Source organism: Neolamprologus brichardi, chromosome 12 (genome assembly GCF_056152115.1).
Source record: "Neolamprologus brichardi isolate AB-2024 chromosome 12, ASM5615211v1, whole genome shotgun sequence".
NCBI lineage: Eukaryota > Metazoa > Chordata > Actinopteri > Cichliformes > Cichlidae > Neolamprologus > Neolamprologus brichardi.
Window position 1 is genome coordinate 30,918,193 of NC_142115.1, and position 72,089 is coordinate 30,990,281.

Sequence of the window (72,089 nt, forward strand, 5' to 3'; positions counted from 1 at the left end):
GGCTTTGTGTTCATATCTAAATGCTTAAAGAAAGATCGTATGTATGTAGCCTGCAGGTTTATATTGTTAAGTGGTAATTATCTGGCAATGCATTTAAGGTCATTTTAAACAATAATGAAGAAGTAATGTCAAAAGTAATGTTTTAAGCAAAGTAATGAGTAATGTCTAATAAAACACTTTTCCTGAGTAACAATTCCAATTTACTTCCATTTATATATAACTGTCCATTTATATGTAAGTTTATATATTACTCTTTGGAAATGTACTCATTTTACATTTTCAATTAAATGATAATTGGTACCTTGTAAATGGTAGTGAAGTCATGTGACTTTTTGATGCATTTTCATACAAGTTTACAAATATGACCCATGTTTAGTATATTTTTTCCAACATGAATAATAGCAGGTGACTGCCGGAAGAGAAAGGTGAGAATGAGGGTGAGAGAGTGACATAAATAAACAGTAATAGAGGGGAAATTAGAGTGAGATTTGACAGAAAGTGAGTGTGATAGAGTCAGGGCAGTTAGTATGCAGAACGCAAACACTTTTAGACCCTCTGTCGAAGTCTGGAACTCCTCTGCAGTGAGCAGTCTAAACTTTCTCATATAAGCCTTCGCCTGGGGCCATGAGCTCAGATATTTCAGTCACATTCACTGAAGCTAAGGAAAAAAAATGTCTTATTACTTATGATCAAAGGTTGGTGTTTTCTGGAGGAGACATAGAGCGTCTGCTAGAATTTACATTAGAAGTTGAAGGCGGGTTATTTTCAGTGAATAAAGAGACATCCAGAAAAAGGCGGGGATTGGTTGTTTTCACTGCTTTTAAGCTCACTTCCTTTGAAGAAAGTTTACATGGATAAACATTGCTTCATGAAATCTAAATATGATCAATGGGAATGAAGAGATAAATCTCTATTTCCCTGTTAAGACACACAGTTAGTCGACCTTAACTCTTTAAAATCTTCACAGCAAATTCGTTGAGCAGAGCCAACCCACAGCAAAGGCATAGGCAGTTAGGGTGAAAGATGTCAGGAAGATTAATCATGGTTACAGTGACAACATTATCAACAAAAATAGACTACTTATAGTAACACACAAAGAATCAGAATTTCCAACAATACTCAGCAGTGTCTGCTAGCATGACTTTAGCCATATAACCAGGGTATGAAAGCACTGGCTAAACAAATCTCACGCCAAATAAGAGGAAGCCTCACAGTCCTTCGTTCATGAAAAATATTGGGTAATATGGGTCAAGCGAGCTTTCCTTGCACACAGGACTGAGGCATAGTGTGGGCAGACAAGAGGGGCCTGACGCTAATGAGCAGAGCAGTACACAGCCCAAAAGCTTAAGCCTGTGAGCCCGGGGTATGGCCTATACAACCTAGGAGTTACAGACAAATTTCCACACATACTAAAATATATTTTCAGATTTGCCACAAGAGAAGTGTTGCAAATGTCACATTTAACTCAAGACTTGGAGCTCTTACAGCAAAATGCTTAGACTGTGCAGATATTGCAGATCCGTGTTTTTGTGTACATTTACAAATTTGTCTAAATATTTACAAATTTCAGTGCATACAAATCTGAGTACACCCTAGACTGATGGAGGCTGAGTTACACACATTTGCAAAAATATGCTATTTAAATGCATCCAAAATGACTGTTTTCACAAAAAAAACCTGGGATGGTCGATGTTGTTTACATTTCTTCTTTTTCTTGGACTTTAAGATGGGAGAATATTAGTTTTCTCCTATCATACGTCTGTAACTATCACTGTTAAGTTCACTATGAATACATAAAAAAACTCTATGTATTAATTACCATAGCCATATTATTATGTTATCATAAAGTACTCATTTCTGAGAAACACATACTGCTGGGTTAATAACATTTTGGTCAGTGACATAGTTTTTGTACTTTCTGCACTGTATAGTGGATTTTCATTCGAATAATCAACATGTGATGGAAGTAGTCTTTCAGCTGTATGTCAAGACTTTTGATGAATGTAATTGTTGAGTAACTACAGACATTTTTATACATTTTCATTTTTTTTTAAATCCTGTTATTCCAACCATACCACAGATGGTGTAATAATTTTGATAGTTACTTCTGATTCATGCATACTCAACAGCCTCTTCCCACTTCAACTGATCACATGTCTCCAGCTTTTCCACAGCCATCAGAGGGCTCATTTTAATTAGGACAATTAATGAGAAATTCACACTACCCTCTATCTGCCCTTCCTTTGGAGATAATAAAGAAACAACATTTAAGATGAGGTTTAATAATTTATTGAATTATATAATTAATTATGGATTATCTTTTAAATATAATTCTCTATTAATATTATTTTATAATGTTTTATTTATGGATTTAATATTTGCAATGTTGGAGCTTTAGCAGCAAGGCACTCATTTTTTTCTAGACTTTCTTTCTTTCTTTCTTTCTATATTATAGTACAATGTATCCAGCTAGCAATGTCTTTTTCTGTTGAACTTAATGTTACTCAACTTAAGAAGTGGCAGATACTAATAAATAGTGTATTGGATAACAGTGAGTATTAATTTCTATTACCAAAAATACTCTACTAATTATTGATTTAAAAAGGAGAATATATTATTCTATTAATATTATTGATATTAGCATTAGAAATTTTTATATTATGCATTTTATATATAATGTAGCAAATATCTTTTTTCAAGCATTATTTACATGGATGTAAGCTGCAGATTGAAGAATTGAGACTAAATTCAACATTTTGCTTTGCTGATTATTTTTCCCTTAACATAATTTTTTGCATAGCCTGCAGTTATTTTGATTCCCAGCCAAGATGCTAATACATGTTGCATCCGGACCCTCGCTGCAGATGGAGTGCCCATAATTAGCTTCATTTCCCTTCATCAGTGTAAAAGGAGGGTGGAACTGTTACTCAGACCTAGAAATATAGTCAGTCTCAGGGGTGGATTTCAGCATCTGATGAAAAAGTTCTTGACATCCAGCAGAAGCCTGCAGGCCTGGGTCATCATGATTCTAGACACTGTTAAATGGAGTTACAGCCTCAACGTTGCACAGTTGCAGATTTCACAGCCTCTACTGGGAACTTTAGGGGCTTGTAAAGAGTCCAAAGCTGATGGGATTTTAGTCCCCTTGGCAAGCAGCTGAAATAAAACTGGAATGATCCCGTCTTGAGTGGCTATATACAGCTGCAGTCCAACAGTTCAAATTTTGAACTTTGTTGTAGCAATATTTTAAAAATAAACAAAATCACAAAGGGAAATCCAGAGAGAACAGAATGAAAAACAGAAAAATTCTAAAGGGAATGTAAATGTAAAGGGATAAGAGAGAACGTAAATGAAATGTGCTTTTAAGGGTGGATCATATCTTGTCAAGTGTTCCAAATTTTTGTGCTCCAAGAAACTCCAGCTTCCTCTCAGCATGAGTCTCTTTTTCAAATCTCCAATCCACCGGCGTGGTGCTTGCTAGAATGAAAATGCTTCTGATGATCAAGCTAATTTACAACTGTTCTCTTGATGTGAAGCATATTTTTACCCGAGTAATGCCTTTTAAGTAAAAGGGGACTCGTATCAAAGTAATAATTCCTTCTGGGGCACTAGATATGTTTTGTTTGAAAAAGCAGAAATTGTGATTTAAAGAAAATCCATCTAGTACTTATGTGGTATGTGCTAGCATGAGCAGTGCTTTGTAATCAAAGCAGAATCATAGCTAATGATACAACACATTAGTGAAAACACATTTTCAAAGTAGAATTTAGATTACATTCCTTTCCTTGAAAACAGAAAGCCAAAATCTCAGAAACTGGGACTGTAAAAACAGTGAGGTCAATAAGTATTTGATCACCCTGTGATTTTGCAAGTTCAAATATCCAGTTTTATTGTGGGATTGCAAATGTTTACAAAAGTATATCTAATTGCAAATTTGTATTTATTAAATATGCATGGAGAGCGTGGCAGATGAATCTCGGATGCATGTTTACTTTTTTAAATATCTGAAAACTAAGCTGCATAAAAGCAAATACTATTAAAAATGGCCTTGTAGCTGCCTTATGACCTCTTGTATTCTTCAAATGTACAAAATCCTTTTGAAATATTAAAAACATTTACTGTTAATCAGCAATAAAGATACAAAAATATATCTGCCACTGTAAAAGTTTAACAACAACTTTGCCTCTAGATGTTAGAGTTCTAGTTATAGAAGGGCCCTTTGAGCAATTTAAATGGCTGTCATCAGCTATCAGCCCCTACGTATCACTGGCATGTAACAGTCCACTTTCAACATTGGTCTGAGATTGGTAGGTGGAATTGGTCACAAAGAGATGTATGGTAATGTATGTCCAATCTAGCCTTTCTTTAACAACATAAGCAAACTGCTTTTATACTTAACCGACTTTTGTGTTTGATAACAATAGTATTTGTTTTGTTAAAAAATGAGTTTAAAAAAGAAGTTTTGTGTAAGCTATAATCCAGATTAGTGGCCTGTTAAATGGTTAAAGTCTAGGTTGGCTTTATAATTGAGAAATAAAGTAATATAGCTTGTCCTTCTAAACAATTAAGTTCAATTCCACAGTTGAAACATAAGAAACATTATGTTACATATAAACCCTGCCATATGTTAGATCTGGTCATTTTGCTTATTAGAAACTTTATATATTGGAAGTTTTTAACAAGCATGTAATGGTTATATTTAAATTAGGTGGTCTTTTTTAAACACATATCTCTTTAGGCCTAAACTGACATTGCCAATACCACACATTCAGACACAGTAGTAGATGGTGTTTGTAATACTATATGTGTTAGTCTAATTTGGTTGTAAGGGGTCTACATTGACCTTCTGTGTTGTAAGTTATGATTGCACAGCCATTAAGGATCAAATCAGCTTCTAAAAATTTTTCTGTTTTTTCTCCCTCTGCTTGCTTCTTACTGTCTTTGAGGCTCTTTGAGGACCAGCACTCCTGCTGTTGGACAGAAAGACATCAACTCAGTGGTAAGTATTTTGGTTTTCCAATATATTAGCAACTGTCAGTGACATTTATATTAATCAGGCTGAACTTTAATCATACTTTAGATCAGCCTGTTTTACTTATTGTTTTATTTGGTTTGGGGAAGTTGTTTCTTTACTGATCTTTTCCTGTCTTCTGTTATTAGACTTGAGATATAACTGCACTATGCTGTTGCTGGTGACTCCAGTTAATTCTACAAGACATGCTGTGTAAGTAAACAGACAACAACAGTTTGGTCTGCATTGCTTATGTTTAAACCACTGTATGTTCTTAACTTTTATCTGTTATTTTTATTATTATTGTGTATATTTTCAGTTTTGTGTTTTTATCTGTTGTACAGTGTCCTTGGGTGCTTTGAAAGGCGCTATTTTTAAATAAAATGTATTATTATTATTATTATTATTATTATTATTATTATTATTCCTTGAAAGATCACATCCCCCAAACTTACAGGGTCTACACTGTATATAGTGAAGTCTGCAAGTTTTCTGACAGCAAAATTTGTTTTGTGCCCAAATCATTTTGCACATCATTAGAATGGAAGTTATTGCCCATGTTTGCATAGCCCTTTTTAAAATGATGCTTTCATGACGTTATTGTCTGTCGGGTGGTGGTCAGGGCTATCCAGACTAACAAGTGGGACATTGAATGTCACCTCTCTGGTGGGGAGGGAGCCTGAGATTGTCTAAATTGAGGTCTGTTCTATAAATGCAGAAAAAAATGTTTTAAGAAAGCAATTCAGCAGTTCATGTTCCAAAAATATGATTGTTTGCTTGCAGGACACCAGGAGAGATGAGTCCTCCGTCACAGATGGTGTGGTCAGTGAAGATGGTCGCCTGCAGGTTCAAGCTCATTGCATCTTCAACCCACATCCACTGCCACTGTACTTAAGGGAAGTTAAAGACTTTCTTCTGCACCTACATTTGGGTCACCTCGATCCATGACAGTCATTCAGGCAGTAATGCCTGGACTGGAAACAAGCCATCCTTAAAATACTACAACATTCCAGCTCCTGTGTTGGAATGAAAAACAAATGTGTTGTTTAAATTAGAGACTGCACTTGTGACAGAACAACAAATATATTTTATTTTGATTATATAAGTAATGTAAGTACAAAACAAACTTGTGGTAGGCCTAAACTTATTTTCTGAATAATTAAATCTGAGACTTTGTTTCATTGTAAGATTATAACAGTGATGGCAATATAATTGTTTGTTGTTCATGAGAATAGTGTCCAGTATGTTGGCTGATATACTTTTTTCCGTTTGAAAATAAAAGTTGGGCTGATTTTAACATCATTACAGAAAGTGTTGTTAATTATTTTTAATCACATTCAAGTTACCACAAATTGATTTTTTTCAGTTAGTTGAACTTGAAATGTTTGTCAGTAGGTAAACAATTAGTATTGTACAATCAGAAATATCAAGTTATTCTTAATACTGCAGACTTGCAATGAATAAGTTGTCCTAAAAGTCATCTTAAGTAACCTTTACTTCGTTTTTTTTGAGGCAACGAGCTTGCATAGTTTTTTTGAGTTCTGTGAACTAATGAGATTTTACAGTGTAGCTCAATGCCAAATTTTCTTGTTTATTTGTTTTGTTTGTTTGTGATTATTGTCTGGCTAGATATACACATATGATTTGATCAAGTCACATACAATTACTGGGACCCTTTTAGCCTACAGCTGCTTGTGTATCAGCATAGGGAAGCCAGCTTGTTTTGGAAAGACTTTGTTGATTTCCCTGTTGATTCCTATTTAAGATCAATATCCTCTCACCTCCCACCTTCAGTCCTTTTAGATTTTAGGGTTAACCAATGACAGCCAAAAGCTGCAGGAGTCCCAGCCTTCTACTTTTTCTACTTTGCAAAAAAGAGATGTAGGGCTGATGATAAGATCTTGACTTAATTTAGTTATAAATATAACTCCACATTATCCTGGCCTTGTGCATAAGCTGCCATGGGCCTACCACAGGCAACTAGCCCCAGCAGAGCTGTATGACAAGGAGACATTTTAAAGCTTAAATTATTCCGTATGCAGATATTTCATACTGTATTTTCTATGTGAAGAAAGCAAAGCAGTTCTTAATAAGATGCCTTGAGGGTCTCTTCTGTTCTCAAAGTCAAGGTTGTGATGTGAGGAGTCACTTTTTAAATATTCTTGCAGCATTTTCATACATTGCTTAATAATTCAATCAAAATGATGAGGGATGTGGCAGTGTAATATACAAAACTAGGTCTAATCATATTCTGAATTTTGTAAGCTGCCGGGAGCGAATCATTCAACATCATCATACTACATGTGCCGCAATCATTAAAGACTTGTAGATATACTGCATGCATGTATGTTAGATTATCCACTGATTTGTGTGATTTTTCAGAAAATCGTAGGTACATGGACACACTGTGGAACAACAGCGTAAAAATTAATTTCCATTGTAACTAATTTTTGAAAAAAATATTTCTTCATCATTATGAGAGCAAAGTCAAAATAAACGGGCCCATTACCTAAAGTGAAAAAAGTCTGAAAACGATGTCACTCACAGGATAATTTTGCTGTTGCTCTAGCAGGCTCTCTTTGGACTGTGTGGAGCATCACAATGCTGAAACTTTGAAGAAGCTGAGCAAAAAACAACCACAACCTGGTTGAATAAAATTTTCAGTTGACTCTTTTTTTTTTTTGGATAAGGTTTGTACCCCCTCCCAACATCTATAATAAATAGAGAAAATCTTTTTTTTTTTTTCAAATGATAGCTTAAAACCTAAACTTCAGATCTAGAAAAATTGGATAGAAAGTAATTGTCATCTATGTTTAAAAACACCACACAATAATAACATCTAAGAAATAAGAACTTTTATTCATAATATATTCATACTTGTACACAAGTAAAATAAAATGCATATCTATGGTTCCATTGCAGTCTCCATGAACAAACTGATAGCATTGTTTTTTGTTTTTTTTTTTGGTAAATGCTATCCATTATCCTTCCTGTCATGAAAATATAACTAAAATCAGGGGAGGCAAAACATTTTTTTTTTATAAACATAAAAAACCAAAACATTACCCAACAAATGCATGACTTTGAATAAATAATGGGGAGAGATTGTTTATCTTCATGAAACAGACCAAACATTCTTTGTGTGCTTTCTGTCTCTGATTTCCTGTACGAGTGTTCTTCTTCTTATGTTTTTTTTGTCTTTTTTTTTCGTCTTCCAGTGGTCTGTCTAAGCAGTAAAAGCTTTTGAGAGGGAAAGGGAGGAGTCTCCAAAGTGTAGCTTAGACACAGTACAGTTGAGTACATAGAGAACAAACAATTTTGGGCACCAATTCATTATTTACATTAGATCTGTAGTGTTCTGTAAAGGCATCCATTTTGTTAAATGTACTCTAACGTCTTCATTATTGTTTTTCCTCAGCAATGTTGGGTCAAAGTGACTCCTCTCTTTTTAGTCACTGCCAGCTTTAGATGCCCCTGCATCTTCTGTATCATTGTCATGAGCATCAACATTCTTGAGTCCAGTGTTCTGAGGGAAAGCGGGAGTCCTAAGACATGGCTAGAGATATCCAGGTCATGGGAATGAAGAGAAAGTGCAGCACTTGCAAATTAGAACCCCGACCTTTGATGCAGTGGGTGTCTGATTTTGGCTTTTTGGAACACTTCTTTTTCTTTTTGTTTGATGCTGTGGATGATTCCAGGTTGTCTATAAGGTCAGGGTTTAAGTTTTCCAAAGACCTTTCCAGGGTGTTCGACAAGGTTCCTAGTGGTCCATCATTCTGCTTGTTTTGGGTCTCATTTTTTGTTCTTTCCGGATCCTTATATTTGGTTTTGGACATGTTCTCCTTTTCCTTAAGGGGGTTGTTAGTGATTTGGCGACTCTTTCCAGACAGGATAGAGGACTTGTCATTATCTCCAAGGCAACACCTGGGGATGGTGTCCCCCACAGGGCTTTCAGTGGAAAGGAATTTTCCAGACTGTGGCTTGGAGCTAAAGAGATTGGTCTGGATTTGAGGTGTTTCCACACATCCCTCCAAATCTTGGCTTTTCAGTCGTTTAAGGTCCTTTCCCGCCAGGAACTCGGGGACATTGCACTCCAACTCAGAGCTGGAACCTTTGAAACGTTTGAACCAGTCCCACAAGCTTCTGGCCCGACAATCACAAATCCACTGATTCCCATTTAAACGCAAATACTGGAGAGAAACCAGTGGGTCCATGGTCTCCCCTGTCAAGACGGTAAGATTGTTGAAGAACAAGAACAAGGATTTCAGCTTACCGAGGTCACTAAAAGCCCTGGGTTGGACATAAATAACCCGGTTTTGGTGTAGCAGCAGCCGGTCCAGATTGATTAACCCTCGAAACATGTTGTCTGTTACTATCTTGATCTTGTTATTGTGCAGGTGGAGATAGGTGAGGTTACCAAGATCCAGAAAAGTGTCATCATGCAGGGTTAGAATGTTATTGTCCTGCAGATAAAGGTACTGTAGGGAGAACATTCCTCGGAAAACCCCAACAGGGAGCTCTGACAGGCCACACCTGTGCAGGTGAAGGGTATGCAGCTTAGTTAAGCCCCGGAAGGCTGTTGGGCTGATGGTGCGGAGGTTGCTGTTGTCTCCAATGTCCAGTTCCTCCAGTTTTTCTAAGCCATAAAAGGCTCCAGCCTCAATGTAGCTGATGTTGTTGGAGTACAGCCAGAGAACAGTAAGATTATGGCAAGAACTGAAACTGGTGGACCGTACCACCGTCAGCTTGTTGCTCTGGAGAAATATTCGTTGGCTCCGTGCTGGGATCTCAGTAGGGATGGAAAACAGTCCTTGTTGTTGGCAAGCCACAGTAGGCCTGGGTTCTCTGTAGCACACACACTTGGCAGGGCAGCTGTCAGTCTGAGGCACAAGGTTCAGCCACATCACCAGAAAAAGGAGTCGCCCCCCTAAGGAGACAGAAAATCATCAGTGGATTAGTAATTAACGTAGGCAGAAAGATTTACTAAAATAGGTAAAAACAAATGTCTCCAGGTCAGGTTGTAACATACAAAAACCCTTGAATCAATAAGTACATTTCAATCACACAGCAAATGTAGAAACAAGCCTGATGCAGAGCAATGAAAATTGTGGCTGAAACAGTTGTGAAGTTTCTACTTGATAATTTTGTGTTTTGTGACAGGATGTTACTATATAAGCAACATAAGACTCCACCAGTTAATGTGACAGTGCACACCAGCAAATTACAAAACAGACAAATTCCAAAATATTTAATTGCATGAAGTATAATATTCAGCACATTACTACAGAATACCTAATCCTCTTCGTAACAGAGATTCAGCATGAAATTCAACAGTCATGTTATTTGGATCTGGGGACACATTGCTTCCCCGATGGCTCTGGTGACTTAAAGACCTAAGCAGCTGAAGAAGTCTCATTTAAAATCGAGTGGGTGTGTTTTGTATGGAATTAGCTTGCTCTAATAGGGGGGGGACACAACTAAAGATGTTTTGATCATCTAGAAACTGACATTTAACGTGAAGATTGCAAAGAAGCTTTCATGCCAGGGATTGATGCCAAGGGCCATTGTGGAAATGGGCTACAGACATATTATATGACACACCGCGAGGTTTGTAAAAATCCATGTTTAAAGTAATGCATATTCATGACGCCACTGTTAGCATGAACTTGTTAAACACGACAATGACTGACGTGGGCTCAATCATGTAAACAATGACTTTTGACATCATTCTGTTGTAGGAACAGCTGAGGTAAAAATAAAGTATCTATTGGGGCTGATATATCTTTCACGTAGCGATGAAGGTGTCAAAGTGTCACAAGCATGTCTAGTATCATCATGTAATGGCAGGTACTCCTTTAAATCTCTGAATCCTCTTCAGCTCCTGTTCTTACTGAGGATTTCCAATCTCTGCTCTCATGCACATGTGAGGAATCCCAGGTTTGCAGGCATGACAGGTAGTGAGCCTCTGGAAAATGCATGAGCCTTAGTCAGCCCTCCCTCCAGCCTCACTCTCCCTCTTCTCATTCCCTTGCAATGTGTTGTGGTGCAGCTCATCTCTGGACCTTGTTAAACGGAGCTCTGGTGTGGCCTGACAGCAGCCCTCTGCTGCACTTTCCTTGCAATCTCCCTGCTCAGCCGTCAGACTGCCACCGGAAAGCTGTCAAGGCTTTCCACTCTTTCTGCATCGCAGCACTTTTCCCTCAGCACTGCCTAACAATAGCAATATTTTATCGCACGGCACGCTTCGTGTATCTCCTATGCCGTCTTCATTTTTTTCCCCTCTCTCTGCTGTCTATTCATTAACAGGCTATTTCCACCTACGCATTGCATGTCAAAGCCTGGGCTCCTCAGCTCTCTGCATAATGTCTTGTCTTTGTTAGCATCTGTTAAAAGATAGCATATGCCACACAATGTCATGAACTCCAAAACGCATCTTCACTGGATCAGACCAATTACACTATAACCAGAAATCTGACAGTCATAGCATCCTGGCAGTTTTGTATTATGTTACACTTTCATAATCAAGTATTTGATGTCATAGTGTATCGGTGTATCAGTGTCAGACCTTTCACCTTTCACTCTACAGAAAGTCATACACAATAATCTGAAACGTTACATAAAAAAGTATGCTTTGGAGCTGTCCCGGAGTTCAAGCTGTGGAGTTGTTGACACAAAATACAACAAGGTTATGGTGAAAAATCCATTCCTTATCAGCTTCTGCCAGCTTTGGTTTCAACTCTTAATCTTCTACTATCTCTTTTGTCAAAACATGGCTCAGAGCACAGCTTTCCCGCTTTCATACCCTGCCAGTAGCCTCTTTTCTAAGAGCTATATTATTGCACAATAGCAACCTTCTAGTCTGTTTAAGCGCGGACAAACTTCTTTGTTTTCTCTTGAGAGACACCCGAGTCAAGTACATCATTTCACCTTCTCTCTCTCCAAGACGTGTACCTCTATTTACATTTTCATTATTGGGGTGATCCATGTATTCTACAAAAACTAGTCTTGCAGTGTCTGTTTCACTGGCTGCTATTCTGTAGGTGAACGTATCACTTTATTCACCTATCTTTTTGAATGGCAGTCTTTAAAACCAGGACTGAAACGTACTAAGAAATGCAAAAAATACTTCATACGTTTTATTGTTTGAATTTCATTGTGATAAAAGAAAAAATAAATCAATATTCTGAGAAAGAAAATCGTGAAAACAGTCTGTGTTGTAGATAAACAATATCAGCAGCCAACTCCCATCCAAAAATACTTGTATCAGTACCCTAGTAGTAGCTAGAGGATACAATACTGGAATGCAAAAACAGAGTTGTCAGCAAGAGAGGTATGAGTGGGTGCAGACTGCTTTGTTTACTTATTGTATGAGTGAGAAGTCACTTAGCTAGACTTCTCACTCATTTTCATGTGCCTCAGGCATGTTTGGAGTTGGTGCTCCTTTGTCTTAAAATACAACATACATTTAAATGCTCTGGTCCTTCCAAGGAACACAGAGGGCATACTGGGACAGCAAATTCAGAGTGCTTCAGATTCATCACGGTGGCTTTGCTTTGAAGGGCTGGGGATTGGGCAGGGACAGCTAACATGACAGTCTTATCCCCTTGGCCCAGAGTGAAAGTGATGTCTCTGTCAAAGATGAATCACAGTAGTTCTCCAGAGGGACCTCCTGGCCTCCTTCTGAAATTATACATTATTGTGTTTTGAAAGGTAAGAGGAGAAGAAGAAGAAGAAGGAGAAGAAGAAGAACTGCATATGAGAGCAATGGTCCCTGACTGAAAGGTCATGTATGCGCCATGAATCCCTCTTTGTATGCATATTTTTCTTATATCAACGTGAAGAGAAACTATGGATGATACTACTAGACCTCTTTCCTAAAAATTACAGTAGGGTTATGTTCACATAAAATAAACTGCTTCCATAATCAAATAACTGATGTCATTAGAGTGGGATTAGAGTCAGAGGTTTCACCATTTACTCTGCAAAATGTACGCTGCTGATTTAAGAGTTTATATTATTGAATGCAGATTTTTTTCACGGATACATTTTCCCAATTAAATTCTCACTTCCAAATACATTTACAATGTTTGACAAACACGTTCTTGCTTTCGTACTGTATCTCTGTCTTAAGCCACATGGTAAAAATGATGAAGGAGCTTTAAAGATGTGGTTAATGTTGTGAAAGGGTGTATATATTAACCTGAACCATGATATTTTCCTAAATCTAACCAAGTAGTTTTGATGTCTGTGCCTCGTGAAACCCCGATCTGGGAGAAAGTTCAGCATTTTTACTGATGCCGCCACCATCCCCTTTTCTTCTGAATTTGTCTGTCTTTAAAATGAGAACTGCTACCTTTCTGGCAGAAAGTCATACTGCTGCAGGGAGAAAATATGTTACCCTTAAAAGGTAACTGAAAATGCAGTTTTGTTGTATGGAAACATATTTTTTAGGATACCGGGTTGATATGACAGTTGCATGAAGTCCAATTTTAGCAAAGCCTATGCAACTAGAAATGACAATCTGAGCTATAGAGTAATATAGGGCAATAACTTGAGGCACTGCATACTCACAAATTGTAGCACTAAGAAAACATTCCAAATTCATTACTTCTTTTTTAAAGACAAAACTACTTTTATGCTGTTTATGCGTTTATTTGTTTTCCCTCTGTCATTTAAAGTGTATCTTGACTTTTGGAACTCTACTGTATCAACTTTTTATGAAAGTGTTATGACACTACGTCTTTCTGTGTTCATTTATCCTCAGGGGTTGACTATTTTTGCTCTGTGTTCCCTTCCTTCTGGTATTAATTACAAAACAATATGACAGCTCTGTCTACTAAATTTCTTTCTTAAATACATTTGTTTGAGATTTATTATAAATGTTTGTAATCAACATATATTTGCCCTTTGTTTTATTGCCTTCCTCTTGTTACTCTTTTTTTCCAGGCAGCAAATCATTCATTTGATTCGATAGACGCTATAACCATCTTAATCTTCTAACATGGCTAAAGCTGTGAAAGATTTTATTGTAACACAAATCATTATGATTTCCTAATAGCACACTGTTGTCATTGGCCCTTTCATATTCACATTCAATTTATTGCCATTTACCCCAGTGTATCATGGAATAAGTAGTTTCTGTTTTAATCTATTATTATTATTATCATCATCATTATTAACTATTTTACATAAATAACGTAACTTTACATGATTTGATAGTTAAAACCAATGTACAGCACACTGGTATGAATGTGAAGAATCTGAACAAATGTTTATATGAAGAAACTAATTACATTTCTCTCTGTAAAGCTTCTCTTTTTGTCTGTTTAAACTTTGGATACATTCTAAAACTTTCATTGCTGTAGAGATTTTTCCAAAATAATGTTTTAGGAAAAGCAAGAATTACAGGGTAGCCTATAGTCCCTCGGTCATGACAGAACCGGAGGATATTCCATTTAAGTTTGCTTTGAACCTCTTTTCCTTCATAAGCCTGTGAAAAGTTTTATTAAGGAGAAGAAATGGTCTTCACTTTCAAGAGCTTCACGGAATTGCAGAGGAATTGGTTGGAAGGGCATATTTATATGGAAAAAAGTTATGATCTGAAGTCCACATTGACCTTTTTAATGCTACTATATTCACTCTGTCACTGAAAGTATAGCTTTCAAAAGAGACACTTTTCATCTGTTACTCAATTTTCATTGGTGTTAGTCTTACTTGTAAGTCAAGTTCTTCACTTACATATTCCAAAAGTTTTTTTTTTTTCACATAACATTTACTTTTAAAGTTTTGTAAAAGGCAACTTAGTATTTATTATTGAAAAAGTTTTCTTTCTTTCTGCATCCGGATGTGAACTTGTGTCAATTTCAACCAACCTCCCAGAAGAATGTCCACAAAAACTCAAAACAAACACACAAAGACAGATTTGTGCTTGTCCTTACAATATTGATGAACCAGATGCTATAATCTTAAATAAAGATGCACACATCAGATCAAACAGGTTATTTAGGGCACGATGGACCAGAGACTTCAGCTGGAGTCTCTCAGCTAACCATAGAGTGTTGCTGGGGCACCAGTGGCAGCTTTAGCAACCAGATGAGCACACAATTAGAAGACGAACATGGGGACAGATGAGGTCCTGTTTGACACACATCTGACACAGCACTTGCCCAAGCAGATGGCTCATGAATAACTGAAGGAACCGGAGGTCGGCAGGCAGAGGAAAAAACTGAGCCAGCCAACGGTGTGTGTATGTAAAAAGGTGGGCCTGCATAGATTTGCATGCATATGCATTTACATACATTCTTTTATTGCCTGGTGAAATTTAAAATAAATGGCAATGCATCATGCACTGGATACTTCTGACTAAACCTAACTGTGGTAGACAAATAGGTTGTCATGTCAAACCACTGAGAAATGGCAGCAGTAACAAAAGGCAGTGGGCTGGCAAGATCCTGACAGTTAGAGACTGAGCTTGCAATCAGAGGGCCGTCGGATCGAATCCCTGCTTGACTGGCAAGCAAGTGGAAGGGAAAGTGGAGGTGAAGAGTTCTCCCTTTCAACAACTGCCATCAAATTACCATCGACCCTTCAATGATGCACTGACCTCAGAGCTGCTCAAATTGTCACTCAACAGGATATCATTCGAGACTGTGTTAGGCTCAACATTTGCAAACTGTTAGCGCTGTATACCACTGTGGAAGTAACTTGATAAATAAAAATACTCAACTAAAAATGTGCACACGTACTATAACAATAAATATTTTCAAGCATTTCTTTTTTGCCTCTATTTTTATTTAATGCTTTTTTGTATTTCAAATGCCAAGAACATTTTACATATAACAAAACTATAACATCAGCTTATGCAACAAAATATAATATTATAAGAGGACATGACTTAATGTTTCCTTGAGAGCCATAAAAACATTATTCAGTTCTTTTTAAGCAGTGCCGTGTTCAATTGCAGATAAATACTGAATAGTCAATGACATGTTCAACTGGCGGCATGTCCCCTAGTATATGATGGATAATTCTTGCATCAGCGATTGTGCAACTCTACAGTGCTTCTGCAACTATCAGTCAGTTTATCTACTAAATGGTACTGCCTTTTCTTCCAAGTTGCATTAATAATAGCTAAGATAGAGTTAGATATGCTTGAATGCCACTAAAATGAAATATTTGTGGGGTGGTGGCAAAGTGCCATTGGATTAGGGGCAGAAATGGCATATTCCTCACAACTCTATTGTATGTTGGCAGCAAACCAAGTGGCCTTCAGTGCTTCTACAACTCACTATGAAATGTTCCATCGAAGGCGTTAGGAGTCAAGTCTACCCGTGAGGTTTTGCAGAATGGCTCAAATTCAGCTTCATACCCACCCCCACATGTCACAGACATGGACAATTTTCTTGTGTAAAACCATGCAAAATGCATAATTCAAGTAATGTTAACTGAAAATAATGCTAGCAGTGTGCGTGTTTGTGTGTGTGTGGTGGGGTTGGCTTTGGGGGACTGAAGGAGTTCAGATGCACTCCTTGAGCCACAGAAGACCAAAAATTCAGAATGGCCTACTTTAGGGTTTGTGCCATGCAGACTGCCAGTAGTGCAGTTTTTTGCTTAACAGAGTGTATGAGGCTTTACCTTATCTGCACATAGCTGGAAAGAAAATAAATGAGGGTAGCAGCTACAGTACATGCCCCATGTGCCTAGATGTTGTTTTGCTCTGAGCTAGACTTTAGCGCAGGTGTTAACAACATTTACGATGCATTCTTTTTTGGGGGGTTTAAACAGAGCAGACATGAAGTACCTGAGAGGATTAATGTGAAAATCTTTTTCTGCAATGAAATTCAAAACAATGGTTAAACAACAGTTTAGAGCCAAACTAATAAAACAATGTCAGTGTTTGTTTAATTGCATTTGTCAGTAATTTTTAATATATATTTTTTTTATCATTAATGGGTGTTAGGTTAGGATACTCCTAAATGCATCTAATCATGGATGGATGGATGGATGTTTCCTAAGGTTTGCCACTATGATTTAGAAAGTACTTTGCATGGTCCAAACTGTGTTTGTTTTGATTTTTGTATTTAATTGTTTGCAATGTAACCAGTTCTATTTATTGAGTCATAGATGTTTCACATTAAATAAGTTATGTTGTTTCCAGAGTGTCTATTGTGGATGCACATCACTCATGTTGAATTCAATAAAATATTTACCACTCCAAAAAAATAAGTCATGGTCCTGCATGTGTAAGTTGATGGAGACTGCTACAATCACATTTAATGTATTGCCGTGGCATGGAAACGACGTATCACTAGCAATATTGTTCTCAATTATTTGAAAAGGATAACAGCCCATGCAAACGAAAGCTTCAGATAATGACACCATCACACATTAAGTGCTAAAAACAGAAAGTTTCTGCTCTGCTCTGAAAGTGTCAAAGCAGTGACAGCCCCCACAGGCGACCCTGTATATTGCTGAATCTAAAGATGATGAAACACCGTTTGGTCGAGCTGAGAACATGCGGTAATAAGTGGTTGCACAGCTTGATGTCATTGTAGCCTGTCTTTGCTGTGGGCAAATTTGAGCTTTCAAAGAATAGTATACTGTGTTTAGCAGGGCTGGAAGTAAAGTGGGTGCAAACATTAACCACTCAACATTTTTCTGATGGCTTCATTACTACAAAATTCCTATGTTTGGCAGACGCCCTCTTATACAAGCAATGATTGTGCTTGTTGAAGAGAAACAAGCTCTAGATAAATTGTTGCATTTGTGTGAGTTACAATTGGGGGGGAAATGCATCAAACAAGAGCTTAATCTTTGTCCAGTCTAGACAAAACAAACGTCATTCTGTGAGTAATCCATGTAGTTGTTTGGGAGAATTGCTTTGAAAAAAAAAACGAGTAGCTGTTGGGAAAACCAGCAAGGAATTCAGAATTCCTACCACCTTGTTGTTTTTGTTCTTGAGACAGGCGCTCAACTTAACCTTGCAAAACCCTTGCATCAATGATCGAAAAATTGCAAGCATATACATTAGTCACTCTGAGGTAATTCGTTGGTGGGTGTAGAGCAGAGACTGGTATTTTCAGTTGGCAGATTTCTCATTCATGTGAAAATGCAATGAATGACACAGGTATTTCAATGCCCAGGGGTGATAGGTAGAGAAAATGAGGCTGAAAATACTTCTGAAGACAAACCATTATTGACACCCATTTTTACTGCCATAATGTGTTATCTAACCTTCTTCAGTCTTCTCCACTTTTGCAATATTGCACTCTGCTATACTGGCCTGCTGACTATGCAGGCTGGTTGGAAATGTGTCCTCTTCAATCACCTCGCACTGAAACTAGGAAAGAAGAAAGGCCCGTGTAGGAGCCATTTTTGGGTTGATACCTTATGTATGCTGCTAGAGGTCACCTTTTGGGTTTTTTGGTATGGTGTGTTTAGTTGTAGGTATTTAAGGTAGACACACGTAATTAACGCCAGGTGTTTTTGTTTGGGAGGAAGCAAACAGTTTGTAACCGCTGCGCTGTTATGTTAACTGGTGTTGGAATAAAGATTCTAAAGGTCAAGATAAGTACAGCTGGAGTTATTGGGCTGTAGCAAATTTAATAAATACAATAAGTTAGTTCATACCAGTGATATCGCGTCACCCCCGCCAACGAACACCTCAGTGGCTTCAAGCGTAGGCTTATCCTCTACAGCCTGCTTGAACTACAGACCATCTCACGCTGGTCGCAACACCTGTCAAGATGTTGATATTTCACAATCCATTAGTCATCACTACATTGCAACATCATTACATGACTAATCAGTACGAATTCCTCAGACATCTAAATACCAGTCAAAGAACTTTGTGACAGTTCACCATCACACTAGTTGCCTCCAGGACTAGATCTCCCTATTAAGACATACACAAATGCGCAGAAGATTTGAGCAAACAATTGCTAGTAACCACATGTAAAATGTGTTTTTAGCAGATTAAAAAAGTTAATCACAACAGTAATATGTCAGGCACTCAAGCTGAAATGGTACACTGTCCTTCCCCCTTTACTTGTGTACTAGTATTTTGAGTTCTGTGTTCCGGTTTGTTATTTGGTAATTTCAGCTTGTTTTCATTATTGCTGATGTCCGAATAATGTTAGCTAAAGTTTTGATTTCCCATGATGCCAATTTCACGGATATTACAGTACTTTGAGTTTTTTCTTGTTACTATAAAAATCTGTTTACTGCCTCTGTGTTCTTTTGTATCGTGTTTAATGTGTGCTCTTTGAGCTCTATCTTTATTAGTTCATTTTCTATTTGGTTTCATTGTGGGTGGCAAATGGGGTGGCTGTAGCTCAGGTGGCAGAGCGGATCAGCGACTAACCAGAAGGTCGGTGGTTCGATCTGCTCCAGTGGCTGCTCCAGTCTGCATGCCAAATATCCTAAGCCCATGTTGCTCTCCGATGCATCCATCGGAGTGTAAATGTGTATGAATGTTAGATACTTAGCACTCAAGCTTAGAAGTGCTTGTGTGAATAGGTGTGATTGGGTGAATGAATTAGCTGTATAAAGCGCTTTGAGTGCTCGGACAGAGTAGAAAAGCGATATATATGAGAACCAATCCATTTACCATTGTGATTCTTTGTTCTTAGTTTTGTATTTGTTTATTTCTTCAGGTTTCGATTTCCTAAGTACATTGTCATATTGTTTATTGCTATTCTTTGTCTTTTTTGGTTACTGTTAATTTCATGTTTTGTTAAGTCTTTTTGGTACTTTTGTCAGCTACTAAAAAATGCTTTGCTTTTTGTTACATGTGCCCTACACTCCACTAGTGGTGATATAATTAAACTGAAAACTATCGATATCTAATGAAAACATTTGTCTATAAACAGCTCATTTACTTCACGTCATTCATTTTGAGGCAGGGGTATCTTCTAGTTTCATCTGTTAGAGATGCTTTACTGAAGCCTCAGAAATGGTACTGGAGGCAGAGTTCTAGATTTTGAAGTAATACAAATCATTTTTGTGTAACAATGTGAAGAATTTCTTGTTGTTATGCTCCCAGAGAATATGATTACTGAGTTTTGATTTTGTTTTCCCCCTTCGAGCCTTTTTTTTCCTCGGCAAATTCAAATAGTTTGTCTGCAAGTTATCTGTTTTTGTTAAGTTTCACTTCTCTCATCAGCAATGTTTTTAGTCACAGTAGGCGGCTCTGGGAACATGGTAGAGCATTTAGCAGCTTAAGAGACAGATTTTTCCCTTAGGCGCTGGTGAAGAGCAAAAGGCAGATAAAAGGAGAATAATAACTGGAGCAGTCAATAGATAGCCAGGCGAATAACTTGCGAATAAGTTGAAGTCACACAAATGACTGCTAATGTTGTTGTTGAATATGTACAAATGTATTTTTAACAGCATGTTTACAATATCATCATTAGGTTTTCAATACATTAGTCTTTTTCATAAATTGTTTCCACTATGTTATAAAAATGAATTAATTCTTTTGTGTTGTAATATTTATTTTTTTTATCAGTCATTATTCAAACACAGGGCAAACACAGAAGGACAAATACCTGCTCTCAGATCCACGCCTACAGCCAATTTAGAGTCACCAAATAAGCTGACAGCAGGTCCCTAGAACTGTGAGAGGAAAGCCACACGCAGGTACAGAACATGAAAAACCTACACAGGGCCCCAGCTGACCAGCATGTTTGAACCACAGCACAACAGTACGATTCAAAACAGTGTAAGTCGGGGGGTGTTGTTTTTCTCAGCAAAATCACAGACTGCTCAACAGACAAAATGATAGAGCTTGCTGTGATATCTGTCATACAGCACAGCAGTTATCAAGCTGTCATCTGGCAACAAATTGTTTAGCTATATGACACACGGGAAAGTATACCTTTGAAATAGATGAAAAGGCAATCGTGCGGGATGTAAGATCCATGCCTTCTTAAAAAAGGTATGGCGTTTTAATAACATTTTAATGACATTTAATTGCCCTCTAGGAAAAGGAAATCAATGAGATCCCAAGAGGAAGAAGATGAATATGGGAGTTCCAGAAAATAAGATGAGGGGGGCAGCTAATGTCCAGTTTGCTGCATGATATAAAACACTGAGTTTGTGTAATTGTATGTAGGCATGTAATATTTATACTATTGACTCATACCGTAATGTCAGCGGTTAACTGATTCCAATAATTTACAGCAGATCCAACTGCATGTGATCTTTTAGGGTAGGAATTATGGATCCATCATCTCACGCACTTATTCTTTAGTTTGTTTTATTCCCTCTGTATGACTCATCAGACACACAGTAAATGAACTACAGAGATGTCTGATGAGTCATAAGAAATCACAGGAAAATGAAAATGATGAAATACAAAAATTTTGTGGAAGACTGCAAGCATTAACTAATTCTGTCCAGCTTCCTTGTAGATCCATCTATTTTGGATGTGTAGGCAGCCCCGGAGGCATGTTGACCTGAAAAAGACAAACCTCTCTCTTCCTTTCATCTTCTGAGTCAGTTCCTGCAAGCAAATGTATTACGGCCAATATCACGAGGCCTACTTCTGCTGTTCTGCCCTGAAACAACAGCAGTGTTCTTAGCAATGTTTTGCACCTATCAAATTGGATTTTTACCGGCCATTCTTTCAAAAATAGTGTTGTCAGAGGAATGCACTGGAATCTAGTTGCGTAATGAAAACTATTGAAAACCCGGTAAATAATTGTGGAGGCAGCAATACTGTCTGTGAGCAGATGTAGGTGGATTTTGACATTTGTGAGGTATAGGATCTCATATCTTCCCCTGCCTCCGCATACATCTGATTCATTCTTCATCCTAGACCTTCCACTTAAACCCAAAGCATGTGAAATCTGGAGGTTTGAAGCGGAATTTGGCCAGCATCCGTCGATTCACCACTGACAGTATGTGCTGAGGCAAAGCAGACGGTAGAAAACTCACTGTGCTTAAAAGAAAAATGACAACCACTGGCAATTTACTTGAAAATGGAATACAAATGGAGTGGAGTTGCAGGCCTTTATGAAAATAAGTGGTGAATAATAAAACCACATTTGTTTGCATATGAACAGAATGACTGGAATGACTTGAAAGGGGCATTCTCTAATAAATTCTTAGTGTTTCATTTCAAAGTGAATATTTTGCTTGTGAGAATGCAAAATAGACAGAAAGGATAAGTAAGCCTTTCAAACTTTCTGATGTAAATGTCATAACACAAAACACAGAGTTAGCCATCTTATTGTTCTGAAACAGAGCAGGTATTTGTTGATTCTAGGATCTCAACTTCTGCAAAGGCCTTCATCTAGAATCTTCTTTAGTTTCAATGAGTAGGAAAGAATGGGATACTGGGCCTTTCCAACAGATATTTTTTAGGGACATGTTTTCCTAACCTCAACCCCTAAAAACAAAAAGAAATGGCTGAAGCCTGGTTCGTTTAATAAGCGCACTTCACAGAGCGTCTTAAAGCGAGCACTCGCTCCTTTGGAATAATGAAAGGGGAAAGAGATGTGCATTATTTACCACCCGCCTCAGTACCGCCGCACCCTGCGTAGACAAAGTGGCCTAGTGCAGGAAAATGGATTTTCCTGCAGGGGAGCTCAGATAAGAAGTATACGGGGAAGGAAGGACAGAAAACAAAAAGAGGGGTGAAAACAGAGAGACATTAGCCAAACCCAGAATCAGTTAAATTTCTTCACATCAGCCTGTCTACTATCTCCACCTCATCCTCCCTGTTGGCCTGATAAGGGCAGTTCTTTACATCAGAGGCCTCCACGGATCAGTAACCTTTTTTACTGAAAAGGTCGAGCATTGGCCCAAAGCTCAGTTCATGCTGGGAAATCATCATCCCTGCTCTTTATCTCCCAGGTGAGGGATGATCCAAGGCTGAGTGCCATGTCAGAATGCCCCCAATACGCCCTCTAACCTCTTCAATTCCTGGGCTGCTCCCAGAGATAGAGAGGGGAAGTGTAAACTTGGTTATATACGCACAAGTGTGCAACACATCACACTATCCAATAAGACCAGAGTGGCAGACCACTAGTAACTCACAGTGATGCTGCAGTGTCCGAGCAATGGGTTGGTCAGCCTACACCCCTCCCTTCTGAACAAAACAGTCACGAGTTGAGAAGAGGGGAATAAACACACCAGCATATGGCGGCCACCTGAAACCTTAGCTTGCCTCCCAGAATCCAAAAACCTAAAGCAATTTGCACACATCACTTAACCGGATTCCAACACAGGTGTGTATGTGTGTGTATCTGTTTATATGAAATTGCATACAAGTATTTGTGTGTATTGTTGTTGCTGTCACAGTTCCAAAATAACTGTAACACTGTAAATGATGCGCTGGCGCAATTTGCGTGTCACTGTAGTGTGGGATGACCCAACTGACAAGACTTCCTGCTTTGCTGCCTGGGTAATGAGTCATTCCAGCCCTGGAGAAAAACAATCTGGTATTTTTAAACTGCATCCTTCAGCTGTTCCTTTCTCCCTCGAGCTCCATCTTGTAAGCTCTCAGTGGCTTGTAATACGAATGCCATTTGTAGTTCTTGTGCTAATGGGCCTGATATGTCTGAATAATAGAAATGCATTGCAGACCTTTTAATGGTACTCTTGGTTCATCCATGCCCCAACAATTTTGATTTAATGCTCTACGCAATGCAGCAAAATGTGAGATTACCATTTAATCAGTAGTCCAGTGCTATTAGCGTTTTTTTCAGGTTATAACACTCCAGCGTTTTGAATGTTAAAAGCGAGGCAAACACTATGTGTTACATAAATTTTAGAAAGTATGTTAGTCTCAGTTTTAGAATCCCACAGCACCGAAATATAAGAATATGAGTTTGAGGGAGCTGTTGGATAAAATAAAAATGAGATGGCCAACACGTCCCAAAATTAAACAGTGCACAAATATTTAGATTAGAATTAACTGATCTACCACTGCAAAAATACTACAAATGTTGAGTGTCTTTGAACATAGCTGGTAAATTATTTCAGAAGTTGATTTTAGGGAAAAAAATGTTCATATTGTGTTATATTATGTGCCTGTTTTGTTGTGTTGAGATTTATCTGACTAATTGCATCACATTGTAAGTTCAGTAGGTTCAATTTGTATATATGCAAAACTCAAAAGCCACCTCAATCCCAGGTCTGTGTTTGTCTTATATAATCTCACAGCATATATCTTAACAGCTGCAAATTTACTTTAGTTTTTTGAGTCACTTCACCAAAGATGACAAACAATTATTAGTAAGTTGCTGCAAAACTCACTAAATACAACATGTTATCTTTACGGGAATTTGATGTGTGTGAAAATGAACTTCTTATGATCCGTGAGTTTTAAGGAGCTTGGAAATAAAAGCAACTGGACTAGTTTCTTCAAGATGTTTCACCTCCCCATCTGAGAAGCTTCTTCAGTTCTAAGTCTAAATGGTGGAGAGGCCCAGGTATTTAAGCCCTAGTGGGAGTTGTTGCTTAAGAGGGTCGTTGACCCACTATTGATCATGTGGCTTACCACATGAGCCAAGGTGTGAAAAAGAGTGTGGGTCATTATTAGCAGGGGTTTGGGGTGAAACCATTGTGAGACCTGGCCTCACCCTATCATGAGATCAAGATGTGATAATGATGTACAATAATGCACAGATACTTTAGCACAGTGTTTGTTATATCTTTTTTATGTGTGTTGAAAGGCAGGAATATGAACTGACTATAATTTACATACTGCATTCTTGCTTGTCACAGTCAAGGGTCAAGGAAAATGTTACAAAGTGCTGCCAGTGGTCCTTGGGCCACAATTTGAGAACTGTGGCTCTAAGTTGTTCTTGTGGCATTTCCACATCCCAGAATCTACTCCTAAAAAGCCATCAAGTCTCTTAAGTTAATCCTCATTTCTATTTAACATTCTTTGATTGTTTGTGTTTACATGCACGGCTTCTGTTCATGTTATGCAATTTTATTAGCTGGTAGTTTAGCATGCTGTTCACATATGCATGCTGCTGAACATGTGGCCCTGTTAGAAAAACAAGAAGGAAAAAGAGAAAGACAGACGGCGCTGGACAAAATACCGCTTGATCCCCTCTCATCTGAAAACCTCTAAAGTCGACTCTCCTACTGACTGCATTCTGCTTAGAGGAGCACGGTGCCACATTACCTGAGCAGCCATCGCCTGACAGCAGGGATTTCAATCATTGTGCTTGGCTCATATCTGTATTTCCTTCTTCACCACCTCCCCCACATTCCCAATGCAGCCACCTGCCACTGTCATGCTAATTTACTAGTGCACACTGATGTGAGCACTCATGTTTTAGGGCTTTCTCACAGACACCATCATTGGCTGGCAATTAAAGTTTTGTGCAATTTGAAAAAGGAAATATGAATAGAAACAAGAACAACTTTGCACTCTCCTGAGGAAAATTTGACATGACAATGGAAGATGGTTATGCACGTTTTCCGAAGAACAAAATAGCTTTGAAACAAGTATGACAGAGAGCAAGTACTGTAACGACATTCATCTTCACAGGTAGGCAGCGCATTTCTCCAGGGCATCTATAAATAGCAGCTGTGCAGCAACTGCAGTGGTTAACAATAGATTATGTTTGCGCTTTCACTTCTTGCTGCAACTAAGGTAAATGACCTGCAGTGAAGCAGAGTAAACAGGAAAATAGATGCTCTGTGTTTTTTCTAAGAAGGAAATTATGAGATTGCCATTAGTCTGGCTAGCAAAGCAAAATGCAAGAGCGCTGCAATGAATTGAACATATAAACACAAATCAACAAATCTTAATGTGTCAATGTTGGTTCTACGATTTTACACAAACTCAACTTAACCAAAATGCTAATCTTCATACACATTTACAACATTCACAAAGCTGTTGGGGCTTTTAAAAACAAAGCACCATGGACTTTCAGAGCTCACTGGGAGCTTATGCAGTTTCCACATATCCATGTGAACATGACATGCTACGTGTGATTAATGGTATTACTGTCTATGCCAAGATAAGAGCTCAATTAGCTGTGTGGGCAAGGACCTTGACTCTATCTCCAATGACTAATCCCATGGTTTTAGTTATGATTAGCGAAAGCAGAGTTTTAATCTTTGCTTCACAGTGCCTGGCACTAGGCCAGACACAACTGATTTTTTTTTTTTTTTTTTTGTCGTAAAAACGCACTCTGCGATGAGTGACATGGTTCAGCTGGCCTGACCATTTGTACGATAGGGCCTACAGGTTACATCACCCAATCCTGCCAATCACTGCTATTTGTGTGCTTTGGTAATATCAGTGGCAACAACCATTAGTAGGAAATGAATTAATCTACCTTGGTAGTATTAAGGAAGTGCTGCCTCCTGAGAGTTACCATCCATACTAAACCCACTCATCCTCCCAGAGGGGAGTCCTGCCTACGTGATTGGACTGGTGCTGGTTTCCTGTAAATGTATTTCTTGGTATAGCAGTATTGTCAAGGGAGATCATCTGAAGTATATAATCTCTAAAGAACTTTGGAATTGTCAAATAACTGTAGATCCAACATTACTTTGGCACAAAGAAATTCCCAAGCCTCTCTTTAGTTTTCATCGGATGTTCAGCTCTTTAAGATTTCACTCAAAGACTTAAAAAACGTTGCTGTTTGATGTTTATAGACATATAAATGATTCTTAATACAATAAATAGGATAAACAAGTTCAAAAGCCTACACTGTAAAGAAACCAAAAGAGAAAGTTGTATATAGCATATAATAAAGTGGTAATGTTTTAGTTTTTTTGTTTTTTTCTTTCAAATATGACACTGTGTAGAAGAATTTTTTGCAGCAAAACCCATTTTGCACAATGATGCACTTTGTAGAACTCACCCTCTGCAGGGGAAAACGTAGCACACCATCTGTTCCCCAATCCCTGGCAACAAACAAGAGACAGACCAGCACAGCAGACAGACCAGCAGACACAGGCGGCCACCACTCCTGCATTAGCAAAGAATTGTGGGAAACAGGGAGGCTACTGCACAAATGCAGGGCAGCTAAACAGGGGATGAAAGCAGTCATCAGCTGTTAGAATTTGATCAGGAGGCCTGAGCTGACACTGCACATCAAGGAATGATGCAAATTGAGGCAGACACCGCAAAGGAGCTGCCGTGCAATAAGAGAGACTCTTCATAGCAAATGAGCAGGAGAAAGGAAGCCAGTGGGATGTGGCAGGAGATGAGGGAGAGAACGAAAGATTGTAGCCACTATGCAACGGAAAAGACCAAAGACAGACTATCCAAGCAGAGGAGACTAAGGAGGGAAACTCTAGAACGTCTGAAGACGCAGCCAGCAACAACAGAGATTTGACATCGCGTGTGGTTACGCAGAAAGAAAGAGAGAAGGAAAGATTTGGGAATGCAATTCATTTTTAATCCAAGAAGCCAGACGTTCGAACAATGTCCCTCAATCAGAATACTAAGTGACGAACGTTAGTTTGGATTAAGATTAATGTGGCTGGCTCACCACACACAAACACACAAACAAACACACAAACAAACGTGAGTTCACGGGCTGTCACAAGCGTATTCTTCTGTGAAGCAAACACGTACGTGGTGCACACACACACAACATGAGGTGTTAAAGGATGGAAGAGAAAAGAAGAGACTCAAATGCCTAAATATGCTCTGGACATGTGAGAAAGGCTTAAGCTTGCCCCCTAGTGTTCATTCCACTCCCTTATGACATCAGAACAACACACTGGAAAGTATTAGAAAATTACAGCAAGATATTCAGTTTCTTAAACCCACTAAAATACAATCTAACTATTATTAATTTGTTTTATCAGATATTTTTTCAAGATGCTTAATTAACAAAGAAACATTTTTTGTTTCGATTACTGTTTTGTGCCTTTTTCTTTCTTGGTTCTAGATGTACAGTAGTGGCAGCCACTGGAATTGTCTGCATAGATGCATGCAGGCACACATGCTGTTACAATTCGACTCCAAGGTTCCGGAAATTTTCTGTAACTGGGTTTATGTATGTTAATAAATAATAAAGCAGTCTGTAATCAAAGCCATGAAGAAACTATGTGCGAAAGTGGGGGGGAAAAAAGGCTAAATATGGTGGGAAGTAGACAGTTTCATGACTAATGGTGTATACGCTTGTGGATCGACATCAAAGTCAGCACTACATTAATAGAAAGATTCATTATTTGAAAGATAAAAAAAGAATGCAATCCATTAATGAGACCTTCTTCCGCTCGTCTTTCGAAATTCTCCATTTTGTATTGCCAGCAGCAGATTTGATTTAATAAGGTGCGATGATTCAACACTGAAATGCCAGCACCAAGAAAGAAAACACACAAAACCATTCACACTAAACATGCTCCGACTACAGAAATGACATACTATTGTTTAATAAAAACAAAATTTGATTGAGACACTGTAAGATGAATGTGACTCAACTACCATTAAGCACTACATTAGAAATCACTGAAATATCATTGAACAAAATAGGCATCATATAACATATCAGCACAGCGCTGTGATAATCTCTAGCGCGGATACAATTCTGCATTGCTCTTTGCCTCACTTCCTTACCTTGTTGCTCCTGTCACTTGTTTCAGAATGTCATAATTCTTCTGATTATTAATACATATGCCTTTGGGCCTAAATGGTGCAATCTTATTGCCATGTTACTCTGTGGTGTTTTTTAATAGTTCTTCTTCCTCTTTCTCCCAAGGCTCTGCAGTCTGTGAATAAATACACTGGAAACCCTGACTGTTTATACTGGCTTCCAATCAAAACTCTTGTTTCACGAGGGCCAATTCTTGGTTTATGGCAGGAAACACCTACATGCAATAACAGCCTGTGTTAAAACAAGCTGCTTATTCCGGTTGTATAATTTCACAATTAAAATTCAGAGTTGTGTTAGGTTAAATGCCAAAATAAAAGAGATTATTTAAAATGACAAGAAAAGCAGTGCCACGAATGCAGGAAGGAATGTGAGAGATCTTTATAGTAACGGAAATACAAACTGAATGCTTTGGTAGCACATTGTAGCAAAATTCTTAATCAATCCTGATCAAAAGTTGCTGATTCCTGCCTTGCTCCTTCAGGTTTTAGTATTTTGTTATCGAAGTATTTTCTGCATCACTTACTGGAATAAACTGGTTGTCTCAACTATAACTGTTTCACACTGTGCGTGATACAAAAGGGAGAGAAAGCCACCAAAAGAAAAGAATGATACTAATATTAAAAAGCACTGCATTTAATGATTTTTCCACATTATTCCCTCCGTTTTTTTTCTTTTCTCTTTTTCCATTTGAGAGCTGGCGCCAACCTAGAGATGGTTGGTTGACACAGAGCTGAACATGCAGGTTATGACTTATTCTCTGTACAACAGACGAGGCTGACCAGGATCTTATACGGACAAGATAAGCACCTGCCCTTTATAAGCGAAGTGGGTTATTACATGGGTCTGTACAATTTCCTCTGTAGAGGCCACTCTCTGATACAGCCGACAGAGCTTAAGAGTGAAAATGCAAAGCCATCACCTTATTGCAAGGAAAGAGAGACTTTGTGGATTACAGTTTTAATTTTTTTTTTTCCTAAACTGAAGCACAAAGCAAGGATCAGCAAACAACAGCAGGAAATCCTCTTGTATATTTAAATGTAATATCAGGCCTGTTTGTGTTTGAAATAGCTTCTACTTTGGCTTTTTCATATGTGCATAGAAGAAGAAAGCAATTTCTATAAGAAGCTTGCTGTTCAGTGTAAGCTGACCAAGATATATTTTGCAGCAGAAAGGAGCCAAAAAGAAAATAAGATGCCACATCAAAAGCAAATATCAGTGCAATCTTGTCACCTTAGCTAATGCTATTATTCAAACGCTAGTATCTCTTTTTCTGTCAGTGGTCTTGTACAGAGCACAGGACTATTTCTTATGGTTTCTACCTTATCCTCGAGACTATGTTCTCTTACAAAGAGAACTTATCTGATGGGACATTACACTTAAATCAACGCTTTGAAGATCAGGGTTGAGGTCACCATTTGGATTCTGGTCGTTAAAAGAGTAAGACTAGACACACTCCCCAATATGAAGTCGATAAAGTATCTACTCATCAGGAGCGTGTGACAGTCTGAGAGATGAGACCACATCAATCATTTGAACTCGAATAGCCAGTGTCCCTCCGTGGCTCAGATGAAACAGGGAGCACAGACTGGCGGCTTCTTAAATAGGCACCAAAGGAGCTAAGTGGAGAACATAGCCATCTGTCTTATTTGAGGAGGTCAAGAGGTGTTAATGTTTGGGTTTTCCATTGCTACTGAAAACCAAAAATCTGCAGAATTCTGCCATTAACTCTTTAATTTCAGTTGCTTTTTTTTTCACTTACAAAAACCAATATCTGCTCATGCCTTTGGGAAAAAAATGTCACGTAGATGCCTGAATAATAAATGAAAGTAACAAAAGATCAGTTCACTTACCCCATCTCTGGGAACAGAACTATTGCTTTCCCTTTTTTAAATCATGGCTTCTACAGTTGGTTAAAAAAAAGAAAAGAAAGGGGAAAAAAAAGCATGTGTGATGAACCCAAACCAGCTCTGGCAGTGGGCTCCCCAGGGCAGCATCAATGCAGGCAAGCAGCAGCTGTTGCGTTCTTGCACCTGTTGACTAGGCATGTCAACCAAATCTGAATATGTGCCTGTGAGTGACGTAAAAGCCTGTCTTATGATGTTGGGAAACTCTGGAACTGTGTGTTGGTGGTGTGGACATATTTAGCCTGAGATATCGTGCCATCTTCTGACTTACTTTCTTTTTCAGGGCCATATTTTGACATTTTCTATCCAACATCAAACCAAATAGTTAAGTACTGCCATTTGGATTCTGCTTGTTTTCCCTAAACAAGTCAAGTTAAATCTTGTCACACTGTAATCATTTCAAAAATACCATCCTTCTTTCACAGGCTGGATTTCTTTCTACAAAGCATTTTAATATGAAAGCTACAAGTAAACATAGTACAGTACTGCTGTTTTACTCAGTGCTTTAATGGGATGAGATGATGAGATGAGATAGCCTTTATTTGTCAGTTGCAGGTCTTTTGCCCACAACCGAGATGACAGAACTTGCCGCCCGTACATACAATACACAAACATCACACTGGGGAGACAGGTCAGGCTAGGTAGCAAGGAAAACAAACATACACAGATATCAACACACCATAGCACAATAAACACAGACAGGCAACATGGGAAAGTGTTCCAGTGTGTACATCTGATCTGGGAGCGCTGCAATCTTTCGACTGCGCCTCCAGCTGACCCAATGTCCACGTCAGAGGGGAGGTAAGCGTTGGAGGTGGCATTGGATCCGGGGTAGGGAGGGTGATGCGTCAGTGAGTGCTTATCAGTATCAGTATATGTATGTGTGTGCATGTCCATAGTTCAGCTGAGACAGTGTCCTTCGCCCTGCCAGGCTAAGTAAACAGTCTTCCAGCCAACCCAGGTGGCCTTGCATGGAATGGGAAGGAACAGACTCAACACAGTCGTTATCAGAGAGTTTTTGTTCGGCTCCAGCCTTGAGCCCACAGCTGGCGCCGAAGGGGTAGCCGGATTATGATGGTAATTTTTCTTTTGCAACAACTCATGAGAATTTCAAAGCTGTTCTTTAACACTCCGACACTGGTCTCTCAATCTCCCGTTGGAGAAACGCGAGCTTCCCCATGATGGTATCAAACTTGCGTTCCGTGGTGTTTTCATTCTTTTGCTCAGATAGCCGATTCTGAGAACTCACGACTGCAGTGAGCTGTTCTACGATGTAATCCAACTTTCGCTCAAAGGTGTTGTTTTGAGCAGGCCTCTCCTTGATGTAACCTAATATACGTTCAGAGGTGTTATTCTGAGTATTCACGGCAGCTGTAAGCGTCTCCAAGGTCTTAACCATGCTGCTTTCAATGAGCCCGTTCTGAGAAGTCGCGCCTCGTCCCATCGTTTCAATCCCAGCGGGCAGCCTTGGGGGGGTTTGAACAGCCGGTTCCGCTTTCTTAATTCTCCGATAAGCCAGGGCCAAGCCAGCTCCGATCAGCAAGAACCCTGTTATCATTGTTCCGAATAGGTAGATATCTTCAGGGTCCTCGATCGACAGTCCCGCCAGGCACACGATCCTCCATTTCTGCCACCCGTCCATCGTGTATCCGGCAGGGAAAGTCCCTCCAGGGCAATCTCAGACTTCTCGTTGAGAAAAGGGTGTCAATAGCATTCAGAGACCAGTTGATCAAATCCATAATTCTCTTTAAGTTTTAGAAACAGACTGTGAGAGAGTGTTCCAGGGAGAAGTAATACAAAAAACACGAGACTAGACAAGGACATAAGCAGGGAAGATAAGGGAGAGGAGAGAAAGTGCATCCGCCTCCTCAGAGAGCCAAGAGAATACTTAATACTTAATGGGACTCCTCATCAGTGAGTCCTGAAAGGTGTGTCAAAAAGAAGTGAATCTTCTGAACATAAAGGTGCATTCCACTAATTTTGCTTTTACTAGAGCGTATTAGTCATTAGAACGCAATATAACAAATCATATACACTAAAGAATCGCTAAAGAAAGTGGAAGTAATTGATTGTTAACGAGGCAAATTATTAAATGTTACTGTTATATTGTCTATGGACTTTGTGTGTATGCTTAACAATTTGATGTTGATTATCCTCCAGATGGGCATTTGATACCAAATTGAGAAACGACTCAGCGTGTCCAAACAGTTGAACTGGCTTTGCTCCAAACTCTAAGGAAAACTGACAAATGTTGTCAACGGGATTATTTCTACTTGGCTTCCAAAATACATTTGTTACAGGCTGACTTTGAGTAATTAGAAACATATGATCCATTATGAGCAATGGCACACTAATTATAAACTATTTTTTTGAAGAGTCTGCATATTTCCTTAATAACAGAACTATATTTATATAGTTCAGCTTTTACCTGTTTATCGCCAAAAAGGACACCATGGCGTCTACAAAAGTGTATAAATTTTTTTATTCATTTTGTTTGTTTAAAAAAAAAAAGAAATAAAAAAATATGAATTACAAAATTATTAATATATGTATTAACATGTTACTATTAAAGATCGATGGCCAAAACTGCAGTTTATATAATAATATCATATAGAATGGCATCGACAGCTGAAAACAACTTTTTTATTTAAAACTTAAACAGCTATAAAAAGCGATAGGCTACAGCTATACTGCTAGGTTAGAAGTTCCTTACTGTATATTTTATGTTTGCCAGTTCTAGTGGGGTTTTTTTTAAGGTTTTTACTCTAAATATTGTGATGGGTGCTTTTGTATCAGTGTTATGGACCGAAATATTATAACATTGCTATTATCTATTATTCATCAACATTATGTGTATTGTCCATTTTGGATTGGGGAAGAGTTCCTGTCTCAAGTGGGAGAAGAGTAGTATGAAAGACTGACACACTAAACATAAAGCAGACCTGTCAGTTCATCATAGAAACATCATTTGACAGTAATCAGTTTACTGTTTTCTTTGCTTTGCTAACCTCACATTTGGTCACAGGCTGTTGTTAGTGACAGAAAGTATAAGATCATAGATACAAGCGTCAAAAATGAGCTTCCTCTGAAAGTGTCTGGGCTCAAACTTAGAGATAAGATAAGGAGTGCAGTCATCTAGAGACAGCGCTTTCAATGTTTCTCCACACTTAAAGCTGTATTTCAATTTTCTTTAACATCTCTTCCAAACAATTTGCTTAAGTCTTTTTTAATTTCCACACCACATTTGGAATGAAACATTGCCTCATCAGAAGATAATTATTCAACACACTGTGTAAAGAACAGCTGCAAGACTTTAGTCTTTGTCGCCAACATGGAAAACAGTCATTACAGCAGTTACTTGGAGTGTTTTTGTAGCACATTTTCCTCACAAATAAAATAGTATGGCCACCAGGGTATCCTATTAAAAAAAACTAGAACCTCTGGAATTTACTAATACAAAAGTATTTGCCCAATAATAGTTCATATGTCATCATAGAAACATCATTTGACAGTAATCAGTTTACTGTTTTCTTTGCTTTGCTAACCTCACATTTGGTCACAGGCTGCTGTTAGTGACAGAAAGTATGAGATCATAGATACAAGAGTCAAAAATGAGCTTCCTCTGAAAGTGTCTGGGCTCAAATTTAGAGATAATATAAGGAGTGCAGTCATCTAGAGACAGCTCTTTCAATGTTTCTCCACACTTAAAGCTGTTAGCTATGATCGTTCGAGTATTTGACCACAATGCCTATTGGATACATCCTAGGTGATGTATTATGTGTCCAACTAGAAGACTCAATGCATGCTCGACTTCCTTTTTCTAGGGTTGGAAGGCCTTAGTATTCCCCTGGAAGAACTGGAGGAGGAGGTACCTGGGGACAGGGAGGTCTGGGAATCTCAGTTTAGTCCCAGTGTGGCTAAAAATGGCTGGGTGGATAATATTGGCATTACTAAAAAAACTAGACTATCTAAAAATTCTAAAACTATATATGACCATAGGAGCATTTGAACTTTACGTCATTGTCCTTCAAGCTGACAGAGAACCCAGCATCCATCACTTTCATCTGCTTTCATCATCATTTCTCAGATAGATAAGCCACGCTAAGCACATTCTCAGACTGTCACTCTAGTACAGTATGCAACTAATGATAGAAATACCACAGACACACTGTCATTTATCTTGTGACTACCATCATTTCTTAGTTAATTACCCTAGCCAATATGCTGTGTCAGTTATTACCCACATTATACCTCAGGTAAATTACTTCTATGCAGTACCAACATCTCTGTCAGGTTGACACTATGGTATAGGTAGTTGTGTATGAATTAGGATGACATATTGATGACATAGAATGGAAAAAAGCCTCAGCTCTGTGATTCATGACTGCTTCAGTGGGGAAGTTATACAAAAGGGGGAATATAGTGTAGGAGGCATCATTAAATGAAAGCCATGAAATATAAAGTTGAAGTAAAGACCTCTATGCAAAGTAGTGAAAGAGAGACAAGAATGCTGAGGGCTATATTAGTATGCATGATTTTCCTCACTCTGTCTTTCTCAGTTCCCAGAGTTCTCCGCTGCAGTCTGATCTTCTGTTTCATCGCCAGCCCTACTACATCATCTTCCAAGATCCTCTATTCCCTGTTTTTATCTTAAACATGCAATGTCTGCGACAGCAATGTAGCATGGGGAAAGAGCAGCCGAAATCTTCTTTTGAGAGGCTTAGGAAGCTGCTGTAGCACTCGATCTCTAACATTATGCTGCTGGGTAGCTCCGCAGTGAAGGAAGGAGGACAATTGGTCCTGCTGAGATGACATGTTTAAAATTTACTGCAAGTTTTGAGATGCAAACAGAGCAGAATGTTCAAGGACATTTTCCAAGACACATAAGGCCAATTAAATGTATAAGGAGTGGGAGTGATAGTGAGATTGTTTGTCTCGCAGACATGTTTTCATGTGCAATGAAAGTTGATGCAGAATAAGGTATTTCCTTTTCTCCACTGATCTAAGCAGCCTGTAGGAAGCCTTCACTGATTTATTTCAATTTTCTTTAAATCTCTATTTGGTATTCCAAACAAGTTGCTTAAGTCTTTTTTAATTTCCACACCACATTTGGAATGAAACATTGCCTCATCAGAAGATAATTTTTCAACAAACTGTGTAGAGAACAGCTGCAAGACTGTAGTCTATGTCCCCGAGATGGAAAACAGTCATTACAGCGGTTACTTGGAGTGTTTTTGTAGCACATTTTCCTCACCAATAAAACAGTACTGTCACCAGGGTATCCTATTAAAAAAAACTAGAACCTCTGGAATTTACTAATACCATTGTATTTGCCCAATAATAGTTGATATGTCATCATAGAAACATCATTTGACATAACTAGGTCAACGAAATGAAGAATTTCAGGCAATATGACCTATGATTGCTCAGTGATGGAGTAAGACACTGTTTGGCAGGCAGATCACTGTCTTCAAAATGCATACCTTTCTCTTTGTTATTCCTAATCTTACTCTCCATCGTTTGTGCTTGTGATATTTTGAGCTTCAGTCATGTTAATTTGGGTTGGCATCATTGAAATTAAAGGATGATAAAAGGAAACTGGTGCTATGTTAATATCTCTTTGAAGATGGAGTCAATCTGGCAACAAAATGCCGAGCCCTTATTTTCCCTTCCCTTTCCTCTCTTCCTGTATTGAGCACAGTGGATATGAGATAACTGCAGACTCAGCTTTGTAACAGCTTACCTTAGGTGGAGGAACTCTTAAAGCCTCTCCTTTCATCTTGCTCCTTATGTTAGAAACCAGGCTTTGTTTTGTCTTTTTAATCAACATCTGGACGCTGAATATTTACCTATGTAATTTCTGCTTATTCCTACATCTCACCCTGTAAAGAGACACACACTCTACCTTTCCCACTGGATCTTAAAAAATGTTGACCTTCACCACAGTTTTTTTTATGATGGGAATATGTACTGTATATATAAAGTAGGTTATATGGAACACTTTTTGCCCATAGAAAAGTAGCATCTGTCTGTGAACAGTCACAGCTATTATGCAAGTCTTTCGTGCATTTAACCTGCATAAGCCTCCATTAGAATTGTAGATAATGAAAATGTTATAAAGTAGAAACATATAATGCATGGTAAAACTCGCCAAGCATTTTTATGTAAATGTTAATGATGTAACCTATAATTTGTCCCAAGAGCTATTCGTGCTCTAAAGTACTGCTACAAAAGCAGCAGCAGTATCTGAGTGTTCAAAAAGTATGGCTGCTAATGCTTGGAAACTAACTAACACTGACGTTACACAGCGAGCCACAAATCTTATACTGTGATTGGCAAAACATTTAATGCTGTTTCTTTACAGATATAGAATCTCTTTAATGGATTCTAACATAGGGCTTTTGAGCTAAAAGGTGCTAAGTAGAGAAGCAATCAGTTACAGTTTTGATGACACCCATATCAGCACTTTGTACCGAATTCACCATCTTCACTTGTCTCAAACGTGTCACGCGGCCACTTTAATATGCAGTTAATTGTTCTCATCTGGACCTGCCGGTAGAATGAACCCAGCTGCCACTGAGCAAAAAATGCATTATTTTGTGCCCCCTTTAATGACTTTAATTAGTTGTCAAGGGAGTTGATTCTCCTGTTAAGTGGATGAGGAGTCGATAATGTAATATAGTCCCAGTATGCACGGCTCCAACTTTATCTCACTGAAGAGGTGGTGCACAGGAGGATAGTTTGCATAGCAATGTCAGTGGGCTGGATAAACTCATTGTAAGGTTAAAAAAATCACATACTGACAACGCTCAGTCACTGAACTGATATGAAAACGACAATTAGTGTGTTCCTGTACTGGCAGAGAAATCATTGCAGAAGAGCTGTTTCAATGTCACTTACATAATGTGGAAGTTTTTACTGGAGCAGATGAAACATTGAAAGAGTCTATTATCAAGAGAAAAAAATAAGAGCTATCTTCATGTAATTATTAAGTAAACATATCCTTGGAATGACGTGAAAGACAAAAAACAGGTCGTTTAGCAGAAGTGTAAGAATTGAACAAAACCTAATAAAAGCCTATATTTTCAGTATTTCAAGAGGGAAAGATACCTAAAGTAACACTGCCAATTCAAACATGTCAACATAATTTCAGCTTTGCTTGACAATATTTGCCCAATGAAAGCTCTTCCCTGTAAAAACCCTACAGATTCAGTAAACGAGGCAGCCTTGAAGAAAAGAGCCCCATAAAGTTCATGTCAGTAAACTATTTCTCCTTTCATCCACTCATCTGCAATAAAGTTTCCAGTCTCCAGTTTCCATTTGCTGAGTAATGCCTTGCCTAGCCAGTGGTGAGGTGCAGTGCTTTCACACTGGAAAAAGCTAATGGCTGTTTATGGTTTCTAATGCGTGATGCTATAGCTTTTGAAATAAAATGTTCTCTATTATAATGTTGTGTGTGGATAGAATTTGTCATCAGGAAATGCTGTGATGCTACAATTGACCTCCAAAGAATTTATGAACGTATACTTGCTCTCTTACCTGTTTATGAGTCTTTAAGGGAATAGTGTCCCTACATTAAATTTGGCTGTTCATTTACATTTACTCATAACTTGTTTACCACCCCCCTTCCTCGCTGAAAAATATGAGCATGCAAAATTTTATACTTCAATGAGAAGTGACATCCTGCAGTCAAATCCCAGATGAAGACAGCCAATGGAGACTGGAACCCCGAGAGTAAAACAAACGGGGGTGGTGGAGCAGAGTAAGCAGATGGCTGATGGAGACTTGGACAGCGCACATTTGACAATTGATAAAGTGGAAATGAGGAGGAGCATTGAGTGGGAGTAGGGGCTGATTGGCTCAGAGCTCACAGATAGATTTGTTTTTTGGATACAAGTAGTGACATTAAAATTTAGAGCTCAATTCAAATTTGTGGGAAAAGAGAGGTATTGGAGAAAAAGCCATGAAGCATTGTAGATATGACCAAGAGATATGTGAGAGTACAGGTCTTCCTCAATTAAGATAGATAAAAACTTAATTTCAGCAAAGGGGGCTCATTTGGAAGAAAAGAGCAATATTAACAGCAAAAATGTGAAGATTCAAAATTGTAAGTATTACTGACAATTTGATAGATCATAGTGTACAATCCCAGAAGAAGGTAGGGGATTATAAAGGGACCTGAAAGAGAACAGCAGAGGCAGTCTTAACATAGCATGGAAATCTCATCTCCAGAGTAGAAAAGATATGAAACAGGCAAAGTCAAGAAAAATGACAGATAAAGAACAGTTACAATTATGATGAGAGAAGAAGTCAGAAATAGATTAAAGACAGCGAAGATGAAATCTTGCAAAGAAGGCTAGCTGACTAGGTCACAGGGAGAGGACTGGGAGTCGTTGATTGGCTAGAGGCTGCTAAAGAAAGAGAGAGAGAGAGAGTGGAAGAACGTAAGCTTCTGATTGGTTGGCAGTCATTGGAGGACAGAGAAAGAAAGAAATAAGAGCCTTTGATTGAAAAGAAGCCAGAGAGAGAATGAGGGCATTTGATTGGCTTGAGGATGTTGGAAACCAGAAAGAAAAAAAATAGAGCCTTTGATCATCCAGAGGCTGTTTAAGGTCAAAGAAAGCGAGAAATTAGAGCCTTTAATTGGCTGGTGGCCATTGGAGGCTAGAAAAGAGGCCATTGATTGGTTAGAGGATGTCAAGAGGCAGAGGGTAAAAAATGAAGCTTTCTGATTGACTGTCAGAGGCCTGAGAAAAAGAAATGACAGCCTTTGCCCAGAGGTTGTCAGCAGATAGAAGAAAGAGAGACTGTAACTGGTTTGTCATTAAAGGGCTCTAAGACAGCGAGAAACAGGTGAACCAAACAAAAATAAATATGATGAAAATAGACAAATGTGAACAATAAACATCAACTAAATATATGCTGATCTTACCCCAAGAATCTTAAGACCTGAAAGATCTTGTGATTAGAGGCTGATATCAGAATCAGGAGTCATAAAATGTTGGCAACAGATGACCAGCAGTGACCCAGATGTTTAGGAGATTAGGATAACATTTCATGTTTAGCTGCTAAAGTAGCAGCACCTATTCTGATGGAGCAGCCTGAATACTGATAAACTAAGATTTGGACAAACTGTGATTAAATGGCGATAAAAGGCCTGGGATAGAGTTTAAAAATGATAACATTGAAAGATAAGACAGAAAGCCCTTTATTATTGAAATGTTTTAGAAATCATAAATCATATATAAGAATCACCAGATGAGTGGGGCAGATGCCATTACAGTGTAGAGAGACGGTGCCATTCCAGCTTTTCTGGTGGAAGGGCAAGGGTAGCCCAGGACGTTGGGTGGTTCATACTTTGGCATTTGTGCTTTGGCTGGGGTGAATTTTTCGGTCTTCTTTGATGCTAAGAAACCTAGTTTGGGAACTCTGAGCTAGTTCAACACAACTGCTGGGCTCTTGCAGGACTGGAGAATTGACAGAATCTGAGAATGAACTGAGAACTGACAATGCAGACTACGAGCTAGATTAATAATACTAACTACTAGCTGCTGAAGACTGGAAAATCTGCCATCGATCTGAAGTAATACTCCAGTATTCAAGAGTTTAGTAGATAGATGCCCCAGTGTTTTCCTCAAATATCTCTGGTTTAAATATCTCCAAAAATATAGCTGCGTAACATGACTGGGAAGAAAAGAACATACTATAAAATGTATCTTCCCTGCCACAAGGTTGCATGGCAGATGGCTCGAAAGGGAGCACGGCAGATAACAATGAATTTAACAGAGACTAGGGCCTAGCTGATGGGCTGAGAGAACAAGGGCAGATAGAATGTTCAATACCTGGTATAATGTTGACATTTTCAATTAGGTTAATTCAACCTCATTTAAATGGAAAAATGGGAGTTAAAAAACAGCAGCAAAAATGGTCAGTATTACAAAAAGGAATGGAGATAGAATATGACAGAATAGATCTTTCTTATTGAACCTATATAAAAACCCTTAATCGCCACTATTGCATGTTATTAACTCTTCTGTAGTGCTTTCCTCTGTCTCCTTGTACTTTTCTGTAAGTGTTTCTGGCTCTGAAGATGCATGTTCCTAATCTGCAGTTATAGGCCTCTCCAATCTGGGGATGGTTACTATTTGATTTATTAATAATTTGCTTGTGCTCATCATTTCTCTCTTTGCTTTCCTCTTACCCCGCCAATCAAGATAGATGGCCACCCTACCTCAGTCTTGGTCTGATGGAGGTCTCTACTTATTAATCTGTTGTCAAGAGCTTGCTCAAAGGGAATAGTTGGGTTACTTTATAATTATGTAAAGTATTATAATGTTTCAAAATGCCCTGAGTTAACTTGAATTTGTGCTATATGAATAAAAAGTGTTCAGATTACTTCTAGTGGGCAGTACGGTGATTAGCGCAGCACAACAAGATGATTCTGAGTTAGAATGCATCATTTGGCCGGGGCCTTTCTGTGTGGAGTATGCTTGTTTGGTATTATTGTAGGGCCTTTACCTTACAATATAAAGAGCATTGAGGCAATTGTTGTTGTGATTTGGCGCTATAAAAGTAAAACTGAACTGAAGTGAAATTTAATTCCCCCTGTGTGTATGTGGGTTCTTTCCAGGAAATCTGGTTTCCTCCCAAAGTCAAAAAGACAGGCAGTTAGTGGGGTTATATCCATTGGTGATTCTAAATTGGCTGTACATGTGGGCTGTATTTGTGACTGTCTGTATTAAATATCCATGCATACTGGCAAAAAGTCCAGGGAATACCCTAACTCTCGCCCTATGGTAGCTGGGATAGGCTCAACATAAAACCTGGAAGACCAAAGCTAAATACCTAGTTTCCTGTGCGATAATAAAAAGCTGCTAGTATGAAGTATGAAGAGTAATTTACATGAACTGACAAATTATTTATTTATTTTTTTAAATGCAAGAGAGACTAAAAAATCTCACAAAGGAACTAATCACAAATGTAGCAGGACATATGTTATTATGAGGGCACATAGCTATGATTCCCCCCCACTAAAACACTTCAATAGAAAACTATTCTGTTGTTGCATTCATTGCTTTAATTCACACTGTTATTTTTATCTAATGTAGTGCATTACATTTAATGTAAAAAACATCTCATAGTTTTCCAGAAGAATATATTTACAGAAAGGATAACTGCATTTGACGCAAAGCCTAGATAATATTCCATTTTGGACATGGACATGTGAAAACTCGACAGCCAGACATTCATTCCTGTTATACTTCTTTGGTGTCTGGTGGAAGTCAGCTGCCTAGGGAGCATGTGTAACTGGGAAGTGTAATGCAATTCAAGTAAGTGAGATCACACAAAAAAAGGCAGGCACGTGGACATCTACACAAACCCTTGCACTGTCTGTTGGCTAAACGTATGTAACTAGGACCTGAGCAGAGCCCCGCAGACATGGAAAGTATAATTCCTGCTTAAGAGTACATCTCTTTTTTTCTTCATGTTAATGTGAGTGAAAACCCTGAAAAGCATCTTGACATCCTAAAAGTTTGGAATTTTTTATCCCCGCCTTCTGCTCCTTCTGGCAGTGTGAGTTCTAAACAAATGCTAATAAAGTGTTTTTATAATGAGGAAAGCCCACATTTGTCTTTGTTATCTTTTTCTTCTTTTTTAGACTGAGCATGAGAAATTTTAGTGATTTATTGGTGCTGACAGTCTCAATCAGCATTGTGTGTACTAATTGTGCAATGCTTTAAATGTAAAGAACATTCATTAATATGAATGTGTAAAATGAAAAAGTCCCACTCTTAAGCTTTAAAAAAACCCAACACTGCATGCACTTAGAAATAATGTATTTAGCTTGCTCAATAATGTATTTTGTGACACTGTGGGCTGTTGACATTAGATTTTAACTGTGATATTGACTTTCGGAAAGTACTACAGCACTTTAATTTCTGTGCATTTCCAGTAGCCAAGTATTATAAATCCTGAGTGATTGTGAACTGCTGATGGAGTCTATAGAGTTTCCAGCTCTAATTTCCGTGTCATGGTAGAGTAAACAACAATAAACAAAGGAAAAACCTGGCAGGGCTCAGGTGTCTTTAACTTGGAGAGGAAGGTGAAACTATTTCATGGCTTTTTCTCCAGAGTTAACTGTGGGAAATGTAAATGTAATATGTACCACTCACCCTTCCTGAAAATATGGTCAGTTTGCTAGTCAGCAAGTAACGGCGGCGGGAGGGGGGATTCAAGCAGCAAACATGTGTCCGTGCAAGTATGTGCTGTATGTGTGCAGGTGTTGAACTTGTATTGCTAAAGTGTGTATGAGCTGAGAGAAAAAGTGGAGGAAGAGCATGCTCTCTCTCTTGCCTCATATTTCTCTTTGGTATAATGTGCTGCCTGTTCATGCGATGCCTTTTAAAGGCATGGTGGGAATCACTTCATAGTCAGGCACGAAACTCAATATGCTAATGCCTTCCTAGGGAGCTTTGGAGGGGGAGAAAACATAACTTGTCAATTACCTATAGCAAAACCGCAGGAAGATTTATTGAAAACCAGAAAATTCCACATGACAAAAGAGCTTAAACGTGACAGATCAAAATACAAGGCACCACCTGTTTAACTAATTATAAAATGATGTGAGCCTTGTCAGACTCATTGCCATTGTGTCAAAATAAATTATGTTTAAGGACACATATGGCAATTTGTATCTCTATTAATTACTTCTTGAAAGTGCTAGGTGCAAATTTCAAGCTTTGATTTATGTTAACAAAGGAAAGGACTGATCTGTCAAAACTCATTATCCAAGCAAGTGGAGTGGGCGCTGTACTTCTGATAGTGATGCAAAATACATTGTGAAAAAAAAATTGCTACACAGATACACCATACCTCCGAAGGCAGTGCTATATCCAGCCAGTTTCCTTCTAGCGATGGCACACTCTTGCTTGTTGAAGACCCAAGATGGCACAGTGGGACCATCAAGATTGGTTTTAGACTATTTTGTTTCTCACACAGCCATCATCAAGACCCCTCGGCATAATTTGTTTACAGCTTGGAGATTGAGTGTTGGCAGTTCTCATCTCTCCCCCCGGAATAATTGCTGTGATGATAGGCTTTGCTGGGAACACGTACAGGCATGTGAAAACATGCACCATTTTAGATTAGAGGGTTTGGAAAGCCAGCCAAGCTGATGTGACCGCAAAAGTGACATATCTCTGTTTCGCTCATCAAATCAATTCTTGCTTTGTGCTGTCTGATGTTCAATGTCAAAGGACTCCATGCTTTTTTTAACACTTATCTAATCTCTATTCTACACTTAGAGTTGTGTCAAAATGCAACACTGCGGGATTTAAATACTGTTATTTCAATTTTGCACAGTGCCCAAATATGATCAACAGGAATATCTTCATATGGATAAATTTCCATTCGGAAACTCACCGACTGATAATATAGTAGAGAGAAATTTGCTTGTTTGGTTTTTTTTGTTTGTTTGTTTTTTCGTTTTATCAGCAGCTCTAACTGGAATAAATAATGGTATGTACATAAAAATGAATTTACTTACTTAAAGCAATTAATTTTTGGACTCCAGTTAGGCAATTTCGTGATGTTACCAATTTCCCAGTCACAAAGTGGAAATGCCCTAAGGCATAACCTGTTTTATCATCTACTTACTAACTAACCATCATGTTGAATTAACTAGAAATTAGAATTAAATTAGAAACTGAGATCATAGGTCATTAGGGAAGTTTACGTTTAGATATTTATACATTTTTGGTTATTTTTCAGCCCTAGGTGTTGCTCCCTATTGACTGTCAGAGAATGCAGATTTTATGCTGTATTTTATATAATCTAAGGAACCAATAAGTTATCAGGATTTGGACCACTTGGTTAAACAAAGAGCTCCATACACTCTTGATCGATATGACAGAAAATTCAAAAGTTAAAGGTTGAAACCACAATTTATTTATATATTAGATGGTACAAGTAGACGAAATAAAGGAGTATAATGAATTCAACATACTGTACACAACCTCAGCTTACGGTGTGTTTACAGGCTTGGATGCTATTCTGATCGTAGGATTTAAAACCCATGGATGACATATGGTCAATTTGAACCTCATCAGTGGTGGAAATCCATGTGCTCTATTTTCCTGCCAGCCATTGGAACCATACTGAATCCCCCTCCATCATCATCCCACTATCTTCCAACCCCTTGACACCGCTTCCCCTGAACCCAGCAGATTACAGATATCATTATAATGGATGTCCTGGCAGGCCAGCTGCGGTCACATTTAATTTGCCATGGCCTGATATCTACACGAGATAATCAGCATTTACACCTGAGAGTGAAGACAGAAATATACGCCACAGTGTGTATGCGGTAAAGACATCGAGGTAGAGACAGGAGAATGACCAAGACGCTGCGAGAAAACTGGGAGAAAGTAAAAGTAAAAGAAAGACGTAAGGTAAGGGAATAGGAAGGTATATGTATTCACCACACATGCTAAACAACAAAAGATGAAGTGAAGCACACTTGTAAGATTTGCATTTTAATAAGAATAATCTACTTTGGACTTAAAATAACTTGAGAGCAAAACCTAAATCTTTGTCAACATTCTTCAACACAGACCTTACATCTTAGCTTGGAGAGGGGTGCCTCTCCATCATACTTTGTTTTGCTTTGTGAGGTCAGCCCTGTTCAATTACATGCAGATAAAGAGTGGTGTTGTTCTTTCTAAGTGAAGGTTATAGGGTACTCTTCTTGGAGCAGATGAGTGGGATCTTCATTGATTCCACTGTTATGCTTGTGAGTATGTTTAGAAACTCTTTCCTTCTGCCGCAGTTGCAGGATTATGCATTTCCTGCTCTACAAATCCTTTTACTCCCACCAGACATTGAGGACACCGATTTGTGTATGAAAGAAAGTTATCAGACGCGAAAAAAAAAAAAAAACCCAAACTGTGAAATTCTTGTATAAAGCTGCCAGAACAGGTACACATTATATATGTTTAGCACATACAGAATGAGCTTTCACATCTATAACAGATCAATTTCCCCTGAGTCGGGGAGTAATGACCTATTTCTTTTGAAGGGCTCCCCATACATATTTCAGTGGTGAACTACCAAGCTCACAGGCAGACACATTACTGTTGTGAAGGTTTTGCAATATAAGGTAAAGAACAATATGTCACAGAATTTCTGAAAGCCTTTGTTCTACCACTATCTCAAACAGAAGTATCTATCTATCTATCTATCTATCTATCTATTAGGGGTGGGAGAAAAAATCGATACTGTGTAGTATCGTGATATTTTGTTTGCTAATAATGTATCGATACAGGGACAGCAGAAATCAATATTTTGTTACAAAAAAGGTTTTTGTGCTCTGACTTCAGAGCATGTTGATCCTTTTTCTGAGCAAGAATCCTGACATTCCTTCACTGTCCAAATGTGTTTAACTTTTTTTTGGCAGCAATAAACATGACAGTTTACTTATTTTAATTTAATACATGTTTTATTTTAATTAAGTTTAAAACTTTTTTATTTAATGTAAAATTATGTTTTGTTTTAATTTACTTTCAAATTCTTCAGTTGCTGAATGGGCTGCATAGTTTTCATAAATTGCATAGTTTAGAATAGCTATAATTGTACCACATGGTAAGTTGGACTAGACTGTAATACAAACCGTTCAGTTTGTCAACAATAAAACTGACTGAAATGAGAGAAAGACTGAGTGCGAGACTTTGATATTAGATAAAATGAATATTGATAAAGTTTACCTTTATGTACAGAATCTGAATATCGCAAAATATTTTTAAAAATTGCAATAATATCGTATTGTGCGTTAAGTATTGTGATAATATCGTATCGTGGGATGTCTGGTGATTCCCACCTCTACTATCTATCTATCTATCTATCTATCTCTGACTGTCAACTCAAGGTGCGTATTTACTGCTAGCAAACACCTTAGAAAACTAATATATGCAGTCTTCAACATAAAGTATTTGTCCTTCACATACAACACCCTGGAGTGATTGTTAAGAACTTTGCTTTGAATGAAGATAAATAAAGGAAGAACAAAATCCAACAATGCATAAAGGGAGAGAAAGGTGACCCCGCTAACTTAAGCATCTCAACAATGTGGTACCAGACATTCAGTAAGACTCTGCATCAAAACACCAGCTCCCATCTGTTAAGTTTGCAATCTAACGACAAACACAGGCTGACTCGATCAGGATGATGAGGGGTAATTTAAGGACCTCGCTTATGAAAGGAATATGGTGAAAAATAAGAATGTATCTATTCTTTCAGGATAAAAGAAATCGGAAGTTCCTCCTCTCTTTCTAAAACTTTTACATCATAAAACTGAGATTACACATTTACATTTTATAGTCCTGCTGTAGAATATGCACATCAACTAGCAATGAATGTGTGCAGATTGCATACCATATATGCAAGCACAATATTGCTAATTATATGTCGGTTTGTTTTTACTAAAGATACCTACTGATAGAACTCCTTTTCTGCAGCAATTAAGCTCTCAGCTGTTGATCTATAGGAGCTGGAATTTGTCCTTTAGCAATACCTGTGCATGCAGGAACACTCACCATAGGATTTATCATGTTTTTACTTATATCTCCAATCCTTGTAGTTATTTTTACAGCTCAAAACCATGATATTCAAAAATTGAACCTAAAAAAAACCCTGATTCTAGCTATATATGCACTATGGTGTTGATCTGTTATGCTAACCCTTCGCCATACACTGCTCACATCTTGGATCAACCAGCTGCTTTATCTGAATGTCACTGTAGCCTGCAAGAAAAGGAGCCGAGCAGGGTTGACTTATAAGGCTGACAACGGCTCCATTCATGCGTCTAATTTAAGAGCGGCTTCTGCTCTGTCTAATTAACAATTTACTAGGCCATCAGTCAGCCTCCCCATTGTGGTATAATCAGCGTCACTGACGTTCAAGCAGCTCATCGCACCCTTTCGCATCTGCAATAGGATTAGCGCATCCACGCAACTTTCATCAGTACACAAACAGAAAAGTGGGCACTGTGTGTTCCAAAGATGCAGCGAGAACAACTGTGACACCACAGAATGAAAGATGACACTGCAGCAGAGTGAGATGGGCACTGTGTTCAACAAATTAGGCAGCTCAGTTTGTGCATACTAGGACCTTCATCCATATAATCTTCAGGAAAGAAAGGGTTCCCATCAGTATGTATCACTGCTGGGTCAACACAACTGAATATCGTGTGCAAATTTCACTTGTCATTTTATAAAGTGTTGTGTAAAGTAAAAGTGGAAGGTGTGATCTGCTCTGTTATGCGTAGGCACCTTGAAAGGATTATAATACGGTGTCAAAGTGGATTTCTATTTTTTGTAAAAAGACGTAACTAAATCCCTTCATAAAGACTCCACCTGCGTCAACACCATATACACGCATAACATTAATTCCTTTGGCCCTCCTTCTTCCCCCACACCATCTTCAAGACAAGGGCCAACACTTACATTTATTGTGATTTCTTTAATTTATTTTTTGTTATGTGAAAAAAAGACTTGTAGGGAGTGGGGGGGTTAAAAACTGCAGCATTTCTCCTGCTGGTTCTCTCTCCAAATATTCTGACAGTACAATAATAACCCACAGAGAGGATTAAGAACTGGTAATCTGGGGGAATAGTGTATTTCATTTCAACTGCTTTTTTATATTTTTGCCCCTTAGCTTCCTCTGTATAAACAAATAGAATTTTGCTCATTTATCCACTTAGTTTCTCTGTCTTTCTGATTAGAAGTGAAAGGCTGTGAGACTGGGATAACCTAGAGCGGATGGTTCCAAGGATATCTTAGGCCAGCATGCCCGTGTGCGCATCAGTGGGAGTCTGAATGTGTGTGTGCATGTACTGTATAAACAAATGCAGATCTACTTGAAGGGCGCGGCCAATTAAAAGAAGCCCCTCAAGGAGCAAGCTCATCAGGATGCAGTGAACATCGCAGATCCACTTTCAGATAGCCTGCTTGAATCTGTCACTGTAACTAAGGCATTAATACAAACGAGCTCCGTAGCATAAAACTTTGACATCTTTATCCTTTGACGTTGAGAAACTGGATGATAAAACTGATCTATTGTAACGTTTCACAAACTCAGATCTTATAGAAATGTATAATTGCATGTGAAATCTTGTTATTATTTTAATTCAAAAACTCTGCCAAAGATGTCATTACATCACCCAGCAGTGCGTTACATGAAGAGAACAACTCAATTTTAGTCATTAAAAAGTCTTTTCAACATCATTTAAATACCTATTATTAAAAAGTTAACAGTATATTTTGCTAAGACATTTAAATATGCATCCGGCTGAACAGGTGAATGTTTAAATTTCATTTACTTTGAATGAAACATTCGTTTGTGATGAAACTAAAGGTTGCAACCAAAATACATAGAACCATGACTAAATGGGTGACACCAGTGTATTTAACCACAAACCCTGTGTGCAGTGGCAATCCAGAGGTCACTATGTGAAATAAGTGGCAAGAACACCTCCTGTTTATCTCCTTCAGTTGAGGTAAATCAGTGACTTCTTGCATGCATCATTATCATCATTATGGCAAAATCTCTGAGCTTTGTGAGATTATTTTGGAGGAGCTCAGATTTTGCCAGTTATGCTTAGTTTATGTAAAAATGTAGTTTGCTGTTGTTTTGGTTTACAAGCTTAAATTGTTTTATGTGTGTATTATATATGAGTGTAGACTTGTATATAGTTAAAAATGTATGGATCATATAATGTTGAATTCTGAATATTGATTTGTAAATAATGGAATTTGAAATAAGGGTGTAGGAACAGGAAAAGTGTAAACTTCATCCTACTGCTTTTCGAGCAGAAACATTTTGTAGACGTGGAGATATTCATGAAAACTTGATCTATCATCCTTGTTCTGACTCCTATTCTGACAGGTGAGGAATTCAAGGAAAAAACCCTTCAATGTTTCACGCCTACAGTGAGGCGGTAGTTGGCTCTTTTATGCTGTTTTGGGACATTCTGTTACAGTGGTTTGAATTAACTTATCATCGCTGTCTGTGGGTCATCCCAGTCACCACATCTCAACTGAAAGAACGAAAATGAGAGATTCTGGACCGATGTATCATCAAAACATCAAAATAAGAATATTTAATAAATATAAATCTGAATATTTTAGAAATTACTGATCTAATGGGATTTTCCCATATTAACATATCTAGGATTTACAGTGAATAGTCTGTAAAATAGAACAAATATCTAGTGAGCAACAGCTATCTTGACAAAAACACCATGTTGATGTGAGAGGTCAGAATGGCCAGACTGGTTCTAATCGATAGGAAAGTAACAGTAACTCAAGTAACCACTCGTTACAACCAAGGTATACAGAAGAGCATCGCTGAATGCACAAGACTCTGAACTACATTGGGCTATAGCAGCAGAAGATCACACCAGGTACCACTCCTGTTAGCTAAGAAGAGGAATCTGAGACTTTTGACTGTATCTCTAAATTTGGTCAATAAAAGACAGGAAAAACACTGCCTTGATTTCTCCTGTGACCTCTAGATCATTGAATCAGGATTTGGCATTAAGCAGGGGTCCATCCTGTCATAGTGGTGGTGTGATGTTTTCCCATTTGGGCATGAACATCATTTAAATGCCACAGCCTACCTGAGTATTGTTGCTTACCATGTCTGTCCTTTTATGACTACAGAGTACCCTTCTGGAGACCAGCAGGATAACACATCGTGTCACAAAGTTTAAATCATCTTAAATTGGTTTCTTAAACACGATAGTGAGTTAAATTAACTTAAATGGCCTTTAAAAACAACATCTCAATTCAATGAGCATCTTTGGAAAGTGGTGAAACAGGAAATCTGTATCATGGAGCAGCTGACAAATCTGCACCAAATGGATGACACTATCAATTCAATATCAACCAAAAACAGTGTTGTTTGGTTTCATTGCTTACCATGAATGACTAATATGACAAAAACCAAACAAACCTGTAACTCTATAACTCACACGGATGTAAACAGCATTCAAAATAACATCCCTAATCATTTTCCCCTCACTTGCCACGCCATCCATACAGTACATTATGAAAGAAACCCAAAAAACCCCAAAAACATTTATTTCATTTTCTTAACTTCCTCTCCTTTCTACAGACCTCCCCATAAACTAACTGAACACTACACCCACACACACATTATCTCTTCCAGCCCTCCCCCTGCGCTTGTATAAACATCCATACAAACACAAAGATGGATCAATTTCACATTCCCTTTCAGGGTGCGGAAGATGCCTTGCCTTGTTGTCAGTTTATATCATGATGTTGGATTCCCCTAATGCTGCAATGCAAATCAGCTTTGTTTTTTTTTTTTATTGTTTATTTGTTTTGTTTTATTAGCACCATTTTCTCATAGCTTAATGCATTCAGAACAATCATCTTGCCACCTCAGATGATGCATCTTGTGGCCTATTTTTGAAAATGGGGCAGAACTTTTGGCGAGGCATTGCCAAAAAATAACAGAGTTAACTAATTAGGGGGAAAAAAATGCCCTAAATGTGTAGTGGTTTCAAAGAGAAAGCGTTCAGTTCCACTATAATGGTTTTATCCATTCATTTGGGCTTCATTGGCTTTGCCTGGCAGTAGACAGGGAGCGACGGCACCCCCAAGCAACAGCTTTCCCACAGAGGCATTTGATCATATGCTGACTGGGTGAAAAAGAGTGTAAATTAAAGTCCCTCCTCACTGTGACACTTTAAACACAAGAAAAGGCAGGCCATATTTTCTCAGCCAAATCAGGTGCCTGAGAGATGGATACCAATTATAATTGCTGCAGAAACAAAAAAAAATAAATGAATACAAATCAGACATAGGTGCGTGTCAGACGCCTGGTGCTAAATCATGCCAGCAGTTGGGTAATGAAAAGTTGCCTGTAGGGTCTGAGGGACCCAGAGCCATTCTGTGCCAATGAAGGGGTGTGCACTTGAATTTGCATCACCCTGTGACATATCAAAGAGAATGCACAAGCAGATGTGCCTCTTTGATTTTGCTACTTGTGAAAAGCAAAGTTATTCTGTATCCCCACAATAATCTGCAGCTTTCTCACCCTATTCCTGCAGTTTTAGCCAAGTCGTGAACGTGAGGAAGATGGAGTGTGTACAGCATGTTGCATAAGCACTGTGGCAGTGGTGTATGCATGTGACAGTGCTGGGGCAGTCTATGCATGGGTGGGGCAAAGTGGAAATGAAGATTTTCCACAATATCTTATTTGAACCAAGTGGATGTTACAGCCTCGGTGCTGCTGACCAAACAGCACATGTCATATCTGTGTTATACACTCTGCACTGCAGTAAACCTGACTAGATCACTAAAACAAAACAAACAAAAAAAAAGCCACAAAAAACAAACAAACAAAAAAAAAACACAGGGTTACAGTCAGGTGCAGGAAGAGACACAATGACACGCCAGGTGCTGCATCCTCCTTCCTTTCCCACCCTCCCTCTAGCTCTCTGTGAGTGTCCTCACGCACACAAACACACACTCAAACAACTGACAAGAAATTAAATTCTTAACCATTTCTGGCAGAATTGAGAAAGCATTCTTGCCCTCATTAGAATAGCTCCAAGTCCAGTCATGAAAGCTACAAGGCCCAATTTCCTGTCACTTTGGCGGCACCCTGAGTGGGACGATGCCACCAAAACACCAATTATAAGCCAAGGAGCTGGGGAATGAAGCGGTATTACTGGGCCGCCAAGCGGACCATCTGCAGACTTCATCAAACGCTCAGCCCACAGCGTCCAGACGGGCAGAAGCGGATGCCCGGTTTAAGTTGCGATATCATGCAGAGCATATTGACCACTGCAAACAGTACACGGCCTCCCGCTCTCTCATGCGCACTCTCACTGACACACGCATATAAGGGAAAACAAGACACGCACAAGATAAGATCCAAATTATGACTCAATTAAGAGCCACTGATTCAAGGTCGTTTACAGCCGATACTTCTGTTTCTAGTTTTTTTTTTCTTCCGTTCCAACAATAAAATAATATTTGATTGTATATAAAGGCTTTATTTTTCGATTTCTTTCGATTCTTTTTTTTTATTGTCATGCTGATAGCCATACCTTATTTTAATCAAACCTCGGGGGTGTTGAACGGAGTCAACTCCAATTAGGACACCTGATTTATCTTTCTGTCTGTCCTCCACAGAGCGGTGACACTGCACCGTTGTGGATTTTATCAGTGCGCAGTAACCCAGCGGGATCCTACTGTCTGATATATGTGAAAACTTTACAAAGGTGTCCAGCTGTCTGATGTGTACTCACCATCAATAATAACGGTCTTCATGATTCAGATGAAAGTGAAATCCAGAGGCTTTATAATTCCGAGAATGAATCCCACGTATACGGAGATAGATAGGAAATCCGCTAATTATTGCAATTTATGGGTTATTGCAAATCCAGTGCAAGACGGGAAACAGGCAGACTTAAGCACCCCTGCACCCTTCAAACTTTAGCCGTAGGTCTTCCCGAGTGGGGAGCCACGTCTCCAGCTGCACCCTGGCTCAGTCATGTGGACGAGAGATTCAAAAACAGTCAGCAATAAACATCCAATTTGGGATCAGTAGACTCGACGCACCAGTCGACACCTCCCCAAATATAGGACGCGCAAACAGCTCGGGAGAAGAGCTCAAAGTGTTAACGCAGAAGTGGAGAATCAACGGCACAGGCGAAAACCGAGTATTGAATCCATCTTTTGAAATCGCAGCACATATCCAGTCTGATTACTTGCCCCTCTGTATTTCCCAAGTACACTGAAAAAAAAGTGTGTGGTATGAGCACGGATGTCGGCCGCACTGGTGCGCGCCAGTGTGCGTTTACCACGGAGAGGTGGAAAGGGAGGGCGGGGCGGCAAGGGGCGTTTGGCGGAAAGAGACAGAAAGAGGGAGAGAGAGAATTCGAAGATGAATGTTTTATGGGTCTGTATCACGCTGCAAGAAATATCCCTCCTAATTCTGAGCGCATGGGCTATTAATCATGGCAAATAAAAGAAAGACTGGATTTTATGTCCGAGGCTGTTTATAGAAAATACTGGACACAAACAAAACTGAACTGAAAATAACAATAATGATCATAATTTCAGGTAACTGGTGTCATTCCTAGAATCAAAGAGTGAATCTGATACTTAATGACTTATTTGGAGAGACATTTCTTACAGTGCTAGGCTGTGCTCTAATGAATGTTTTATGTGCAGGGGTGGTGGGCTGGTGGTGGGTAGGAAGGTGACGTGAGGCGAATCTATTTGGATCGGACATGGCCAGGCACGCACATGCATAGGAAAACACCCCCAAAAGACAGGCTGAGAGCCAGGCTTCCTGGAGGGATCCAAGCTTCCTCCTGGGGACTTCACAGTTTGGCTGTCCTGACGTAGGTGTAGTTGTTAAAGCTGAGAGAAACAAAGATCTCAGTTCTACTTGGTTAACTGAACCGTTACAATAACATTTGTAATCCTGAGGCTCACCTGAGACCCTTAACTACTTCTGGAAATGTTCTCTTTTGTATATAGAAAAAGAACAATGAAAACAAAACTGTGCTAGGTGAAAATGTCTATTGAAAACCCAATTAAAATGTTTTTTCATGTCTTTATACTTTCAACAGAATCCAATATTATGAATTCCTTTTCAGTGTATCGGATGTGATAACCTTTATTTTTTACGAAAGGATTAAACTACTTAACTACTGCACTGTTAACGCTGATTGGCTCGAAGACCAATTCACCTTGTCTTTTGGCCTGCACCTTTGATGGGTTTTGCTGAAACCCTGGAGGATTGAAGAAGCAGCAGCGGGCTATTATCTATAGGTATCACACGCCCCCTACCGACAGACACAAAAATAGATTTTCAGCATCACAGAAAGAGAAAGAAGCCTCATCTCAAGATGATGTCTCCCACCTCGCCTTAGATACAGCAAGCAATCACACTGGCAATGTATTTGTAAGCACAGGCAGAGAAGCTATTGAAATTAAAGTGGAAGGTACATTTCTTACATTTAGTTTTCAATAAGAAATTTTGGAATTAACGTTGATAAAATTACACATACCATTCTCAGATTTGTATTTGGAAAAGCAGTTTAACTGTTGATTCGCAGCACATACAGGCACAAGATTAAACATTGCATATTACAATATTGTACGTACATGGGGACATAAAAGATACAAGATTGCCATGGGGAGCAGGTGAATGGAAACGACAGCCAGGTGGGTGGTTTAGCTGAGTGTAATGGAGAATGCAGCAGGCTAATCCCAAGCTTACAACTACCACCAATATTGAATCACACTATCAGAATATGTCGGTGAGCCACTAGCCTGGTATTTGCTCACAGTGGAGACCGTCAGGGCCAGATGGCCAGTAGAGACAGTCCAAAGCCGCCTCAGCAACCCGCTGAGAACCAGGTCACCCTGCCAGAAAGGAAGTGCTGTCACCTTTCACAGTCGTCTCCGCCTCTCATGCTTTATCCTAATGCATCCGTGTGGACAAACACATGTTTGTGGATAATCCTGCCATGCACTTCTACGTTATGCATTTTTGTGTCCTTGAGTGAATGGTAACAAAATGCTTTTCGTGTGCTGTTTTTTTCATGTGCTGTTTTGGAAGCTTTTCAGAGAAAAATAATACTAATCACGATGAGCAGGCAAAAAGTTGCATTTCCCAGTATTAACAGCAACAGGAACTGCAAGAATGTCGAGTGTGTGTTAGGTCTTCGAACCAAAATATCACGAAACAGACATGAATTGCATATGAAATGAGATCTTAATTAAGTCACAGCATTTAGTGTCGACGTGGTCACAAGACATTTCCATAGTATAACCCCAGTCAATTTTATTTCCAGTAAAAATATTATTTTGGTTCAGTTGTCATGACGTCTTCTCGTGCTACGAACTTAGGGATGCTATGCAAGTGATTATTCTCACTTCCCCTGCTCATTATTACGCTTACTACTGAGTCCTCTGCCAACCCTATTACAGTATATCACAATGATATGCACCAGCAAGTGAAAAGGATGCAGGTAAATTGTCGTGGGAGCTTTGAGGCTGGAGGCCTTGCACAACGAGTGACTGTAAATTAACTAAGGGTGGATCATTGCCATGCGAATAGAAAAAAAAGGAGATTGAGGATCTTTAATTCATGACAGTAATGAAATGAGTCAAGCTGTTGAGTCTCAAAGGCAGTGGATCCCTAGGCTGAGACTCTACTATTCTTTTCATCCCAAGTCTGACAGATCAAAAGGAGAACAGGGGCATAAATGACTTCCTTTGGTAATAGGAAAGTTAGTTGTGTTCCACTGCCACAGGAACTACAGCAGGACCAGTGTTAATCACAGTATATGAATGACAGCTAAAGCGTATTCCCTTTACACACTTTGGATTACAGAATGAACAGTTTGAAGATACTTTTAAGTTATGTTTGAGTTTGAAAAAGGTCACGGAGGTTCCTTAGGGCACCCCATGGCTTATACATTCCCCTGCCTGATAACGCTTCCTTATGTTTTCCACACTTCCAACACTATGTAAATATTCTACAATAGTTATAAAGATGTAGGTGGTTACCTTCATGAAATATTATTTGCCTTATCTGTCCATTGCTAGTCTAAATGTGAGCTGGAATAGTACATTTGTCACTTTAGGCAATACGCTTTTTAAAAGTTTCCCAAACCAACAGCAGAGGTTAGGAAGGGTAAAAATGCTTGGATTTACTAAAAAAGAAATAAAATGTGTAAAGAAAAGGAATGAAAATGTAAATCCTCCTCAGGGTGAGAATCCCTGCTGGCTGAGTTTCACAGTATGAGTCTGTGAAATATGATAGGTAAAGAAAATCCAAGGCAATTCTGCCTTTTTTAAAAAACCAGTTGTTGAATGAGAGTTATTTTAAGTGTCTCATAATCCTGAAATTGGTCATTGGTGTATTTCACATTAAAAATACACATTTTAACTTTGTAAAGTGGTATGTGAAAAATATTATGAATAAGAAAGTTCAGGTTCTGTTCCTTGGAAAAATGACTGAATTGGTGTTATATAAAATTTAACCCTTGAATGACCTTATATACTGACTTTTTTTAAAACAAATTGTGTTGTGAAGAGATTATTTACTTGTACATCTTTCTTTCAAATATAAGAAATAGCAGCAGACTTTGTTTTATGTATTTAGAGAACTCTATTTAGCAAATTAAAAGCTAACCTAAAAAGTAGAAATAAAAGCAAGGTAGCTTGTGTGATGATAATATAAAAGAAATACAGACCCAATTCTCATATTTTATTCACTATAGAACGCAGAAAACCAATTGAATGTATACATTGAGACATTTTACTATTTCATTAATATATTAGCTCATTTTGACTTTGATGCCAATGACATCTCAAAAAAGTTGGGACAGGGCCATGTTTACCAATGTATAACTCCTCCTCTTCTTTTAACAGCACAGTCTGTAAGTGCTTACAAACTGAGGAGAACAGTTGTTGGGTTTTTGGGAGAGGAACGTTCCCATTCTTCTCAGCTAAAGGATTCTAGCTGGTCACTTTTGTCTTCTTTGTTGTATTTTGGTTTCATCATGTACCAAATGTTTTCATTTGGTGAAAAGTTTGGTCAGTTCAGTGAAAATTTATATTATGTAGTCATGCTGTTGTAATAAATGCAGTATGCCATTTAGCATCCAGATGATGTCTTCCCTGAAAAGACATCATCTGGATGGGAGCATATGTTGCGCTATATACTATTCAGGAATTATGGTGCCCTTCCAGATGGTTCCAGGCCACAGGCACTTATTCACCCCCGTACAATCAGAGATACAGACTTTTAAACTGAGTGTGGATAACAAACTGGATGGTCTCTTCTCATCAGTCAATCAGGCAGCGTACATACAAAGAACTTCAAATTTGTCTTTGTCTAACAGCAGAACAGTTTTCAACTTTGCCTCAGTTTCTGGATTATATTCACGTAAGGCTTTTTCTTTGGACGATAGAGCTATAATCCGAATTTGTGAATGGCAGTCACTCATAGTGATTTCTACGGCAGAATTATGCCTATTCTTAATGCAGTGTTGCCCGAGGGCCTGAAGGGCATCAGATACTGATTTTCAGGCTTGCCCTTGCACAAAGAGACTTTGACAACGTTATGCACTGTAGATGGGGAAATAGTCAAAGTTCTCACAATTTTACATTAACTCACACTATTACTAAATTATTCTACAATGGGTAGGGGCAGTGTTTTGCTGATTGGTGAAGCTCAGTTGCCATTTTTCCAACCTTTTGTTGCTCTCTTCCAACTTCTTTGAAATGTGTTGCTCGTGTCCAGTGTTGGGGAGTAACGGAATACATGTACCGCCGTTACGTATTTAAAATACAAAATATGAGTAACTGTATTCCGTTACAGTTACCGTTTAAAAAGGTGGTATTTAGAATACAGTTACTTTGTTGAAATAAATGGATTACACGGCGGTACTTCCCTGTTTCATATTGTGGCGGGTCAGGACTGTTTGGGTTTTGTTTGACAGCTACGTTCTGTTGTTCCAGGTGGCAGCGTTACGGTTGCCATGGTTACAGGGTGCCGCTCTCTCTCTGCGTCTTTCCTGGGTGAGAGAGGCCTTTTTGTTGTTGCTGTGCTAAGCTAATAGGCTGAATGCTACAGGTATAGCTCTAAAGAATGTAGCATCATAGGCAGTGTAGTCCGTGCTGCAGGGAGAATGGACTGCCATACCTGTTATGTGTCTGTGAGCGAGGGAGGGAGAAAAAGGAAAAGTACGAGCTGTCATCGAGCAAAAACGGGAGCTGGAAGCATGTAAATATAATAATAACCACTGCAGCCAAGAAGAGTGCCTGACGAGCCCAGCTGTAAGTAAGCTATTAAGACTCGACTGTACGCTGTGTTTGTGTTTTCCTCCAAAAACAATAAGTTCCGTTGGAGCAGCCTTTCAACGCCTCTCTCTGTCTCTCGCTAGCAAAGTGACCCAGACAACAAAGTAAAGCTAGTTTTCAGCTACGAGCCCGACACAGAACCCACCGTATTAGCCAGAGGTCCCTTTACTACGGTTCGGAGCCGCGGACCTTCAGTAACAGTAATAAATCACAGCAATAGTACATTCATGTAGTTGTAAACAGCATGATAATATATTAAGTAATCCAAAGTATTCTGAATACGTTACGTCATTGAGTAACGTAACGGAATACGTTACAGAATACATTTTGGGGCATGTATTCTGTATTCTGTAATGGAATACATTTTAAAAGTAACCTTCCCAACACTGCTCGTGTCAAATTCAAAATCAGCAAATCATTTTAATGAAATAGTAAAAGTTTGAACATTTGATATGTTTTCTGTGTTCTACAGTGAATAAAACATGAGATTTCCAAATCATTGCATTCTGTTTTTATTTACATTTTAAACAGCTTACCAGCTTTTTTGGAATTGGGGTTGTACATTTGTAGATTACATTCCCAGCTGCTCAGAGATGAAACAGCTGTCTGCAGACACCATGCCAAAACCATAAACCATAAATAAAGGTTTTTATTTAGTGTGTGCACAGTATATACACGCTTGCTTAAGCAATAGTTGTTTATCACTATGAAATATGTTTAAGCATATATTACTAAAATGTCAAAAGACAGTCAACAATGATGTGCTGTATATCACACATGACTGATAGACAGTAGTCACAGATGCTGGACACCAGCACTGAAATGAATTGTAATCAACTTTATTACAACTATCACATAATTATGTCAGTTTTGCAGTGTGAAGCGAATCACTTGGAGAATGCTTTTAATTCTCTGATCCTCATGCTGATGAGGCACATTTGAATTGAAATTGCCCTTGAGGAGAAGAATTCAATCACAGCAATGTATTCCCTCGCTACTGCCATTCGATTCTGCACCATTCATTTCTTATTTTTATGTTTTTTTGCTTTCTCTTCTTTTCTTCTCCAAACTTGCAGGACAAAGAGTTTGTGCTGCTCCCCCTGCTCTTGCTCATTAGGCCTTGGAGTCAGATATTAATTCTGGCCCGAGTGAAAACCCTGTTGCCATTAAGATCGAGTGACAGCTCATTTTCATTTTTTTTTGTTGGAATTGGGTTTGGGTTTTTTTTCGGGGTTTTTTAGTGTGTAACCTCATTAACTCATTGGAATAAAGACAACGTGGAGTTGTTTGCATTAAGCTGTAATTATACAGATTCACTCACTTCCTCCCTCTCTCAGTCACTCTCTCTCTTCTCGTTCCATTGTCAGTTTTAATTAGATTCTCCTCTGCTCAAACATTGACAATTTGGACATGCTTTTGACTCCTGAATTAAGCACCCACCGACTCATCATTTCCGATATTATTTGAGTGTCATGTGTGAGATGCCCAAGAAAAGAGTGTGAAAATAAAGGAGGTTTCCGTGCAAACATGCCATGTGTCTTCACTAGTCATATATTACCTGGCATGACAAGGCTACATTCCTTGAGACTGTCAGTGGGTCGAGAAAGCATAAGAATGTGGAAATTTATTCTCCTACAACTCCACGTGCTTCGTTGCATGACCTTGATTTTGTCTCTTTTTCAATTGATAGCCAGGAGGGGGGTTGGGGGGGATAGATACAGAAAGAAAAAGTGATGCTTGAATGAACACAGGCTTGGTGCATCTCTCTCATGTGAATTTGAGCTTGTCTACTGTGATATAAGCAAAGATAGCAGATGTGAGCCATGGCTTTTTCCTCCTGCATTTCTCTATGCACAGTAATGTAAGGAGCTTTTGCTTAATTAATTATATTTGCACTTGTGAAATTACCTTTTTCACTTCTGTAAGTCAGTACACAAACTTCTCCTCCTCATCTCCTCCTTAAGGAGTTAGCCAATCTCAGTGAAACTTTGCACAAACATTTTCACACATACAGCGATTATTGGCATCTGAATGTTTTTTTTAAAAAAAGATTCATTATAAATCCAAATTCTTTTGCTTTTCGTCTTAATCATCCCCTGTGAATGCGATATTACATTCTCTGTTTGTCTTTGTGTCTTGCATTAATGTATGTCACCCCTAATTAACTTTATGGAGAGCCATGTTAGGCATGTATCCAGGATGTAATTTGTTTAACTCACCACTGAATACGGGATGTAAAAGCATGAATTCCTTTACAGGATAAATGTGTAGTAGGACAAGGCTGCCATTTATACTGTATAATAATTTTAAGCAGGTATGTATGAATGGGTATGAAATGGTTTTCATATTGACAAATATGTCAAATTAAATTAATATAAAGTCAATTATACTGTAAGCATGCAGCACGTGAACTAGCGAGGGCCAATTTTTGAATGAGCTAATGAACATGACTTTCTCACACTAGCCAAGATAAACTCTATTATAACACTTGTGTACTACATGAGAACACTGTGAAAATCATTGTGTATTTTTGTGGTACCAGTATGAATTTGACACATGCTCCAAGAATCTGTGGTAGCACCCTAGATATTGTTATCAGTATATTTTTGTAAACATGCAATAAATCTTAAAAGGAAGACCCAAATGCAAACTCTGAGAACAAACGTCAATTAACAGGTAATGAAACTCTGTTCAGGTTTTAAATAAATCCATAAAATAAACCAGTACAAAGGCAAAATGAAATAAACAAGGAGGACAAACAGATACTACAACAAAGAACAAAGAGAAGACAGTGTTTTAAATGGTCACAGTCATACTGAAGTTTATTCAGAGGAATGAAACATAGGTGAATATAATTGAGTCAGTGGTAGACAGGAAGTAAATATAAAACTAGGGCCCAAGAAACAGGAAGTAAGAAAGTAAATCAGGAAGCAATTAAAAAGAACTTGACACAGTAGAACACTGGGAGTAGCTGAAAAAGAAAACAAAGTAGATGAAAATAATAAAGTCTAATCACAGTCTCAGGAACTCTAATTACAAAAAAATAATAAAAAAAATGCTGGAACTAAAAATTACTTGTTCAAGATATTAATGAAAAGTCAAACTGGAAAAATATAAACAAAGAAGGAACCAAATAGAGAACATGATAAATCGAATCTAAGACTCACTTGAACCCTGGGCTCAAGGACGCTGAAATGTATTATTTCTTTTCCTTTTATAAAGAATGCTCAAGTAAATTCTCAGCTAAGGAAGGTGAAAAAAATGAAGTTACTAAAGCAACTTTCACAAGGATTTATAGAATTTCCAAGTTTTATTATTGCTAGCATTCTTCTCAAGCAAAAATGGCTGTTTGTATGCAGCCCTAGGCAGCAAGAGTGAGAGAATGAGAGATCCAAAATAAACCAGGCATGTGGCATTTATTGTGGCATTTATACAAAAATTCTGGGATGACAGAAAAACACTGTCTTAGTGCAATACTATCAGATATCCAGCACCTTTAGGCTCCTGCCAGGGTTCACTGGATGGTGAAAATTAAAATGCAGAATTTAAGATGTTGCATTGGGGAAATGGGAATACATCATCTAGAACATAACTCTTCAACTTTTCCGGGCATTGCATACCTCTTTCCTGAAATGAGCATCAAACATGTAGGGAAGTACAAGTAAGAAAGCGTGGCATCAATGATCCATGCAAGTGGTGGTAAAGAAAGAGGAAAATGAGGGGATGACAGAAAACTGGATCAACACAAGACACATGGAACACAAGACAGTCCCGCAGACTCTGGAAGCCACAAGGTTAAGCACCTTTACCACAGGGAATGAGCCAGTACTCATAGTAGTAGGTCCCTTTTGGACAGTCTTGTAAATAAATGTGGCTGATTAATGGTGGTTGGCAAGTCTCTCGTGCTAGGGCCATTTTAGCACATTATCATGTACAATTCCACCTCCACATATATGATTAGGAATTTAGTGCCTTTCAGACCATGCTCCTGGGAAAGGGGCACAGGTGCCGGACAATGATAACAATAGAATAACTGCAATAGGAGCAGAGCTGAGCAATGTGGGCCTACTCCAAGCGTGTGGAATATATACAGGAGTCTGGGAGACAAAACACCATGGAGTAGAATCCAGTTTGTATTCCCTCTCAGGCTGTACATAAGTCTGTAAGTTGTTGTGGAAGTTTTCCATTTAAATAAAGCCTGCAGACAAGCGGTGAGCGGTAGCTAACATTGTTTAATCAAAACAAAGAACAGAAAACCAAGCTTGGTGGAGAGCCTACATGATCGTGGGGCAGACGGTCAGTAGAGTCTCACCGAGCCTAACATGGCTCTCAGTTAAATACCTTCTCCAGGAACAAAAGGCAGTACACAGCTGTTTCACACCTTAAGGTTCACACTCCCTTGCTACCTCCCAGAGTCCTCGAAGAGACAAAAGACTCTTCCTGTGGAGTTGTCTGCCTTCCCCAACTTCCTTACCAGACCCCCACCATCTGTCTAACTGTATGAGTGTGAGACATGTTTAAAATCCAGTGGCATCAAGGCATTATACAATAAAATAATGTGAATAATATACATAATACATAAATAAAAGAAATTCCTATACAGAGTGTATGAACCGATGGGTGGATAGAAGACCCTTCACAGAAAAAAAGGAGAGATAAACTGAAGCCCACAGCATTGCAGCCGCCAGGACATGAAGCCAGAGCACCTCTTCTGATCCGAACTTCAGCTATGTCGTTACCTTAGTGCAGTATAGAATGAAGAATACACTGAGCATAATTAGAAAACTTGTCTATCAGTTACTGGAAAGCTGGTCACGAGCAGTGATATGCTACTTTTTTCACAAGGGGAAAGGTAAAGCAGCGTTGGTTTGAATGGGTCACTTGCTTTCCCCTCACTGGGTAGGCTGTGACAAACGCTCTGGTGTCCCGCTCCATTGTCAGCCACCAGGAAAGGTACACAAGGTATCCCAGGGTGACAGGTAACCTTTGTTGTGTGCTACCCCTCCAGCACAGGACCTTTTGGAAAGTTCCAAAAATAATGTGTCTGGGGGGGGGGGGGGGGGGTTGTTGCCCAAGTTTGACTGCTAAAGGTGACTCTAAGATTTTCTATATCAAAGGTTACATAGCGAACATTTTTAAAAATATATATATATTCATCATTCTTTGCCCGTCTGGCTTACCATTCTTTGAAGTAGGCCTATAGTAAAGTACCAAGTTTAACTCTCTTATACTAGAATCTTTTAGACATCCTAATAAGGTTCCTGTTTACTTCACACAATAAAACAATAAAACAATGGTCAGGCGCATCTAATCAAAGCTGCTTATGTCAATCTCTGTTCCCAATATCATGATATGACACTGGGTAAAGTATCAAACATAACTGCAAACTGGTAAGAGGTGTTAGTAGAATTCAGGATGGGCTCTGAAGAAATGAGATCCAACCTCATAGGACCACTTAAAACTTAAGGTAAGAACTATCAGAAGTCACGATACCTTGCTGTAGCCTGGCTGCTATAAAAGTTTGAAAACCTAAGGGCCCACTATGGCTCCTTCCAGCTCAGGGAGTGGGTTCAATCTCTCACTGGCAGGAATTTGATGGGATCTATCCTCGCTTCACCTTTAGCAAATGTAACCTTTTGGGAAGACAAAATGGGTGTGAAATTGGCACTTTTCTGCCTTCAGAACTACCAGCTCTCCATGAGATGTTGAGGTACTTGGAAAACATGCTGCTCACGGTCCTGAGAGGTAACAACTTTGCAACACAAAGGCAGTCAGTAGTGAGAAAGTGTTCACAGCAGCAGCTCACAGAAGACACCTCCTTTTATCAAAGGCAGAAAGCCAGCAACAAAGACACAGATCGGGCATATAGCTTTGATAGCAAAGAAAAGATTGAATATGTAACACTCCCTCAGAGCTCACAGAGGTGGGACTATGAGGAAATGTTAACATGCTAGTATTTGCTTATTACTACCAATGTGCAACTGAAGCAGGTGGAAGTATCATAAATGTCGTAGGTAGTGAGTCATGAATCAAAGGACTGGAAGAAATAATTGTGAACTGGTGATTTTACTATTAGAAAAGTCAGGTGTAACTAATATTCTTGCAGTTATCATAAATGTATTAAATTGTATGAAAATCCATCCAATAAGGTTTAAAGGACTTCACTCAAAAAATTTCTGTGCATCTCACTGTCAATGTCGTTGAATGACTCATTCACCTTGTAATGTGTTATCCAAAAAGGAATGTGTACAATTAAATGTTGTTTTTTTAATTGCTCCTAAATGTACATGAGCACATACAGTAGCTCTGTCCTGTACTTACTGAGAACTTTGTCTCAGGCTGACTTATTCAGCATATTTTGTTTCATAAAGGACAGAGATTTATTCATAGTCATATATAACAGTACAGGGTCACTGCATACAACCTACTCAACCACCGTTGAGATCAAACACATGTCTTTTTATGTTGCCTTTTTGTTTTACTGTATAACAGTCACTCAGCAGGACAAATTGTCCTGACTTGCCCTGGAAAAGCAGCAAGTCAGTCTTACATAAATATGGCACATTGTTCTCCTTTGGATTGCAAGTAGATATAGGTTGGATTAAAAAAAAACTACAAGGTCAGCTGACAAACAAGCTTTCTTAATTCTCTTAATTAAGTCCCTCTCATTCCTTATTATTTCTAAATCTGATATGATTCCATGATAGATAAAGTCAATTAGACAAATCTCTTAATTGAATTAAGCAATTTGCCTCATTTCCCTCAGTGGAATCTCTATTACCAGCATTATGTCAACTGCTTTCTGCTTCTATTGCATATTACCTATCCTGAACCCCAAAAACTGTTTATGACATGTTCAGGTTATGGCATTTTAGGTAACTAAGACACCTTTCTTTTTTAAATGTGTAAATCCCACTAAGATTCTACCCCAGCTGGCATAGAGGAAATGGTTAAGACACAATGGTTAACTCATTTCCATATCAAAATATTAAGGGTGTTCAGATTTGCCACTAAATTCCAAGCGGTTTTGAAGCTTCTGTTGTTCACAAGCTGAGATGTCATTGTCTGAATTAGATTGGATTAGGACCTTAATCTTTTCTTTCTCTCTCTCTTCTCTCTCATTGCATTTGTCTGAGGAAAAGCACCACAAGCAGTACAATGATGCAGTGCTTTTTCCAGCACAATCAGATTTCATGTATTTCTCAAGACAATTACCATCTAAAGTCGTTTATTTTCAGTAAATGTAACACAATATACCACAAAGTTATTTCAGTATGCTTTATCAGTCAAAATCTCTCAATCCATCTCAGTCGAAAATTAAAATTTGTGTGTTACTCAGTTACTACGTTTATAATGTGAAATCATATAATGAGATCTTTTTACTCTAGATATATATAGATGGTATCATAGTACAGCATCAGTAATGTGTGGTCCAGACCTAGATTGATTGCCTGGTGGCGTGTCCATTGTGGCATGTTCCAGTTTAAATCTGGTCTGTTTGTAATTTTTTCACAATAACAGTTTTCTGTAGGATATTGAAAGTTTGTGAAAGAGTATAATCAATCTTAGATAGAATCAAGATCATTCTTCTTTAAGTTTAAAGATAATACACGAGCATTAAGATTGCTGGCCCATGAAAGAATGGCCCTTGTACAATGATTAACCTAAAAAATAAAAAAATAAAACAAAACATGCTGTATTTCTCTGATTGTTTGTAATCTACCAGTCTAGGCTAAACTATTCATTTCCTTCAGAAATCTTCTCTTCCAATCAAAAAAGAGAAAAGCCTCTTACTGGAACATATAAATATACGTACGTACGTTCCCCCCCCTCCCCCCAGAAATACAGTCTTCCTTATCCATTTTACAGGTACTCTGTCCAAATGAATTTCAGATAAGGCAGTCAATTTCATTTGAAGGAACTTGCACATCTACAAGGCGCTTCAAAGTAGCCCTCAGCAGGAAATGAAAGAGGAAGCTGGGTAGCCCTGAGCATAGCATGACACATCTGACCACTTTTCCAGCTTTGCCTATTGAAATTGATAGAAAACCACAAGGGGTTTAGCCCCAGGGATCTCAATTTGGTTATCCAAGAAGTGGCACACTCTACGAAGAGGGTAAGTTTAGGATATTTTTTATAGAAGAGATTTAAAATGTTAGTGACTCCAGCTGGCATTTTACAACAGACAAAACAAATACAATATACAATGTAGTTATCTAAGAGAAATAGGGACTTTTACTCACACTAACATAATCTCTGAATGAGCAACTGGTCTTCTAATATTCTAAACAAAGAGCACCAATGAGCTTAGTGCTTGAATTTTAATCTGCATTGCTGATAACAGCCAACAAAAAAGACTCTATAGACAAATTTATGAACTGAACAAATTTCCATCCATCCATTTAATTCCATTTTATTTACAAGTTCAAAAAAACAACAACATTTGCCTGGAGGCACTTAATATTGTAAGGTAAGGACCCTACAACAATACAGAGAAACCCCAACAATAAGATGACACCCTATGAGCAAGAGCTGAAATTCTGAGACCACCAAAGTGGAACCCTTTTCCAACTTCCACCTGGCTATGTCTAGAAATTCTGTCCATAAAAATTATGAACAGACCCACCAGAAATGAGTCTGAATTATTGCTGGAAATGCGGACCAATCTCTTGCAATGGTTGTACAGAGCCTGAAAGGCACGTAGCAACAAGCCAGACACCCCATAGTCTTGAAGCACCCCTCGACAGGACACTCCAAGAGATGCAGATGAATGTCCACAAAACACATGCAGACTGATTGGGATAACTCCCACGCACCCTAAAATATCTTTGAGAGGCCAAAGACTGGATTCAGTGCTCTATTACCAGGACGAAAACTGCCTTGTTCCTATTGCATCCAAGGGCCAACTAACAGATAAACTCTCCTTTCCAGTACGTTGGCATGGCCTTTCCCCAGGAAGGCCAATCCAGAGGCATCACCCAACATCTCCACATGATGTTGCAAAGTCATTTTACCCAACACAGCCCTACGATATCCAGACCTCTCAGTAACTCCAGGTGAACCTTGTCCACCCCAGGTACCTGGTCATCAAGGAATTGTTTGAAGCATTGACCTCACAGTCAGTAATGGGCAAATCATTCCCCTCATCTCCAGACTCCGCTTCGTCTATAGAAGGCTTGATTAAAGAGGTCCTCAGAGCATTCCTTCTACCACCTAACTATATCTTCAGCTGAGGTCAGCAGCACTCCACCCTCACTATACACCATGTATCACAGAACCACTTTCCCCTCCTGAGTCACCTGACGGTTTGCCTGAATTGCATCAAGGTAGAAGTCTTGCCCAATGACCTCCCTGAATTCCCCCCACACCTGAATTTTTGCTATAGCTACCACCCAAGCTGCATTCCACTTGACTTGTGAGTACCCCTCAGCTGTTTACAAAAGTCTCACAGGGTAACCAAGCCCAGTAGGATTCTTTCTTCAGCTTGATGACTTCCTTCTCCTCTGGTATACCCATATTTAGGGATTACCACAACAGGCACCAAGTGCAGTTGCTGAAGATCTCCCGGACCCAGGCCTCTGCCAGGTGTTCCCGCCACACCCATAAAATACGTTTGCATCTGCCAGGTCTATCCAGCATCCTCCCCCTTTACTTGATCCAACTCACCACCAGGTGGTGATCAATGGATAGCTCAGGTCCTCTCTTTACCAGAGTTTTCAGAACATTAAGGCTGCAGATGATATGATACAATCTGATGCTCAATAGGATGATGAGGTGGAGAACCCTCAAGCACTCCAGTCAGTGACTCCAAGAAGGCTGGGTACTCTGAGCTATCGGTTGGCACATAAGCACAAATATTTTTGAACAAATTTAGCCCAAAAATAAACTGACAAATGGTCCAAATTGCCTTCTGTCAAGGAGTGACACATTCCTCTGTGTGTGAGTCAAAATCATTTAAAAACCATCTCTCACATGTCAACATGTTAAACCCTTCATGTATCTTACAATCACAGCTTTTCCTCATTTATACAGTCATGCCAACCAACAGGAAAAAGTAATTTCATAGCATTTTGATAACTTTGTAGCAATAGCATTCGTATTTTTACGTAGTATAAATAATCAACTCAGTGAGCAAGCACATACATGCAATAATGGATGTGATCATTTGTTGTCCTGATCAAAAACAAATTAAACTAAGCTATTATTGGTTGTTTGATGTTTGCTAAACACAACAAGCTCAAAGGTCGGACTTCTTCCCCAGTGAGTAGAGTGCTACCACCTCGATGTAATCCCATGGCTAACAGCTTTCACTTTGTCTCTCTGTAAGCCTATGGCCCTGGGCTAAAGGCTATCTCTGAAAAAGGTCAGCGCGAACACTCAGCGCTCATAAAGACAGGCCAATTAACACACCCACACTCGGAAAGAGCCATTACTTATTCAGGATCCTTCCTTGGGATGTGAGCTGGAATGAGGGAGGAGGTAGGGAGGATATAGGAAGAGATGAAGGAGATCAATGGAAATGTGGAGTTTAATTACCGTCATCTCAGCAGGCCATCTTCACAGGATTAAATCCTTGGAAGGAGTTGGGGGAAAAACAAGCCGGCAGCAACCGCGGCCAGTATCTGTGTATCTAACATGTTTCACTGTTCACAGTGATGTTTTGTTTAACAGCACTTAGATCAGGTTGTGAGCAGTCCTACTTGACAAGGCTGACATGCTTTATGATGAATAATGAAAGTGGTGTTTTCGTCAAATCCTTTAATTGGGTTAAAGGAGAAAAGCGTTGCGTGGAGTTTGAGAAACCTCCCTACTTGTCAGGATGTAATTGAACATTCTCTGTAGATAAGTTTCCACTCATGATGCACTAACAGCATCCCTAAAACCAATTGTATTAGCCCGGCTCAAGGATAAACACTTAGTTTCACACCAAGTGAAGGAAATGTGATTAAGTCCCTACATCTACACATCAAGCGATAAACATCATTAGATGGAAACCTCCTTGTCTAATTTGTTGTGATGTGCCTGTGATGTCATGATTGGATGTGCTCCTCTAAATGAGAGAGAGGCAATTCCAGCTGGTTCAGAGAAACACTTTGATTAATCATGCCATGTTGTTGACTGCAATTATGCTGTGATAATGAAAGAGGTTATTTCAGGCGTGATTCACACCAGCTAAACAGGGTAATGTACAGCTTAGAAGTCGTTATACATACAATAGCACAACACTGAAGTTTTAGAATCAATCTTTTGGACGAAACCACAAACAGGACAATTACTACTCATGTTTTTTCATGAAAGAAATGTTTTGCAGAATACCTTAATGTATACACCCTTATGTACCAAAGCGTTTTTATTTGTATTAGCAGTTTTTGGTTGTTGTTTTTTTTTTTCACAGTTATGGTGGCAATTCCACCTCTCCTTTTTTTTACACATGGAGGAGGCGTATTTCCATCTAATTGTTAATGCTAGTAAACAACAGTCTTAGCTTTGTGATCTATTTTCATGAGATCAAAGAACATGCTGCACAAATGGAACGACTAGAATATTCGAACACGTGTTTGTGAATGACTGTGAATCATCTTCCTTTCATCAAGTTTAATTTATACAACATAATGCAGCTGCTTAGTCAGGCAGAAATTTATGCTCTTTAAGTGGAACATTTTAACTTTAAATGAATTAATTACAAGGTAATATAAGGTAAATTTCTGCAAGCAAACGAAGCTTTTTATTATCCTTGCATCAAAATATATCAGCATAGTTTAATACTTTTAACAAGCTGAACTGCTTTAGAGAAAGGGTAGAAATAGCTGTCAAATTTTGGCTGGACTAGCTGACTAAATGCAGTGGTTCTCTTTAAACATTTGCTCGTGATAGACAAATGAATGCATGGTTCTCAAGCAGAAAAAGGAAACGGAGGGTTTGGGCAGGAGTGCAAGTTCACCTTTGACCGCTGCAACTGGTGCATCAACTATCCGTAATGCAGGCATTAGTCAATACTCTCAGACCCCATTATAGGCTCTTTCCTAAAGAAAGTCAATGTAATCACTTTGATGTTATAAATGCATTTCATACAACTAACATACAGTACTTGCTTTATGTATGTAAGTGCATAATGTGTGTCTTCCTATATTCGCTTGTTAAGTTTATTAACCGCAAACACATCTGAGAACACTTTGTGTCTTACAGTAAGTGTTGCTGTTTTCCAAGCAACTCACCTTCATATCGAATGATTCGTATACATGTGCATCATTTCTCACATTTAAGAGCTGAGGGTCAAATGTTGAATAACTTCCTTTTTAAACAATTTTAATTTCATTTTTACATTGCACATCAAATCCGGAATGCTGTAATGGCAAAGGACCTTTTCTGAGGTTAGAAGAATATAGTTAGAAAAGTCAAAAGTCCCTGAAATTTTGTATTCCAGTTATGGCTTTTAAATAAAAGTTAATTTTGTAAATTTGTCATTTTGAACCTTTATTTCTTTGAGACAGCCTTATTAAGAGCCTGGATTTATTTTTCAGTATATTAATTACACGCTTAAATTTAGTTAAGAGTTAGCAGATGCTTGAACACAAGTTAATGTGACAGTTCAAATCCAGCAGTCAGAGGTTTAGGGCCTCACTTGGATGTATTTTTGCAGTGGTAAATACAAAAAAAAAACCAAAAAAAAAAAACTGGCTGCTACATTTAAGACACATATGTACTGGCAGTCATTGCTTTTTCTCGTTCGCAACCCAGATATGCACTTTACTGCCAAAAGTTTTTGCTCATACCCTCACATGCATATGGACTTGAGTGACATCCCATTCTTATTCCATAGGCTTAATATGATGTCAGGCCACTCTTAGCAATAACAGCTTCAACCCTTCTGAAAAGGCTTTTAACAAGGTTTAGGAGTGTTTATGGGAATTTTCTTCCAGAAGTGCATTCGAAAGGTCAGACACCTATGTTGGACAAGAAGGCCTGGCTCGCAGTCTCTGCTCTAATTCATCCCAAAGGTGCTCTGTTGGGTTGAGGTCAGGACTCTGTCCAGGTCAATTAAGTTCTTCCACAACTAAATAACTCATGCATGTCTTTATGGACTTTGCTTTGTGTACTGGTGCACAGTCATGTTAGAACTTTGTTTCCACAAAGTTGTGAGCATAAAATTTTCCACAATGTCTTGGGTATGCTGAAGCATTAAGAATTCCTTTCACTTGAACTAAGGGGCAGACTAGGACCAAAACCTGGACTCAAACTTGGCACAATGCTGTCAGACAAGTACCACTCTCCTGGCAACCACCAAACCCAGACTCGTACGTTGGACTGACAGACATGGAATCGTGAATTTTCACTCGAGAGAACAAAAGAAAAGAAAAAAAAAAAAAAGGGGGGGGGGGAGGGGGAAAAAAGAGAGAGAACACATCTCCACTCTTCTAGAGTCCAGTGGTGGCACATTCACCAACCTCCACTCTGTGATTTTACGTGGCCTACCATTTTGTACCTGAGTTGCTATTGTTCCCACTCTGTGGAAGCTCTGTTCCAACTCTGTGGGACTGTGGAATATTTAGTAGTGAGGAAATCTCATGACTAGACTTGTTAAACAGGTGGAATCTTATCCCAGTACCAGTCTACATGCCTAGATGCTTGATTTTATACACCCTTGGCCATGAAGGGATTGGAACACCTGAAT

The 72,089-nt window shown here is 38.7% G+C and overlaps 1 protein-coding gene and 1 pseudogene across 1 annotated transcript; both read right to left on the reverse strand.

The window, feature by feature from the left end:
• Positions 1–7,844: 7,844 nt before the first annotated feature.
• Positions 7,845–53,380, reverse strand: rtn4r (reticulon 4 receptor). Its single transcript, XM_006803849.3, has 2 exons — positions 52,837–53,380; positions 7,845–9,938 (listed from the first exon to the last, which is right to left on the reverse strand). Exons 1-2 carry the CDS (start codon positions 52,856–52,858, stop codon positions 8,557–8,559), a joined length of 1,404 nt encoding a protein of 467 aa, XP_006803912.1. The 5' UTR covers positions 52,859–53,380; the 3' UTR covers positions 7,845–8,556.
• On the reverse strand, positions 31,624–32,239 carry LOC148100284 (uncharacterized; annotated as a pseudogene).
• Positions 53,381–72,089: the final 18,709 nt, after the last annotated feature.

Bases quoted from the DNA above. Each gene is read 5' to 3' on its own strand.
- rtn4r (XM_006803849.3), bottom strand. From the start codon at position 52,858: ATGAAGACCGTTATTATTGATG. The intron at 9,939-52,836 runs GTGAGTACACAT...CTGTCTCCTTAG, and splicing joins GAAGACCGTTATTATTGATG to GGGGGCGACTCCTTTTTCTG.